This window comes from Apium graveolens, chromosome 4, assembly GCF_009905375.1.
Source record: "Apium graveolens cultivar Ventura chromosome 4, ASM990537v1, whole genome shotgun sequence".
NCBI classification, from domain to species: domain Eukaryota; kingdom Viridiplantae; phylum Streptophyta; class Magnoliopsida; order Apiales; family Apiaceae; genus Apium; species Apium graveolens.
In genome coordinates, this window is record NC_133650.1 from 95,892,188 (window position 1) to 95,964,276 (window position 72,089).

The 72,089-nt window shown below is 33.9% G+C and overlaps 4 protein-coding genes across 7 annotated transcripts; all 4 read right to left on the reverse strand.

The window, feature by feature from the left end:
• Positions 1–22,334: 22,334 nt before the first annotated feature.
• LOC141718449 (chaperone protein ClpB3, chloroplastic-like) lies at positions 22,335–33,552 on the reverse strand. Its single transcript, XM_074520834.1, has 10 exons — positions 33,180–33,552; positions 32,672–32,890; positions 32,007–32,244; positions 31,085–31,280; positions 30,550–30,604; positions 30,295–30,445; positions 25,521–25,829; positions 24,917–25,182; positions 23,823–24,749; positions 22,335–22,873 (listed from the first exon to the last, which is right to left on the reverse strand). Exons 1-10 carry the CDS (start codon positions 33,405–33,407, stop codon positions 22,547–22,549), a joined length of 2,916 nt encoding a protein of 971 aa, XP_074376935.1. The 5' UTR covers positions 33,408–33,552; the 3' UTR covers positions 22,335–22,546.
• A 9,728-nt stretch (positions 33,553–43,280) lies between these two features.
• On the reverse strand, positions 43,281–48,218 carry LOC141718450 (membrane-anchored ubiquitin-fold protein 2-like). 3 transcript variants are annotated; one of them, XM_074520837.1, is made up of 5 exons: positions 48,060–48,218; positions 47,109–47,403; positions 43,951–44,115; positions 43,748–43,843; positions 43,281–43,636 (listed from the first exon to the last, which is right to left on the reverse strand). In XM_074520837.1, the coding sequence occupies exons 2-4, from the start codon at positions 47,239–47,241 to the stop codon at positions 43,788–43,790; spliced, it is 354 nt and encodes a 117-aa protein (XP_074376938.1). In that variant the 5' UTR covers positions 47,242–47,403; positions 48,060–48,218; the 3' UTR covers positions 43,281–43,636; positions 43,748–43,787. The 3 variants fall into 3 exon arrangements, with proteins under 3 accessions (XP_074376938.1, XP_074376936.1, XP_074376937.1); XM_074520835.1 differs by having other exon boundaries at positions 43,281–43,643; XM_074520836.1 differs by lacking the exon at positions 48,060–48,218 and adding an exon at positions 47,507–47,528 and having other exon boundaries at positions 43,281–43,643.
• A 3,405-nt stretch (positions 48,219–51,623) lies between these two features.
• On the reverse strand, positions 51,624–57,707 carry LOC141718452 (putative galacturonosyltransferase 14). 2 transcript variants are annotated; one of them, XM_074520840.1, is made up of 7 exons: positions 57,564–57,707; positions 57,041–57,428; positions 55,751–55,806; positions 55,468–55,623; positions 54,020–54,610; positions 53,362–53,664; positions 51,624–52,572 (listed from the first exon to the last, which is right to left on the reverse strand). In XM_074520840.1, exons 2-7 carry the CDS (start codon positions 57,252–57,254, stop codon positions 52,291–52,293), a joined length of 1,602 nt encoding a protein of 533 aa, XP_074376941.1. In that variant the 5' UTR covers positions 57,255–57,428; positions 57,564–57,707; the 3' UTR covers positions 51,624–52,290. The 2 variants fall into 2 exon arrangements, with proteins under 2 accessions (XP_074376941.1, XP_074376940.1); XM_074520839.1 differs by having other exon boundaries at positions 57,041–57,667.
• A 10,685-nt stretch (positions 57,708–68,392) lies between these two features.
• On the reverse strand, positions 68,393–70,288 carry LOC141718455 (BAG family molecular chaperone regulator 8, chloroplastic). Its single transcript, XM_074520843.1, has 2 exons — positions 69,608–70,288; positions 68,393–69,488 (listed from the first exon to the last, which is right to left on the reverse strand). Exons 1-2 carry the CDS (start codon positions 70,151–70,153, stop codon positions 68,706–68,708), a joined length of 1,329 nt encoding a protein of 442 aa, XP_074376944.1. The 5' UTR covers positions 70,154–70,288; the 3' UTR covers positions 68,393–68,705.
• Between the last annotated feature and the right edge of the window lie 1,801 nt (positions 70,289–72,089).

Here is a 72,089-nt window from a genome sequence, read left to right on the forward strand (position 1 = left end):
AACTGCAAGTAGACCTGATATCATGTATGCTACCTGTCTTTGTGCAAGATTTCAGGCTGATCCAAGAGAACCTCATCTAATAGCTGTGAAAAGAATTTTCAAGTACCTAAAGGGTAAAACTGATCTAGAATTGTGGTATCGTAGGGAATTAGATTTTAAGCTAATAGGTTACTCAGATGCAGATTTTGCAGGATCCAAAATAGACAGGAAAAGCACTAGTGGAAGCTGCCAATTTCTTGGAGGCAGATTGGTTTCTTGGTTTAGCAAGAAACAGAAATCAATTTCCACATCAACTGCAGAAGCAGAATATATTGCTACAGGAAGCAGTTGTGCACAGATTCTTTGGATGAAGAATCAGCTACTGGACTATGGGTTAGAATTTTCTAAAATACCTATTTACTGTGATAATCAGAGTGCTATTGCTATGACAAGAAATCCAGTTCAACACTCAAAGATAAAGCACATCAGCATTAGGTACCATTTCATAAGGGAACATGTGATGGACGGTACAGTGGAATTGCATTTTGTTCCAACAGATCAACAACTAGCAGATATCTTCACAAAACCACTATGTGAAGCTACTTTTACAAGACTGGTAAATGAACTTGGAATGGTATCAAGTTCTTTCTCAAAATCTGTTTAGTTTTTTGTTCTCATACATCAGACTTTATGATCAATGTTTACAGATTTTCTTATCTCAATGTAATATGTGCTTAAATTGTTACATATTAAACATTGCTTGTTATCTGATGTGATTCTATAAACTCTGAAAGTGTTTTGAATGTTCTGTGACTATTCAATCCAACGAGGATTATCTTGTTAGATACAGACTTAGTAGTCTTTAACAAACTATGTATCCCATGTTTGAATTAGTTGTTTATGTGGAAATCAATAACACAAGCAAATTCTGATTTTGATCTTAGTCAAATTTACTTTGTGTATCTTATTACTAAGTCACAAACTAGATTATTGCTTCTTATCTGTCAAATTTTGATGTCAGTAAATCTTAAGGATGAACTACATGCTTGATAAGCCTCACTTATCTGAAGAAAATAAATGAAAAGAAAAATTGAAATCAGGTACTCTTTTGAGATCTAGAGTAAATATGTAAAAGGGAAGATCCAAGTGCATTGTTGGTATTAAGTTATATGCATTAAAAAAGTAAATTGATTTTTCTTGGTGACTTTTCACATTCTATGATTGTTAGATATATTTGAGATGTCATGTCTAATCTGATTTGAGTTTAGTTTTCAGAAATAAAGCCCTGCTATCATACTTTGTGTAGAAAGTTGGCCCAGCAGTTTCTTATGGAGATGGCAATATCGGAAAAACTCTGGGATATGGCAATATCAATCTTGGGAATGTCATCATTGAAATAGTAGCTCTTATCTCAGGACTTATGCACAATCTGCTAAGTGTAAGTCAAATATGTGACAGAGGTTATCATGTGGATTTCTTTGAAGAACACTGTGAAGTTGTAAGTAATTCTACAGGTAAAATGGTTCTGAAAGGTTACAGACATGGTAACATATATGAAGCCAGACTTTCAACAAATTTTGATAGTTCTGCAATATGTCTGTTGAGTATAGCATCAATTGAAGAAAGCTGGAATTGGCACAAGAGACTCTCTCATTTAAATTTCAATAATATAAATGAGCTAGTAAAGAAAGATCTTGTGAGAGGACTGCCAAAATCAGTATTTGCTCCTGATGGCCTTTGTGATTCATGTCAAAAGACAAAACAAAGAAAATCTTCATTCAAGAGCAAAACTGAATGCTCAATTCTTGAGCCTTATCACTTACTGCATGTTGATCTATTTGGTCCAGTCAATGTCATGTCAATTGCAAAGAAGAAATATGTTATGGTTATAGTGGATGAGTTCACAAGATACACATGGGTGTATTTCTTGCACAAGAAGAATGAAACTGCATCTATTCTAACTGATCATGTCAGACAGCTGGATAAGTTGGTCAAAGATTCTGTTAAAATAATAAGAAGTGATAATGGCATTGAGTTCAAGAATTTAATCATGGAAGAATTCTGCAAAGAGCATGGAATTAAGCAGGAATTTTCTGCACCTAGAACTCCATAGCAAAATGGAGTTGTAGAAAGAAATAATCGGACTCTCATTGAAGTTGCACGAACTATGCTTGATGAAGCAAAGCTACCAACCTACTTTTGGGCTGAAGCTGTGCAGACTGCTTGTTTTACACAGAATGCTACACTCATAAACAAGTATGGAAAAACACCATATGAGATGGTAAAGAAAAAGAAGCCAAATCTGAAATACTTTCATGTATTTGGATGCAAGTATTTTGTTCTTAAGACTCATCCTGAACAGCTGTCAAAATTTGATCTAAAAGCTGATGAAAGGAATTATTGTTGGATATCCACTTTCCATAAAAGCCTTCAGAGTCTATAATTTAAGAACAAGGGTTGTCATAGAATCTATCAATGTATCTTTTGATGATAAGAAGATTACAGAACTTGAAGATTTCAATGATCATGATCAGCTGAGATTTAAAAATGAAGATTTAAATTCTGATGGCTTAAATCCTGTTCCTGTAAGTTCTGACGGGTTAAATTCTAATGTCATTGAAACTGTGGTAACTACTCCAAGGGAAAATGCACATGTTCAGGGGGAGCAAGCTGAAGATACTACCATAACTCAAGACTCTCAAGAAGGATCAGAACTTGTCACTAGCTCTTCAAGTTCTGCTTCATCAAGTTCTGATGAGCCAAATTCTGATAATTTTGGAAACTCTGATTCTTCAAATCCTGAAGGATCCAACTCAAATTCTGAAGTCTCAGAGAGCATAACTACAGGGGGAGCATCAGAAAATGTTGATGGATACAGTATGGATCATGGGGGAGGATCCAGTTCTAGAGAATAACTTCCATCTGCAAGGAAGTGGACTAAACCACATACACCTGACTTAATAATTGGAGATCCTGAAGCAGGTGTCAGAACTAGAACTGCAACATCAAATGAACGTCTCTATCATTCCTTTCTATCTCTGACTGAACCAAAGAAAGTGGAAGAAGCTCTTCAAGATGTTGATTGGGTGCAAGCAATGCAGGAAAAGTTAAATGAATTTGAAAGAAATAAAGTCTGGACCCTAGTGCCAAGACCAATGAACAGATCCATTGTTGGCACAAAATGGGTGTTCAGAAACAAAACTGACAGTGATGGCATAATTACAAGAAATAAAGCAAGGCTGGTTGCTAAAGGTTACTCTCAACGGGAGGGTATTAATTATGATGAAACATTTGCACCAGTTGCTAGATTGGAAGCCATAAGAATCTTTTTGGCTTATGCTGCTCACAAGAAGTTTAAAGTCTTTCAAATGGATTTGAAAAGTGCTTTTCTCAATGGAGAATTGGAAGAAGAGATATATGTTCAACAACCTTCAAGATTTGTAGATCCAAAATTTCCTAATCATGTCTACAGACTTGATAAAGCACTTTATGGCCTTAAGCAAGCTCCAAGAGCATGGTATGAGACTTTAGCTCAATTCCTTCTAGAAAGTGGATTTAACAGAGGTACAATTGATAAAACACTGTTCTACCTCAACCATGGAAAGGACTTACTTTTGGTACAGATATATGTTGATGATATCATCTTTGGTTCTACAAATGCCAAACTCTGTGAAAGGTTTGCAAAGCTAATGCAGTCAAGATATCAAATGACAATGATGGGAGAACTTAGCTATTTTATGGGACTTCAAGTTAAGCAAAATGAATAAGGTACTTTCATAAATCAATCCAAGTACACCAGAAATTTACTCAAGAAATTTGGAATGCAAGACAGTTCAACTGCATCCACTCCTATGGCCACTGCAACCAAGTTAGATAATGATACTGGAGCATCAATAGTTATTACTAACTACAGAGGTATGATTGGCTCATTACTCTATTTAACTGCAAGTAAACCTGATATCATGTATGCTACCTGTCTTTGTGCAAGATTTCAGGCTGATCCAAGAGAACCTCATATAATAGTTGTGAAAAGAATTTTCAAGTACCTCAAGGGTACAGCTGATCTAGGATTGTGGTATCCTAGAGAATCAGATTTTAAGTTAATAGGTTACTCAGATGCTGATTTTGCAGGATGCAAAATAGACAGGAAAAGCACCAGTAGAAGCTGCCAATTTCTTGGAGGCGGATTGGTTTCTTAGTTTAGCAAGAAACAGAAATCAATTTCCACATCAACTACAAAAGCAGAATATATTATTGCACGAAGCTATTGTGCACAGATTCTTTGGATGAAGAATCGGTTACTGGACTATGGGTTAGAATTTTCTAAAATACCTATTTACTGTGATAATCAAAGTGTTATTGCTATGACAGGTAATCCAGTTCAACACTCAATGACAAAGCACATCAGCATAAGGTACCATTTCATAAGGGAACATGTGATGGAAGGTACAGTGGAATTGCATTTTATTCCAACAGATCAACAACTAGCAAATATTTTCACAAAACCACTATGTGAAGCTACTTTTACAAGACTGGTAAATGAACTTGGAATGGTTTCAAGTTCTTTCTCAAAATCTGCTTAGTTTGTGTTCTCATGCATTAGACTTTATGATCAATATCTACAGATTATCTTATCTCTGTGTAATCTGTGCTTAAATTATTATATATTAAATACCGATTATTATCTGATGTGATTCTATATACTCTGATAGTGTTTTGAATGTTCTGTGGCTATTCATTCCAATGAGGATTACTGTGCTAGATGATGACCTAGTAGTTTTTAACATACTAGAAATCCCATGTTTGAATTAGTTGTTTATGTGGAAATTTATTAACACAAGCAAATTCTGATTTTGAGCTTAGTCAAATTTACTTTGTGTATCTTATTACTAAGTCACAAACTAGATTTTTGCTTCTTATCTGTCAAATTCTGATGTTAGTAAATCTTAAGGATGAACTACATGCTTGATAAGCCTCACTTATCTGAAGAACAGAAAAGCAAAGAAATTGAAGTCAGGTACTCCTTTGAGATCTAGAGTAAATATGTGAAAGGAAAGACCCAAGTGCATTGTTGGTATTAAGTTATATGCATTAGAAAAGCAAATAAATTTTTCTTGGTGACTTTTCACATTCTCTGATTACTGGAGAAATACTCTAATAATAGCATAAATTCTTATAGCAGTTGTGACTCACTTACACTGAGAAGCCACTGTAAAAAGAATGTCAAAAGATGCATAAAATGAGCACAAACAGTTGAGGTGGACTCTTGCATAAATTTATTCTATAGTAGACTTCAAAATCAAACTCAGATTTTAAGCACTTTTCTTAGTTACGCCTTATTTTAAGATATACTGAAGTTTATCAGACTTTAATCTTTATCTGATCATTTGTAAATGCACAGACTCTCACTCCATATGAATGATGAAAATTATTGTGGTGATTAAGTTGTTTTTGACAAACAGTTTAGTATTATTTGCATAAATTCTGAGGACAAGTTCTGATGGAAGTTCTGCTGATTAAACTCTGAAGAAACAAGTCAGTATTTGTATGAAGAATCACAGAAACAAACATTCGCTGTTTGAGTACAGAAGCCATATTCTGTTGACCGTTAAATTCTGATAATAGTCAAGTTCTGATGCAAATCCTGATGGAAACTCTGATGCTTCCGTGGCATTATTTAATTACTTGGCTTAGTTTTAATATTTACAGTAACGGTCATATTTTATCAGAATATATTTAAATGAGATAAAAACAGTCATAATCAATTGGTTAGTGGGAAACGTATCTGCCTTGACAACTGTATGTGCACAATAATTACTGCTTATTTCTCGTGCCCACTAACTACTGCTTTAACTATTTACTGATGACAGGTGTAAAGTGTTTGTTTTACTTCCAAAAAGAGCTGTTGAGTGGAGAGAGTATATATATAGGAGTTAAAAGATTTTACAATCTTTTACCTACTTTCTAATTCTTTTCTTATCTTTATTATTCTCCCTCTCTCTTTCTAATATTCTCTGAAGCTCTATTTTTCACAGGAATTTTATCAAACACTTTGCAAACACACATTTTCTCACTTATTTCTTTACAAAAATGGCACCAAAAGATATCATTTTCAATGGATCCAAGTTTGTTCCCAACAACTACATGGCTATTCTTAGCAAAGACGAAGCTCCATCAGATCTTCACTTCGTTCAAGACTTTCTTGCTAACAGTGAGATTGGGTTTGCTTTGACCCAACCAGAAGCACTCTCAGGAACTCAAGTGTTGGAGTTTTGGAGGAGTGGTGTTTATGATGATGATGGATAGGCTGGATCCCCAAGTATTATCTTTACAACAGGGGAGGATGAACATGTAGTGACTGTGTCTACTGTTCGCAAAGCTCTACATCTGCCAGAAGATTATATTTTCAATTCAACAGTTGAGGAGCCAGCTCTTTAACAAATGATGGAAAATCTAGGCTATGAAAAACCTTTGGCAAAGCTGGGCCAATTGAAGAGACCCCGTATAAGGAGGGAATGGAGTTTCTTTTTCGACTACATCACCAAGGCCTTTGCAAATAAATGCTCCAACTTTGATGCAATTCCAATCCTTAGTCAGCAAATTGGGTATGCTCTAATTACTCAATCTCATTTTGATTATGTTAGTGTTGTGCTAGGATTTATTGGGGATAGGATGCAAGAGGACAGAAATACTGTATATTTTGCTAGATTTTGCCAACTTATTTATAGTTTCTGTAGTTCTGATAAGGCCCAACTAGCTAGTGAGTTGATTGAACCTTTTAAACTTGTTAAAAGGGCTTTCACTGACTTATTATCTACTGATAATAAGAAGGTTGTACTAAGACCCCTCCAAATTCCTCAGTCAGTCAAACAGGTCTTAGTAAACTTTAATCAAAACACCTGTACTGCTATATATCCTGATATACAACCATCCCAACCTCCATCAGCACCTACAACCAATCAACCACCTACCACTTCTTAACCTCAACCAACTCAACCTACCATCAGAACATATTTCCAGCCAGCTCAATCATCTCAACCTCAACCATCAATACCTACCATCAGAACTTCATCCTCCAGGCCTAAAAGAGCAAAATTTGTTCCTAAATCTCCACCAAGGAGAAGAAGGATGATTCTTAGGGATGAATCTGATGATGAAGAGGAGCAAGTCCAGTTTCATGCATCAGAACCTGGGACTATGGAAGCTGAAAAGGCAACTTCTTATAAGGAAACTGAAGCTGAAAATTCTGATATTTTGAAGAGAAAAAGAACTTCAAGTTCTGATGCTCATAAAGCAACTCATACACCATCCAAGAGATCAAAGAAATAGAGAGCAGGAAGGCATTTGGCACAACCTCCTTATGAGGATACTAATGAAGCTGAGGAAGGGGATCAGGAATCTCTGATCTCAAAGCCGATAGTAATTGAATCTTTGCCACCTCCAACTCAGGCTGAAGACATTGTTCAGGATACAGTGATCACACCTCTTGTCTCTCCTATTTATGACAATGTTACAGTTGAAGATTCAGGATTAAGTCCTGAAATTGACCTTCATAGGCTGATCATTCCAACTGTGCTCTATCTGGAAGCTCCTACTGCAGCTCAGCCAACTATTGCTACTTCTCCTATCTTTCAGGCTGAGATACCAACAACTCTAATTGTGGAGATAAATTCTGATGATCAGAATTTAGATGAAGTTACTGCAGAATCACCTACAGTGAGACATACTTTAGTACTGTCAGAAGGTGATGAGTTTTCTGCAAGTTCTGGGGAGTCAGTCCCACTTAATACTCCAGCTCCCATTCTTGGAAAGGAGGCATTGATTGAAAAGTTTGTTGAACAAGTTGCTCATATTCCTGGAAGAAACTCACAGAGGAGTGGAGTGGACCAAGAAGTGGAATGAATCTGATTTCATTCCAAGCTTAAAAGTTCTGACAGAACACATTGCCAAAGCTGATGAGCTGATGACAAATTCTGATTTCAAGACACAACTCAAAGTCACAGCTCTAAGTATCAAGTAACTTCAAGGTCAACACTCTATAACTCATGAAAAGGTTGACAAACTTCTAGAAAAAGCTGAAAAGTTGGATATGGAGATCAAGTTCAATAAAAAGAGGTTTATCAGACCTATTTCTGAGAAAGTTGAAGCTATTGAGAAGGTTCAAGAACAGCAACAGGCCCAAATTACTGAGGTCCTGCAGAATCAAGCTTCTCAAAAAGCTCAACTTAATGAAATTCAATCTTCAGTAGAACTTCTTCTCTCTCTCCTACTACTAGATGATGCCAAAAAGGGGGAGAAGGTAGTTAAGTCCAAATGTTCTGATACTCAAGTACTGAAGAAAAAGGATGACTATGAGGATGACTAGGGAAATTCTAGCAAGGGCAAGGGTCAAGGTCAAGGGCACTGCAGCAAAGTTTCTTCAAGGAAACTAATTTCTAATTCAAGCAAATCTTCTACTCAAAAGAAGACAAATTTTGATGATGTAAATGCTCAATCTCTGATAGCAAGTTCTAATAATCAAAATATGATATCAAGTTCTGATGTTCTGATTCAAGAAGGAAGTAAAGACTCTCAGAAGTTTTTGCAAACTCTGAAGCTCAAAGGAAAGCAGACTACTTTCTACTACAAATATCCTAAAATTAAGACACTTGATGAAGAGATTGCTAGAAGACTATTTCTCAAGCATAATCCTTGAATGGATTTAGAGAATCACATGGAGGAAGAAGCTAGATTTACAGCTGAGAAGATAAATCTAAAGTTTAAAGCTTATGATGCTAAGAAACCTCCAAGGCCTAAGGTAAAAGGCATTATGATCAAGGAAAAGTTAAATTCTGAGGCTTCAAAGCCCAAGATAAGATCATAATTTAAGATTGATCCCAAAGATAAAGGGAAAGGAAAAGTTGATGAACCAACAAAGCCACAGGAGATGAAGATTCCTCAAATCCTGATGAAACCTGTGTGTAAAATGGTTCAAGTTTATGATGATACTGTTGTTGAAGATGAAACTATTCAAATTCTGAAAAGAAGGAAGATAACTGAAGAATCCAAGACAACCTCTAACAAAGCTCAAGTTATTCAAAATGAAGAACAGCAAGCTACAGAAGAAACAGCAAATTCTGATCAAGTCATCAAGAAATCAACCTCTGACAGTGCTCAAGTTGATTTAGACAAGATGAAAGTTGCTGATAAGAAGAAACTCCTATGGAAAAATGTTAAACCATCAGATCCAAAGAAAAGCCAATTGTTATCTGATTTCATGATTGTTGGATTGAAAGCCAGAGAAGCAAGAGACAGAGCTGGACTAGTCTGATGAAGCCAAAATCAAGATGGGAGTTGAAGTGCTTACAAGAGATCCATTCTTATTGACTGACAAACCTCTTGAAGAGGTTACACAGAAACACCTTGACAAGGTTATATCTGTTCAAGTGGTACTGGATGCTCATGATAAGCATAATGTGAAAGAAAATCTGATTCTATTTCTTGAAGATGGAAGAACATATCAAATATCAGAATCAGATGTGCTGAACAAATCTCTGAAAGAACTTCAATTCTTTCATTATCTTTTAGAGATAAAGTCTGAGATTACCAGGAGAAGGTCAAATTTCATTATGAAGACCATAAGAGATAAACCAAGAATTTCTGGTTTAAGGGTTACAGAATTCCTGGTTTAAGGGTTACAGAATTCATTCCAAACATTGTTGAAGATGATGGAAGTGAAATTCCAATGAAGAAGGATTCTGCTAAACTTGAAGTCATTCTAAAAGAGAAATGTTTGTGCTACAATGAAGAATCTTCTCATTCAAGGGTGATCAGACTTGGTGATGGTTTGGAAAGAAACCATATCTCGACACTTAGGACTACAATCTACCAGATTGGAAGTCAGAATGAAGAATTGAAATAAGTCAAAGCTACAATAGCTCAAATCCTGAGGAATAAAGAAGAAAAGATGATATAAAACTTTGTCAAGAATCACTTTGGATTCAGATTGACTCAGTGAGATTGGTAAAAGCTACAAGGACTGTAAGTTGTAATTAATTGTTTAAATAAACTCTTATTGCATTTGTACGTAAATGTTTTTGACATCATCAAATCTATTAACTTGTATATTTTTCATAATTTACAAATTGGGGGAGATTGTTAGATATATTTGAGATGTCATGTCTAATCTGATTTGTGTTTAGTTTTTAGAACTTAACAATAGGACTTATCAGGACTTACTAAAATCAGAACTTGCTGAAGTCATAACTTAATATCAGAACTTAAGGCGTCAGAAGATATATATCAGGACTTAAGTGCGGGAAGACTTCAGATAAGGAATGCGGCTGATTTACAGGAGAAGATCTTGACTAAAACAAAAGAAGATATGCATGAAGAGTTAGAGGACTAGAAGACTTGTAGAAGATATCTGATTGATATATTTTAGGAGACAGAATTATATTCCATATCAATTAGAAGATATCTTGTAACTGTGTACTATATAAACACAGCTTAGGATTTACACTATATGTGTTATCATTAACGAGAAGATTATACATTGTAACCTAGCAGCTCTTAGTGATATTGTTCATCACTGAGAGATAACAACAGTTCTATTGTAACAGAGTTTATTTGAATATATTTGATCTTTGTTATATACTTGTGTTTAAAATTGATTTGATTGTATAAACACTATATTCAACCCCCTTCTATAGTGTTGTGTGACCTAACACTGATTACTGGAGAAATATTCTGATAACAGCATAAATTCTGATGGCAGTTGTAACTCATTTACACTGAGAAGCCACTATCTAAAGAATTTCAAAAGATGCATAAAATAAGCACAAACAGTTGAGGTGGATTCTTGCATAACTTTATTCTGCAGTAGAGTTCACAATTCAAGACAGATTTTAAGCATTTTTCTTAGTTATATCTTATTTCTAAGATATACTGAAGTTTATCAGACTTTAATCCTTATCTGATCATTTGCACATACACACACTATCACTCCATATGAATGATGAAAATTATTGTGGTGATTAAGTTGTTTCTGATAAACAGTTAAGTTTTATTTGCATAAATTCTGAGGACAAGTTCTGATTATGTTCTGATGATTAAACTCTAAAGATATCAGTCAGTATTTATGTGAAGAATCACAGAAATAGTCATTCACTTTTTGAGTATAGAAGCCATGTTCTTATGACCGTTAAATTCTGATAAGAATCAAGTTCTGATGCAAACTATGATGCTAACATATCACATTTTAATTACTTGACTTATGTTTAGTATTTACTGTAACGGTTATATTTCACAGGAAAGTAATTAAGTGAAGATAAAAACAGTGATAATCATTTGGTTAAGGGGTTGCATGTTTGTTTTGGTAACCGCATGTGAGCAATAATTACTGCACGTTTATCGTGCCCACTAATAATGTTTTGACTGTTTACATGCTGCCAGGTGTAAAATGTTGGTTTTACTTCCAAAAAGAGCCGTTGAGTGGAAAGAGTATAAATATTAGAGATAAAAGATTATCAAATCTTTTAACTTCTCTCTTATCTTATCTCTTATTTCTTTTACTCTCTCTATCTCTTTTTCTCTCTATTTTCTGACGACTTTCTTACAGGCATTTTATCAAACACCTTGCAAACACATAACTTTTCACTTAATTTTCACAGAAATGGCACCTAAGGATTTTACCTATGATGGAGCCAAGTTTGTTACCAACAACTATATGGCTATTCTCAACAAGGACGAGGCTCCTTCAGAACTTCACTTCATTCAAGATTTTCTCGCTCGAAGTGAAATTGGGTATGCTCTGACCCAACCACAGGCTCTCTCCGGCAAGCAAATTCTGGAGTTTTGGAGGTCTGGAGTCTATGACAATGGTGGTGAAAGTGGGTCCCCAGGCATCATTTTTACAACAGGGGAAGATGAGCACTTGGTAACCTTGTCAACTGTTCGACAAGCATTGCATCTGCCAGAAAACTGTACTTACACTTCACAAGTTGGGGAGTCAGTTCTTCAAAACATGATGGAAAATCTTGGCTATGAGAAGTCTTTGTCCAAGCTGGGACAACTGAAGAGGCCCTATATCAGGAGGGAGTGGAGCTTCTTTTTCGATTGTATTACCAAAGCCTTTGCCAACAAATGCTCCAATTTTGATGTTATTCCAATCACGAGTCAGCAAATCGGGTATGCTCTTCTTAATCAAACTCATTTTGATTATGCTAGTAATGTGCTAGGGTTTATTGGGGATAGGATGAAAGAGGACCCAAATACTGTTTATTTTGCTAGGTTCTGTCAGCTTATTTACAGTTTGTGTTGTTCTGATAAGCCCCAAAACTTTAGTGAGACAATTGAACCCTTTAAACTTCATAAAAGGGCTTTCACAGACTTATTATCTGCTGATAATAAGAAGAATATACTAAGACCCCTCCAAATTCCTCAATCAGTAAAACAGTTCTTAGTAAACTCTGATCCTCACATATACACAACCATATATTCTAATGTTGCACCTACACAGCCTTCTACTTCTCAACCTCCACCAACACAGCCTTCCAATACTCAACCACAACCTACTATCAGAATCTACTATCAACCAGCACAATCCTCTCAACCACAACCATCAGCACATACTATCGGAACCTCACCTCTCAAATCCAAAACCAAACCAACCTCTGGTACTTCTCAAAAGGCGCCAGTTGTAAAATCTGACACATCCTCTAGGCCCAAAACCAAAAGGACTATCTCTGTGCCTAAATCTTCACCAAAAAGAAGAAGAAGGATAATTCTGAGAGATGAATCTGATGAGGATGAACAAGTCCAGGTTCCTGCATCAGAACCTGTGACAATAGAAGCTGAAGAGTCAACTCTTCAGAAAGATAATGTAGCTGAGGGTTCTGGAATTTTGAAAAGGAAAAGACCTTCAAGTTCTGATACAAATAAAGTCATTCCTCCATCTAGAAGATCAAGGAAGACTAGGGCAGGTGTGAAAATTACACAATCTCAATATGAAGATGCTGAGGAAGGGGATCATGAATCTCTGATCTCATCAGAACCTATTGTAATTGAAGCCCTTCCAGCACCTGAAGACACTGTCAAGACACAGTGATCACACCTCATATCTCTCCATTCAAAGAAACAGCTACAGTTGAAGATTCAGGGTTAAGTCCTGAAATTGACATTCACAGGCTGAATATTCCAACTGTCTTGTATTTGGAAGCACCACCAGCAACAGAGTCAACTCCACATGTTTCTCCAATGCTAAATGCTGAAGTTCCTACTACACCAATTCTGGATTTGGAACCTAAAATAGATGAATTTGTTCTAGAATCTCCTTAGTTACACACACTCTGGTGTTATCAGAAGATGATGAGATTTTATCAAGTTCTGGAGACAGTGCTCCAGCAAGTGCTCCGGTCAGTGCTCCAATTCTTGGAAAGGAGGCACTACTTAAGTTTATTGAAGAAGATGCTCATGTTTCATGGGAGGAAACTTTTAGAGGAGTTAAATGGACAAAGAAGTGGAATGAACCTGACTTCATTTCTAGCTCACATGTTCTGTCAGAACATATTTCAAAAGCTGATGAGTTGCTGACAAGTTCTGATTTTAAACAACAACTTAAAGACACTGCTCTCAGTACTAAAAATCTTCAAGCTCTACACTCCAAAACTCATGAAATGGTTGATAAACTTCAGGAAAATGTTGATAAGCTGGACCTGATGCTCAAGCTAGACAAGAACAGATTTATCAGACCAGTTCATGAAAAAGTGGAAGCTATTGAACAATTTCAAACCAAGCAGCAGGCTCAACTGGATGAGGTCTTGCAGAATCAAGCCTCTCAACAAACACAACTCAATGAAATCCAATCTTCAGTGGAACTCCTTCTTTCTCTACTCATGTCAGATGATGCCAAAAAGGGGGAGAAGGTAGTTAAGTCCAAATGCTCACCAAGCCAAACACTGAAGAAAAAGGATGATTCTGAAGATGACCAAGGAAACCCTAGCAAGGGCAAAGGTCAAGGTCAAGGCAAGCAAAGCAGCAAAGTTTCTTCACAGAAACTAATTTCTGATTCTAGCAAATCTTCTACACAAAAGAATTCAAATTCTGAAGCTGTGAATGCTCAAACTCTGATAGCAAGTTCTGATAATCAAATTCTGATAACAAAGTCTGATGTTCTGATTCAGTCTGGAAGTCAAGACTCTCAGAAGTTTTTACAAACTCTGAAGCTTAAAGGAAGGGAGACTACTGTCTACTATAAGGATCATAAGATTCAGACTCTTGATGAAGATATTGCTAAAAGGTTGTTTCTCAAGCATAATCCTGGAATGGATTTAGAGACTCTAAAGGAGGAAGAAGCTAGATTTGCTGCTGAGAAGACAAATTGTAACACCCCAAGATCCGGGGTCAGGGATCCGGGTCGTCACGGTCTTTCTTTCCACAATATCACTTCACTTAATTAATAAATAACGTTATGCTGTGACCCCACACTAACACACACCACAACCCGTTATAGTCTCAGAGATGAAATTGAAATAAGTACAAGTCCTGGAATCCACAATTAAAAGTTATTATAACCCAAAATGATTACTTGATAAATTTACAGTTAATTGCCATTATCTGCCACAAGTTATAATTATACATAATTGATTCTCAAAAGTAGAATGCCTGATCTATCAATAGATCTACCTCTGCAGCTATAGCAGCTACAATATCAACGGGAAGACGCGGGACGCTTCCCACGCGCTTGCGCTGGGTCTGCTGGAGTCTGGTCATCTTTCCTAACTGTTGTTGTGTGATGAAGAAATAAAGCAAGAGTGAGCCTTACAGCTCGCAAGATAATATATAGTGATAACAATAATACAAGTATCTAAATGGATACTTACTAGAATCTTTTATCATGTGTAAGGTAATTACTTACTGGGTATAAGTTTTAAAAGAAGATGAAGTTACCAATTACTTCGCTACACTTATACCATTTTAGAATCTACTAGAACTACTACTGTTCCAAGTATAATAAGATTCAAGAGGTCATCCCATAGATGAGACCACAAATAAAACTTGAAAATATTTGATCTTTAAAATATTTTGAAAAGAAATAAAGTTACGAGATACTTCATTCAATGGATACACCAATAAAACTGTTTGACCCTGTCAATGCTTCGGCAACCACCCATTAGTAGACTTTCGATCGAAATATTACGGGTAGTGTTGCAGAATTATCCAAATGGATGATGAACTCATTACGGGAGTTTGCCGCGCCAGGAAGACCACTTACGATGATCAGTCATAGTAGTACAACCCCACCATTTTCTACATGTAGAGGAGAACCTGTCGGATTTACTTGTCAACCGAACACTGAACTCCTAAGGAATGGACCGCCTTAGCGGAACTTCCAGGCCATTTGGGCCAATATAATAAGGTTGGGCCGGCGCTACTCGACCACTTACGCCACTCCTAGTTCAGATAAAATCCATGACTCTGAAACGTAAAGCTCATCCCCACTTTCCTCAAGTAGAAACTTGTTGATACGGCTCCACCAAGAAGTCGTATCTAGTTGGAAAGGAAAACTCACCGATGTTTCCCAGGCGATGCCTGTTAATGGATTAACTTGTTCCAAGAATTTTACTTCCCGAGTGTTGGGTAAGTAATCAAAAACTCTTTTATCAAGACAGCAACGTTGTTGCGAATATAAAATACACCACAGAGCCGGATCCCTCCGGTTTTGAGCGGGTATTTAAATTCCCTTTTTAAAAGGAAGATCTTAAATATAAAAATGAGTTTTGGGATCCGCTCTAACTTTTGAAATTCATTTTAAAGACTTGAAAACACTTTAAAGAGTGTTTGGAATAATGCTGATTTAATAAAGTAAATCAGTCTCAATATAAAGAAATATCTGAATATTATTATTTAAATAATATTCCCATAAAGAGTAATTGAGGTAGAAGTTGGAAAACTTATACTTGAAATGAATAGTAAATAATCAAAGATATACTTATACGAAAGTAATATCTTTATTTGAATATCAAAAGTAAGTTTGATTATTGAATATTATTCTTTAATAAATAAAGAATATTAATAAATAATAAGCGGAGTCATAATACCTCGAATGAATATTATAAATAATATTCATTAAATAAAATAAAGGAGTCATACATCCTCAAATGAATATCCAAGTAATATTCAATAAATAATATAAAGGAGTCATAAGTCCTCGAATGAATATTCAAGATAATATTCATTAATAATATAAAGTTATCGAATAAACCTTATTCGATTAATAGCTTTGAAAACTATAACCATATATATATATAATATATATATATAAAATCTACTCGGGATCCTCGACTCCCGGTTTTAGAAAATGTTTTCACCTTTGGGTCCCTATACTAAGGGTATATGCAAATTACCGCTATTCTCTAGCATAGGTATTATCAACTGAACCAACAGATATATATGGAAAGAATACGAAACAGGCATGCATATGTACCATATCACATGCTACAATATATCGCAAGAATTTGCTAATATAACCATCATGCATCTATTACAAGATAATGCATATACAAGTGTATACATCACAACAACAGTATAACGGGTAGAAAACTTGTCTGAGCGACTGGGGGTGATAAAAGGCTCGGGACGAGTCTGGTAACCTATAAACAACAAGTAAGTTGGAATTAAACCAAAGTCACTTGTAAATCTATACTTTAACTAACTTAGACTCTAACGCTTGTTTTGCGCTTACTGATTCTCTTAAGTCACTCGAGTACCCTCGGCTCCACCATTTTTAATAATTTAACCATTACGAGTTTTAAGGCGATTCCTTCGCGAGTGTCTTACCAACTGCCTAACACTCTTACCATAATTGTTTCATACACTAATTAACCCTTTTTGGTCTTTAACCTATGTTTCAAAATAAGGCGAGGGGAAAAGTTTCGTTCGCGAAACGTCGTTACTTAAAACGGTCGTTTCTCCTGAACCGTACATCGGAATCAAACGAACTACATATCAAAACGAAGCTCGTAAAATGAACTATCTAAACATGGCAATGGTCATAATCTAGAAGGGAGTTCTCGGGTCCAAATGTTATGAACAAAAGCAGTCTAAAGTAAATCGGACATTACGACGGCTATGTTTACGCGATTTCCCAAATTTAAACTAATTCAAAACAACCACAATTCAAACCCAATTCACAATCCAATCAAAACTCCATCCATATTACTTTACAACAGCCCCAAATCAACTCATTATAATCAATTTACTTAATCCTAAAACTTGAATTTAAACTATACTACATTCTTTAATCAAATCATAAGATTTCAACATTCCAATCTCCACCATTCCAACCCAAACTCTTAAACAAACAAGTTTCAAGCTACTCTTTACTCTAACAACCAAAATCAACCTAATATACAAATTAAAGCTAGGGTTTGGAGATGATATACCTTCCTTAAAGTGGTGTGAGTAGCTAGGAAGCCTTAGGAAGCCTTGAGGAGTCTTAGGAAAGCTTGGATCTTAAAGGAAAAGCAAGAAAAATCAAGTTAAAAACCTTGAAATCACTATTCATTGTCTTCTTTATTGATTTATTGGAGAAGATAGAGAATGAATGGGATGCTTAAACTCATAATATAGCCATATCTATGCATAAGGAACACTAGGGAATTATCTTACCAATTTAGGAGGCTTGGATCTTGGATTTTGAAAATTCTTTCCTTTGAAATTGTAAAAAGCCGAGAGCAAGCTTTTGTTGAAGAGAAATAGATTTCTTTTGTTTTGATGAAATGATTTGTTTGGCTTGGTGGATGTAATTTTGTTTTTGTTTTGGTTAATTACCTTTTTAGCCTTAACTTTGTGTGGTTCTACTTCAACCACATCTCTTTCCTTCCCATGTCATGCTTATGTCATGCTATGATGTCATCTTCCCCTCCTTGTCCTCTTCTCATTGGTTGGGTGACATCATCCTCTCTAATCCCTTTAATTAACTTCCTAATTGTTTGCCTAATGACCGCTGATCTGTTATACGGTTCGCTTAACTTTCGTTTTCGTTTATCGTTTGAGGGATCATACCCGGGATCTTATTACTTAGGTTCCCTTAACCTTTCTCAATATATTATATTCCTTTTATGATCCTCTCTTATAATCCTTTAATTTAAATCATTTTTATCCTGTTACCTTATACTCAATTCTTTCCGTATCTAATGGATTTTCGGAAAAAATCAAAGTGTTCGGTATTGGATTCTGACGATCTTTACATACACTTATATACCATATAGAGTACTAATAAAATTTCAGAATATCCATAACAGAACCCCTACATAGTGTGGCATGAAAAGTTTTCTCATTCAGCTAAAACACTATTCATAAGGGTTACAAAAAGTTCAAAATTTTGGGGGTTATTACACAAATCCTAAATCTAAAGCTTCTAATGCAAAGAAGTCTCCCAGACCTAAGGAGAAAGAAATAGTGATAAAAGAAAGATTTGTCACAGAGATTCCTACATCAAGGACTACATCCCAAACTACTACTGATCCCAAAGACAAGGGAAAAGGAAAAGTTAGGGAGATAGTCAAGAAACAGGAAATGAAGATTCCTCAAATTCTGATGGATCCTGTATGCAAGTTAGTTCAAGTCTTTGATGATGCTGCTGCTGAAGATGAAACTGTTGAAACTCTGATAAGAAGAAAGATGACAGAAGAATCTAAGATAACCTCTGACATAGCTCAAGTTGTTCAGAGTGAAGAAATTTTAGAACAGCAAGCTACAGAAGAATCTGCAAATCCTGAACAAGTCATCAAGACATCAACCTCTGACAGAGCTCAAGTTGATTTGAACAAGATGACAGTTACTGATAAGAAGAAACTCCTATGGAAAAATGTTAATCCATCAGATCCTAAGAAAAGTCAATTGCTATCTGATTTCATGACTGTTGGATTGAATGCCATAGAAGCAAGAGACAGATCTGGGTTAGAATCAAGCGAAGCCAAGATCAAAATAGGAGTTGAAGTAACTATCAAAGATCCATTTTTATTAACTGACAAACCACTTGAGGAAGTTACACAGAAACACCTTGACAAGGTTATATCTGTTCAAGTGGTACTGGATACTCATGATAAGAGTAAAGTCAAGGAAAAGCTTATTCTATTTCTTAAAGATGGAAGAACATACAGAATGTCAAAATCAGATGTGTTGAACAAGTCTCTTAAAGAACTTCAATTATTTCATTATCTTTTGGAGATAAAGTCTAAGGTTACCAGAAGATGGTCAAATTTCATCATGAAGACCATAAGGGATAAAGCCAGAATCTCTGGATCAATGGTTGCAGAATTTATTCCAAAAATAGTTGAAGATGATGGAAGAGAAATTCCAATGAAGAAGAATTCTGCTAAGATGGAAGTTATTCTGAAAGAAAAATGTCTATACTACAATGAAGACTCCTCTCATCCAAGGGTAATCAGACTTGGTGATGGATTGGAAAGAAATCATATTTCAGCACTTAGGACTGCAATCTACTAGATTGGAAGTCAAGATGAAGAATTGAAGCAAGTCAAGGCTACATTAGCACAAGTCCTGAGAAATGCAGAAGAGAAGCTGATATCAAATTTTGTCAAGAATCACTTTGGATTCAGATTGATTCGGTAAGATTGGTAAAAGCTGCAAGGAGTGTAAGTTTAGTTAGTTGTCTAAATAAACTTTCATTGCATTTGTACTTAAATTTTTTTGACATCATCAAATCTATTAACTTGTATATTTTTCATAATTTACAAGTTGGGGGAGATTGTTAGATATATTTGTGATGTCATGTCTAATCTGATTTTTTTAGTTTCAGAACTTAATATCATGACTTATCAGGACTTATCAGGACTTACTGGAAATCAGGATTTACTGAATACAGGAAGATATCATAACTTAAGTTATCAGAATTTGTGATATCAGAACTTAAGGAAGGATATACTTCAGAAGTAAAGTGCGGTTGATTTCTAGGAAAGGATTTGGACTAAAATAAAGGAAGATATGTTTTAGGAGTTGGACGACTAGAAGACTTGTAAAAAGATAATATTTGATTGATATATTTTAGGAAGAGATATATTTCATATCAATTAGAAGATATCTTGTAACTGTGTATTATATAAACACGGATTAGGGTCTACATTATAAGTGTTATTATTCACGAGAAAGATTATTCTTTGTAACCCTAGCAGCTCTTAGTGATATTGTTCATCACTGAGAGAGTAGTTTAACCTACTGTAACAGAGTTTATAACGATTGAATAAACTACTACTTTGTGTTTCTAAAATCGATTTGATTGTATAAACACTATATTCAACTCCCTTCTATAGTATTGTGTGACCTAACATCTTCTCCAATCTTGAGAGCATGCCATGATCTAATAACGCCTGAATTTTCTTGTCATCAAAGATCATATGAACTGATTCTATAACAATACTAACTATGAGGTTGTAGATTCTGTAGGTCTTTCCAGCTGAATATGCAAAAAAATCCCTTTATCTGCCTTTGCTTCAAAGTTACCAAGATGTTCTCCCTGATTTCTTAGTATAAAACATTTACACCCAAAGACTTAAGAAAATCCAATGTTGACTTCTTTCCTTTGTACAATTGATAAGGTGTTTGACCATATTTCTAGTTAATCAAAGAGATAATCTGAGTGTAGCATGTTGTGGTTGACTGCTTCAGCCCAGAAATATGTAGGAATTTAATTCACCACGCATTGTTCTTGCAGCTTCAATGAGAGTTATGTTCTTTCTCTCAACCACTTCATTTTGTTGTGGAGTTATTGGTGCAAAAACATTTTGAGTAATTTATTCATTCACACAAAATTCTTCCATTTTTTTGTTCTTGAACTCAATTTCATTATCAATCCTTATCCTTCTGACTTTGAGTTCTGGATTGTTTTTGACTATATTGATGTGATTAATTATGATTTCATTGGCCTCAATCTTTGAGTGCAAGAAGTATGTCCATGTGTATTTAGAGAAATCATCAATAATCACAAGACAATATTTCTTTCTTGAGATTGACATAACATTGATTGTTCCAAATAAGTCCATATGAAAAATCTGTAGTGGCTTATCAATTGTTGATATTGTTTTACTTCTAAAATAGGTTTTATTTTGCTTTCCAATTTGACAAGCATCACGAAGACCATCCTTAGAAAACTCCAATTTTGATTTTCCTCTTACTAAGTCTCTTTTGACTAGATTATTTATTATTAAGAAGTTTAAGTGAGATAGTTTCGTGTCCAATAACCAACTTTTATATGTACTTGCTTTGCTGAAGAGGAAAATAATTGAATTAGCATCTACTGAGTTGAAGTCAGGTACAAACACATTCCATCTTTTGTTTCCAGTTAGCACCACATTGGTGTTCTTCTTGTTGAAGACAATACATGGTTCTTCATTAAATTCTACTTTGAATCCTTTGTCACATAGTTGGCTGACACTTAGCAAGTTGTGCTTGAGTCGTTCAACTAATGCTACTTTAACAATGTTGACATTTTCTTTTGATATCAAGTCATATCCCACAGTATATCATTTGTTGTCATCTCCAAAATTAATAGTTGTGTGATCTCTTTCCTCAAACTCTGTCTGCAGGAATGAATCACCAGTCATGTGTCTTGAGCAATCAATATCTACATATCAAAGATTTCTTCTTTTTCCCTGCACAAAACAAACCAATTCAATTTGACTTTGGTATTCAAGTTTCCTTGGGTCATTTTTGGTCATATACATTCTTTGCCTTTTTACCATTATTCACTCTAGATCTGGAGGGTTTAAATCCACAATCAAGTGCATAATTTTGAGATAGCATCATGTTAAAGTGTGATTCAAACATGTTATTCATTCCAATCATTATCCATAACATGTTATATGCAGAATAATAAGGATTAGGAATGAATGACATGTTATTACAGTTCTGTTTAAATATATTTGGCATATTTAGCGTAAGACATAGACATAGGATCACAGACATAACAGTCATAGATACAAATTTGCAATTAGTAGATAAATGTTTAACACTGCCGCACCCAGAGGTCGAATGTTTCTACATCTCATCTTTGTAAAAAAAATCGTTGAGATGTAATCATCTGCAAATTTGGGATTATTTTATAGTAAAACTGTCCGAAACTACTATCATTCATTCTTCCACTCGGGAAATCTCTCAAGGTAATCTCTATCTTTTATACCATAAAGGTCGAATGTTTCTACAACATCTCTGAACAAAGACATCGCAGCACAGTCATGAACAAAGACATCGCTGCACAGTCATGCAATTAGGGTTTCGAGCTGTGTTCACATGAGTCACTTCGTCTATTTTTTTACTTTACAGATGGGGACTGCGGGCTAGCCCGAACGCATAGATTTGAAGATAACATTAACGTTACTGATCTTCCCTCTAAATATCCCGGCATATTAATTGTTACAACTACCTTATGTTAGAATTACATATAACAAAATGTTTTATATGCACACTCATAATTGATAGAATCCTATACAAGATCAAAGAATTGACAAATAAGTCTTCAGTTCTGTTCGGTTCAACTATATGAATGCTATTGCAAGTTTGCCAGACCTTAAATGGTCTGGGAAAAAGCTTCTGATTTCTCTGCTGTGGTATCTGAATCGGAATCTAATCTTTTAAAAACTAGCTTTTGCTGAGGTAGCTGGCCATTGGAAAATGCCGTGACCTCCGTATCTATGAAGACTGTGTCTTCGTCCTTAAATTCTCCTCTCAAGATACCCTTGGCAAGCTCATTCTCCACATTCTGCTGGATCACTCGCTTCACTGGCCTGGCACCATAGCTTGGATCATACCCAAGACTTCCTAGGAGTTTGATAGCAGCATCACTGACTTGAAGCTTCATCTTTCGATCTGCTATCCTCTTTTGAACACGTTCCAGCTGAGATAAACGAGTTGAGTGATTTTTCTTCATTAGTGCATACTATTACAGTAAAACCTCTACACAATAATATTACGGGGACCAGAGAAAAACTTCACTATAGGGAGCCTCTTCTTATATAGAGGTTTATAAATTAAAATAGTAATTCAACAATTAAAATTCTATATATTATATATAAGAAACTTGGATATGTGCCCGTGCATATTTTAAACTCAAAAATTCAAAAGATGTTTATTGATTTTAAAGAATCATATAGGAAATATTAAAAACAAATATATACACATCGTGTAGGCATTTAATGTCTTCTGGTGTATGTATTGTTGCATCTTCAACATTGATACATGACAAATTCTAGGCAAGTATTTGATATCATCTTAAGTTTGATGCAACATAGTTAAACACTTCTGGATATTTTATGTAGGAATATAATTAGTTCAAAATAGTAATGTTAATTTACTACTATATAGATGAATTTTCTTTATAATGGTCCAAAAAAACATGAAATATTACAATATAGAATTTGTCCTTATCCATAACTGGTTTTGGGACCATAATTTTTTATTAGACATAGATCTTATGTTTAAACTGTACTCCATCCGTTCCTAAATATCTTTCCCGTTTGTGTTGGACACATTTGTCAATGCACACTTCTGATTGTTAATATCTTTAATTTTGTATTAGTATTAAATATAAAAACTTCATTGTATTAAAGTACTCATAAATACGAAATCAACAAGATCACTCATGACTATATTTGATCTTATTGATTAGACGTAAATTAGTAGTCAATCGTTTACCATGAATAGTGTAAAAAGTCAAAACGGGAAACGTTTTTTGGGACGGAGGAAGTAATAAAAAGACATATATTGTTTCTAAAGACAGAGAATACTTGAGTTTGCAATTGTAGACATTAAAAATATGCAGTGCAAGCACAGGCTTGAACAGTTACCTGTATCCGGACAATACTATTGATCTGATCACGGTCAAGAGGCTGAAACACTATATACTCATCAACTCGATTCATGAACTCCGGTCGGAATACTGATCTAGCAGCATCCATTACCCTCTGCTTTATAGTTTCGTACGTTGTCTCTTTTGACACAGAGTCACCATCTGTATTAAGAATGTATTGTGAACCCACATTTGAAGTCATAATGATGACGGTGTTTGTGAAACTCACAGTTCGGCCCTGTGAATCTGTCACTCTACCATCATCTAGTATTTGAAGGAACACATTAAACACATCAGAATGGGCTTTCTCAATCTCATCAAACAAAATAACTGCATATGGCCTCCTCCGGACAGTCTCACTCAACTGTCCTCCTTCCTCATAACCTACATACCCAGGTGGAGCTCCTATTAACCTTGAAACTGCATGCTTCTCCATGTACTCACTCATATCTATTCTTACAAGGGCCTCCTCAGTATTAAACATATAAGAGGCAAGGGCCTTTGCTAGTTCTGTTTTACCAACTCCTGTAGGACCCATGAACATAAAGCTAGCTATTGGACGGTTAGGATCTGAGAGACCTGCTCGAGATCGCTGGATAGCATCAGCAACAGATGTCACTGCAGGATCTTGACCGACCACACGTTTATGTAGCTCCAGTTCCAGGTGCAACAGCTTCTCCCTCTCTGACTGCTGTAGCTTGGAAACAGGAATACCAGTCCATTTACTCACAAGCTCAGCAATATCACTCCCACTCACTTCTTCTCTAAGCATGGACTTCCCTGACTTCATGTACTCATCTAATTCTTTTTCTGCAGTTTCAAGTTGACGCTGTAATGAATTCAAGCTCCCATACTTCAACTCAGCTGCACGATTAAGATCATATTCCCTCTCTGCCTGCTGGATCTCAAGATTTACTCTGTCAATCTGTATTTGAAAACAAACTCATTCAATTTAACAGAAGGATATTGTCAGTCTGGCTTTGATCTCGCTTCTTTCACACGAAACCAATGAAATTAAACTATAAATATGTGCAGAATTTGATATCAAGACAAGGCAAAATCATCGAGATTAATCTCTGATAAAAGATATACCTCTTCTTTTATTGATTGCAAGCGTGTCATGACAGTTTTTTCATGTTCCCACTGCTCATTTAACTCAGCTTGCGTCTCCTTTAAGGAATCCAACTCCCCCTCAAGACGACTTAATCGGTCTCTGGACGCTTTATCAGTATCATTCGTAAGAGATAGCCTCTCCATCTCTAACTTCAGTACTGAACGATTAATTTCATCGAGAGCAGTTGGCTTTGAGGTAATTTCCATCTTCAGTTTCGCAGCCGCTTCATCGACCAAGTCAATAGCTGCAACCAAAGGAAGAAATTAGAACACTAAAACCTTCAGTTGAAGGGAAGGTATTCAGCTTCACAGTTTCACTCTTATACTGAACAGTTCAACTCTACCTACTACAGGTTTGTGCTAGTCTGAGTAACAAATATAGAACTTCAATATTAGTAAATTACACTGAAAACAACTAAAGAAATTCACCCTGATTGATCTCGCTTATAGCTATCGAGCAAGGTAATAGTACAACACTATAATTTTGAGGTACTGATACTTACGTCGTTCTTAATGTTTAGAGAAGGCAGAAAAAAAATCAATTCATATATGAGCTTTCTGGAAGTTCAATTTTGAGAATCACCTTTATCAGGTAAAAAGCGTCCGCTAATGTAGCGATCTGAGAGAATTGCAGCATCAACGAGTGCGCCATCAGAAATGCGAACCCCGTGGTGCAGCTCATATCTTTCACGAAGTCCACGCAGTATAGAGACGGTATCTCCTACCGTGGGTTGATCAACAAGCACTTGTTGAAAACGACGTTCCAGGGCAGGATCTTTCTCAATGTATTTACGATATTCATCTAAGGTTGTTGCCCCTATACAACGCAACTCTCCCCGACCAAGCATAGGCTTCAAGAGATTTCCAGCATCCATTGCCCCGCTGGTTGCACCTAAACAATAATTTAGATGAGCTTGTTTCTTATGATAACCAAATATTTTCCATCTATTAAAAAATAAGGATCAATCACATGAGCCATCAGATGTTATATGTATCAAGTTAGGAAAAAAGAAATTGAAGGAAGCCAGGGAGGGAGTAAAAAAGAATAGACACCATATCATTAGTATATATAATCCTATATATAATCCTGATGCCTGATTATGACATCAAGTCTGGAGAATAAAAGACACCTTAGAGATTCAACCTAATGAAAAGACACATCTTACCAAAAAATGACTATGATGACTTGCTGCCAATATGATTGTGAGCTTTAACCGGACACAACTCACTTATAATCTTTTAATCTAAGGAGTACACCTACATGCAAGCAAACAAAAAATAAAATTAAATAAACAGATACAACTGCACTTAGAACCAGACACAACTCACTTATAATCTTTTAACCTAAGGAGTACACCTGCAAAAGCAAACATATCAATTTTTGAAACAGATACAACTACACTTGCACATAAAAAAATAAACTTAACATGCACAAACAAAACTACAAATTTTAAAAAGACACAACACCACCAAGGCACACCGCACACCATACACACCTATATAGAAATTTATCATAAAAGTGAAAACTTTAACATGCACACGCAATTACAAACTTATGCCTATATATTTACATATTATATATCTACAAATTTATAATTACCTTTTAACTATATTAACTAACGCAAATCAAAAAAAGAAAAATCGAACAAAAAAAAGTAATACAATTAATAAAAATATATAACTTTTTGCATATTATATATAACTTTTTGCTTTAAATAATTATCTTATAGTTAAAATAAAATGTTACTTAAAACTAAATCTTGAACCAAGTTTAAGCTTTTTTTTAATGAACTTGATATTTTGACCCAACATTATAAATGCTCATAATTTACTAATCATAACTTTCACTTTGAAATTTTAGAAACAACGAAGTCCAATAGAACATAATGTAAGACAAACTAAATATAAATCTATAATGTTATAGGCTAAATTCATCATTTTATAAAATACAGAATAATCTAAATTTTCTGATACCATCAAATGTTTTTTTAATTTAACAAACTATAGCCAATGTTATTTTAACTTTGAATGAATATCATGAAAACTTAAAAGGATCTATGCTGACTAAAGACAATAATCTATCTAAAAACTAGCTATATAAAATTTAACACAATTTAATCTTTTTAATACCGACACATTTTTTTATAAATCAAAACTTCTAATTTTACTAATAACTAACTTTTATTTATTTTTTTTAAAGAAAAGAGTATAACTATAATGACTTTGTAATTTAAATACTTATTTCGACCGTACACAAATATTTTAATAAATTTATTACATCTATTATATGTGAACATGGGTTTTGAGCCTATTTAGTAAATTACATATGTGCCCTTTTAACCATATTATTGTTAAAAATTGCATTTAATTGGAATTAAACCTATGACCTCATGAGGTGATGGACTTAATGTCACATCTACAAACATTGTACCAAGACAACATTTGATACATTTTTTTAAAATCATTAACTACATATCTAAATAACTCACTTACTATATTAACTTTAAAACACTCTATTTTCAATAATTAAATATGTATATTATATAAACGATCTGTATATTAATGATTAATTATGTGCTCGGACCAGTGTCTCACGTGCTGGGATTTACCAAGGTTAGGCTTGCGCGACTACGTCGGTCAGGACTGGTAGTGTTCAGGACTAGTCCTTCCAGGAGCTGTGTGGAGTTAGAAGTCCTGGACTAGTCCTTCCAGGAGCTGTATGGAGTTAGGAGTCTAGAACTAGTCCTTCCAGGAGCTATATAGAGTTAGAAGTCCGGGGCATGGCCCTGCAGGGGCCATATGTACTATCAATGATCATATACGTCTACTAATATAATAATTATGAAGTCATATCATTTAAAGTTTTAAATGAACAAAATTCAAAATTGAATTCAAATTTTTAAAAAAAAATTATATAATATTAAAAAAAAATATGTGCGATCATATCTATACTATATACTATATTATAATAGACGAAACATTAAAAATTTGGTAGTCGGTCGGTCGGTAATTGCTAAAATTACTTAATTACCCTTAGTTAATTATCTTAATTCTAATTAGTGAGTAGGTGGATCAGTCAATTTCAATTTTAGTTGATATTATAGTCAACATCATCTAACAATATAAATTATATTTCATATCGAACTCTATATCATTATTAATTAATATTAAAGTCAACTTCTTTGGTCAGTTTTAAATTATAATTTATATTTAGTTCTATTTTATTCTAACTAAACTTTCGGACAAAAATTAATTTAAGGAAACTAAATATAATTATCGATTAAGACAAAATAATAAATATTACGGATACGGCAAAAAAACTATACAATAGAATTAGGATAAACAAAATAATATAGATTAGTCATCTAAGATAAATAAATATTATACAATTGATCCAAACTGACACAAAATTAAAATCAAAATATACTTCGACCAGCTAAAACAAAATCATATATACTAACTATTCGGGCTAAAATAAAATTATCTTATTGATCTGGACATAAATAATTAGAATTAAACTGAAAATAATTTATTTAGATTTAGTCGTAGTAATAGCCTCGGGCTAAAATAAAATAATGTAAACCCTGATACGGGATAAAGTAAATTAATATCAAATTAAACATAATTGTTATAATTATTATTATTAAAACACACATAAAATGATAAACGTTTTATTTTTATAAATATTATTATTTTTATCTTATTGATATGAACCAAAAATTAACTTTTAACTAAACATTATTATTATTATTATTATTATTATTATTATTAAAACACACATAAAATGATATATAAAAAAATATCGTTCAATCTGTACTATTGTCTTTCTCAAATAGCTCTTATTGTTTATCGATTAAGTAATAAACTCTCTAAAATAATATTTTTGTTAAGGTTTCAACATAATAGAGATATTGTATTTTAGCCCGTAAGGGTTGGCTCAGCCGGTTAAAGAGGGGACAACTCTCCTCTTGGTTACAGGTTCGAATCTCACGGGAGGAGAATTTATGATTATACCTCCTGAGTCAGAGTTTGTCGCTTAAATGCGGTTTACCTTGGTTCACGTGGTTTGCAGGCTATTGCGTGAGCCCGAAGGGTAGCGGCTGCTGGTTACCTACGATAAAAAAACCCTCAAAAAACTATTAAATCGCTATAATAATATTATTTTTCCCCGGTATCAAGGCTATTATCTTAAATAGGTTTAATTATTCTAAAAAAACTATGAACATATAAGTGTATTAATATAATTACCATGAAGTTATATCATTTAAAAAAGTAAATATAAAAATAAAATTATTGAACATTTTTAAGAATTAAATTCAAAATATTTTTAAAAAAAATTATATAATATTAAAAAAGATTTGTGCATCCGTGCATCGCACGGATTTTAAACTAGTATATATAATGATTGATTATAAGAATTTAAAATCTTTTATATATAAAAACAATAAACTGCACAATAGGTATTTTAGAATTACCAAGATATATTGTTTACTAAATAATTCATACTTTACGGTCGAGAAATGCTGATTAACTGATATCGACGACTGATCTTAAATAAAGTGAGACACGTGAAGTGGATTGTTACAAAAATTGAATTGGCCCGATCACTACATTTAAAGAAATAAAAAAAATCTAATGTGGCACGTTCTTTGCACGGGCTATCATGCTAGTTATTAATTAGACTCTAAATATTTTATTTTTTTATTAATCTATGATTTGTGATAGAAATTAAAAAGATGAAACTCTATAAACATTTCCGAAAAAATAAAAGATTATTTCATATTTGGAGATAAGTTTCTAGAATACGCTAAATAATTGTTAATTAATTTTATTCAAATCCAAACTTATAAAATAATTATACGAAAACAAACCAAAAAGTGTATATACATATATAAATAATATTAAATTTACATATTTTCATATAGTAATAACTTTTATGATAAATGTATTTCTATTTATAGTCAATAGAATAAATTGTGTACATATAACATCAATATTTGTAATATAATTTTTTGGTTTTAGATTTAGAAGTAAAAGTAATTTTTTTTGTAGAGTATTCTTAAATGAAATACAAATTGGAGTGCGCTCGAATATGTTTTGCAATATTTAAAAAAAAATAGTTATTTAACTTGTACTCGATTTAAGGGTACTTTTGCCTTTAATATTAGACTATTTATAAAATATATAAGCATAAATTTAACTAAAACAATTGACTAACTATAAAAAAAATTATTTTCTATTTTAAATTTATAAACCCCCGGCGAAGCGGGGTAAACAAGTACTAGTATTGAATTAACAGTGTAATATAACCAACAGTAAAATTGAAATCTCATAGAATAGATTCTGCAAGGGAGTACCTGCTCCCACAACTGTATGAATCTCATCTATGAAAAGGATTGTCTGCCCATCTGATTCTGTTACTTCCTTGAGTACAGCTTTTAATCTATCTTCAAACTCACCACGGTACTTTGCCCCAGCAATGAGAGCACCCATGTCTAAGGATATTAACTGAAATAAGAAATCATATTAGTTTACTCTGCAGGAATCCTAATATCAAGAAAAGATTATAAAAGAACAATATAACCTGGAGATGTAAACATTAAACTATTCACCTTTCTGTTCATTAAAGCTTGCGGAACATCTCCTTGCACAATTCTCTGGGCAAGCCTGTAACGTAATATATATAAATAAAAAATTAATCAGATATATAACCACGGTGAGCAAATATAATATATTATAATAAGAAAATTAACTAGTCTCCCCTCCCCTTCCCTCATTGTCCCACTTACACAAACCAAGACCAACCAAAAAACTTACTTTTAACTTTTTTACTCCCAATCCAATTCTGCATGGTGAGATGGTAACATGTCTACAAAATGACCTATGGCTATAAATTTCAACTCTTGAGTTTATCTGCCATGGAACTCCTGATTTGAGGACTGGAAATGCTTATTAACTTGCATCCAAAGGTCCATTCTCCATACCTTGTTTATCAAGTGAGCTTAATAACATGGTCCACATTACTTAGTTCCCATACGGACTTTAAGAGGACGCTGCAAACTTATTAACATAGAGAGCGCTCAAGCTCTCTTCCAGTTTAACCGCTATGTATGTGTTTATCAGGTAAACAAAAGATCATAAATTTACCCTTCAGAAATTGCAGTTTTCCCCACACCTGGTTCACCAATTAGCACAGGGTTATTCTTGGTCCTTCTGGAAAGAATTTGAATGCACCTGCGAATTTCATCATCTCTTCCTATGACTGGGTCAAGCTTTCCCGCTTTTGCCATGGCTGTCAAATCTTTACCATATTTCTCCAGTGCTTCATATTTCCCTTCGGGATCTGTTGCAGAAATGAAACGACTGAAAATCCTATGGATGACAAAAATCCACTATAATACTTTCTATTTTCTCACATTTTCTTAGAGAACTAAATACTAAATAACAGTTGTAATAAATATTTAAGGAACAAAAAACAGAAATATATAGGTTATTGCTCGAACCAAACAGATGGTCACACAGCAAATATTTACACAGAAAGCTAATTAGGCGAAAAGAAAGAATATGAATAAACACTCTCATCCAATACTCTTCATTTAGATATAGCACAAATATTTTAACGATATTAACGAAGTGACAGATAGAGAGAAGAAGTTGATATGGGCACATGCACATCACTAGAAAGTAGAGGATTGTGGTCTGCAATTGTAAAAGACAAAAATGGCACCAAAGGTGAAGAGGGGGAGGGATCATGGTAAACTTTTAGGACCAAAACATTATCCCCAAAAGTTTTGGTTTAGCTGATAATTTTAGATTTATGGCATGTACATGGGACAGAAAGGCTATGTTTAGCACGAGTGTAGCAGCAAGTTATAGCTGCTATGACATATGAGCAGTTAGCGGAAGTTTACTTTTAAAAAGTTGTGTTTGGAAAATAATTTTAGCCTTGAAAAATGAAAAGTGTAAAAATACTCAAATGGCATATACATACTACTATATATGAATATATGTATAGTGACAAGTTTTAGAAATTTAATAACAGATAAAATTTTACAAAACATATGGTTACCTTGATCAATTACCGTTTGCCGTCCTCTTATTGCTTGCACAGCATCTTTTAAAGCTTTCATTGAGATCTGAAAATCCTTAAACAATTGTTTTCCAAATCGCTTATCTTGCACATAACCAAGTACTAAATGCTCAACTGCAACAAATGAATCATTATACTCTTTTTTGTAATCTCTTGCTCGTTGTAACAAGGCTTCCAGGTCTCTCCCTAACATTGAACCCGCAGAATCACCAATAACCTATTTTGAATGAGCAAAATAAGAAATACAAGTTGAAGTGTGGCACAAGGAAAAGTACATGAACTAGGCATTGAGAAAACAGAACTCCGTTCAGATAATAATGAACTTTGAACCGACAATGCTAGAAGTAACACTTGTTAAATCAATACTTCATACATCAATGAAAAGCTCTTTGAAGTGAAACTAAGACGTACAAACCTCAAAGTAAAAGCTATAATTAAACATCATTAAGCATTGATTTCCATAGTTGAACTTAATGAATACTCAATTTTTTGATTAAAAGTTAATTGTCCGTTATACTCCAACACCACACAAGCTAAAGTGTGTTGCACATGCTAAACTAACAAGCAAAATCAAAAGCAATGAACCCAAAAACCAATCAACAACTAAAACAATCGTCACGAGCATAACATAACATAAAGAATACCTTTGGTTGCCGTTTAATAAACTTATCAGTAGCATCAAGAAGACGCGTATTATCCACACCAGCCTTAGAAAAGATACGACGAGCAAGTCCATTCTTTTGTTCCAACAAAGCCTTCATCAAATGTTCAGTCTCAACTATCTGATGCTTATTCTCTTTTGCCACTTCTGGCGATGAAACAATTGCCTGCCACGCCTTCTCCGTAAACTCCTCTTGCGAAACCTAGCAATAATCGCCACATAACCATTCTCAAATTATACACTCATACATCAAGACAATGATCACTAGTAAAACCTGTATCGAGATTAAACATACACCTTAAAGAAGTATTAATTTACCGAGATTATTAAGTTATCAAGTATGAATTTATCTAAGTTCTACTCAAACTGAATTCTCTAATTCTTCGGGATTACTAAGTTATCGAAATCATTAACTTATCGAATTTTTACTGATACCAAATATTGTAATTTATGGAGATTATTAATTTATGGAGAGAATCGAAAGTGGAAACCTTTCCGCTAGAAGCTTGGCAGCGAACAAGAGGAGGTGTGGAAATGGTTGGCAAAGTATAAATTGAGGTGAAAAAGGCTGTGTTTGAGTTGAATTTGAAAGAAACAGAGGAAGATAGGGTAGGGGGAGGTGTACAAGTAAGAGAGAAATTGAGTGAAGGATAAAACAAACTAGGTTTAATAGTAGGAGGCCGGAGGAGAGGGAGATGTATGCCGGAGAATGTAGTCATTGCCGGAAAACGGCAAGTGTTGCTATTTGGCGGTGAGGTTTAAGTTAAAAATTGGTTTTGGTTTGGGGATTCAATAGGTGTGCATTTCACCTGTTTTTTAGTGAAGTAGCCTGTAGCTGATTTCTGTGTTCTGTATACAATCGTAGGAAGGATAATATATGAGGCAGCCCATTTTACACTTAATTAAACTCAAATTATTACAAGGGTTTTTCCGCCCATCTCAAATCACTAAAATTTATAAATTTGACTTAATTGATTCAATCATATGATTACGTGAGTGCAGGGTTCATTCTCATTAAAATAGATCACTAACCTATTTAATTATGAATAGGTTAAGTGAGTCACCTATTACAAAAATAACTCAAATGAGTCACTAATTTAAAATTTTGTATTAAAATTATTAAAAGTATTATATATTGAGTTTCGCATATTTTTTATGAATAATATTACATCCAAATGAAAGATTCTAAGTTCTAATATTTTAGATAATATTTTTAAATTCTTAAAATTTTATCTACTATTTATTATTATTTAAATCGAATAAAACAATCAAAAAATTAAAAATAAATAGTTGATAAAATTTTAAAAATTTTACAATATTATCTAAAATAGTATAATTCAGAACCTTTCGTTTGGATATAATATCATTCATAAAAAAATGTGTGAAACTCAATATATAATACTTTAAAAAAAATTGACTAATGATAGAGTGATATTTTTTATACAAATTTTTAAATGAGTCATTTATTTGAGTCAGTTTTGTAATGAGTGGCTCACTTAATAATTTTAGATGTAATAAGTGACATATTTGATAATTAACTCTTAAAAAATAAATTAATCAAAATTTATAAAATTGAGTAAGATTTTGTGTTTAATATGTGTTTGTGGACACATTACACATCAGAGGAAAACAATTATAAAAAAAATATGTAGTTTACGACCAACACAAATCACATATGCAGCTAATTTTAAATTTTTTGGATAATAACTAAAACCTTTTTAGTTCCTGGGGCGGTTTTTTTTAGGTTGCATCTAATATTTTCCCACAATTTATCTGTTTTCTAGTCATTTTTTTCCTCATTTCATCTTAATTGTGAATTATAATGTGAATCATTAAAAGGAAAAAAACGGTTCCAATTTCGCTCCTTCACATATCCATAGTTACTTATTTCAATTTTTATATATATTTCTGCAACTAATAATCAGTCCAATTAACAAATTCAATCTAGCGAGTACACATAATCTAGTACCTATGATTTCGAGAACATAGAGAATGAAATAGTACAAAATTTGATGAAGGTGCAAGAATTGTAAATTGTTATAATTTTACTTAATTCATTTGTACACTTGTTATATAGTATATATGTATATATATATATACTAAGTTATCTTAATCTAAGAATCATTACATGTAGAATTTGTATCTATCACTGGTTGAGCTGGATAACTAACTCTGGCACCATTTCTTATATTTGAATTATATGCATGCATTGTGTTTGATATATTGCTTGAGTTACTTGATTCCTGTTTTTTGATATCAGTTGTACAGATACATGGAACATCCTCACTCAAATTGTAAGGGAGAAACAAATTACGAACTCCCAATTTGAAACTGAAGTCATGTAGTTAAGGTATAAACAAAGCTTTAGTCATCAATTTGTGTTGTAAATTTGTAGAGATGTGACATGAGAGTAGTTTTTATCATTCCCAACTGCAATTTTCCACGAACTAGATGACAGTCAAGTTTGATGTGCTAAGTGCGCTCATAGAATACAGAATTAGCAACAATTTAATGAGTTGAATTGTTGTCAAGAGTAAGACATGTAAAACCAAAGACCTTGAAAATGGAGGGCAACCAGGGTATTGTTAGGGGAATATACACAAATATATAAAACAAATAAACAATGCAAAACACACCCTCAATATATGACGCCGAAAAATCCACGTCTCAACTTGTATTATTAATCAAAACAATTATCAATAATACAATTAATCTCACCAAACGGTATTCACTCAAGCGATACTTAAGTCAAACAATACTCAAGCATACATTAAAACAATAACATGACTATGTATATCTAGTCATCACAAACTTAGCCAACAAGACATATCTAATCTGATTACAATACTTATTGTCAACCCATTCTCATTATAATAATAATTGTCAACACATACAATTATTACACAACTCAATTATGATAATAATTGTTTACCCATACAATTATTACCCAATTCAATTATGGTTTATATCATCAAGCCCATACTACCTATTGGGTTTAACCCCACAAATCCTCCCCTTTAACCCAATATGATTTCATGCACAACCGAATTAACGGTCACCATCAAGCCATCGGCGTCGATCCGCCAATACCTCCCCTCGAACAATAACCCCTCCTTCTAGTACAAAAAGATTTCTCTTATCTTTTCGACCTTTGAGTATCTCTAAATCTCCTTTAGTGACTTTCAACATATTGTTCTTCATCATAACAGTATACCCAAATCAACTAATTTACCCAACGAAATTAGATTTCGATTTAACTCCGGTATGTATCTTACTTGAGTTAACTTCTGAACACGACCGTTGTGACGTTTCATTGTTACCTCACCAATGCCAGCAACCTTTACCGTTTTACCGTTCGGTAAAGTTACCGTCTTTCCCTCACACTTTTTATAGGACGAGAACCACTCCCTCCTACCACATATGTGATGAGAACATCCCGAGTCAAGCACCCATTCTTCTTTTGATCCCTTCTCTTCTTGAACCAAAAGAACATTTTCATCAGCTTCTACAAGCGAAACACTACCCCCTCGATTTTTTTTCAACTATCTCAAGTCTTCTCTTGCCTTTGGACACATAAATTGTATATGACCCAATTCCTCACAATAAAAACACCTGATATTAGGGTTATGTTTCTTAACATACTTCTTTTCCGTGTCACGCGCATGTACTACGAATGCACTTCCATCATATGTGTCACTCGATTCTTGTTTCATCAATCTTTTGGCCTCCAAAAGAACAACAATAGTCTCATCCAAATCTAACTTCGTTTTCCCAACCAATAAAGAAGTCATCACAGTATTATACTTCTTCGGTAGAGACGCTAGTAGTAGAACAGCTTTGTCCTCATCCTTCAATTTTTCATCCAAATTATTCAGCTGGTTGATTAAGCCATTAAAACGATTCAGATGATCTCTTAAATCTCCGTCTTCTTCCATCTTGAGTCCGAACAAATCTTTCTTGAGAAACAGCTTGTTGGCCAAAGACTTTGAGTGATAAGTCTTCGTTAACTTCTCCCACAAATTCTTGGGATTGTCCTCTTTAAGAACATCATACTTAATTTTCGGTGCAAGGGCCAACTCGTTGATGCCGCACGTAACTTCATATCTCCCCACTTTGTATCATCAACTTCAGTAGGCTTCTTCCCTCCGAGAGTCGCATATAACCCTCGTTGAATTAACAGATCTTTTACCGTGCTTTTCCACAAGGTAAAATTGTTTCTTCCATTAAACAATTCAATCTCAAATCCCCCAACCTTCTCCATCATGAACTTTGGCTCTTGATACCAATTGTTAGGGGGAACACACACAAGTATAGAACCAAATAACTAATGCAAAACACACACTCAATATATGACGCGGAAAAATCCACGTCCCAACTTGTATTATTAATCAAAACAATTATCAATAATACAATCAAGCTCACCAAACGGTATTCACTCATGCGATACTTAAGTCAAACAATACTCAAGCATACATTAAAACAATAACATGACTATGTATATATAGTCATCACAAACTTAGCCAACAAGACATACCTAATCTGATTACAATAATTATTGTCTACCCATTCCCATTATAGTAATAATTGTCAACACATACAATTATTACACAACTCAATTATGATAATAATTGTCTACCCATACAATTATTACCCAATCCAATTATGTTTTCTATCACCAAACTCATACTACCTATTGGGTTTAACCCCAACAATCTTCCCCTTTAACCCAATATAATTTCATGCACAACCGAATTAACGGTCACCATCAAGCCATCGACGTCGATCCGCCAATACCTCCCCTCGAACAATAACCCCTCCTTCTAGTACAAAAAGATTTCTCTTATCTTTTCGACCTTTGAGTATCTCTAAATCTCCTTTAGTGACTTTCAACATATTGTTCTTCATCATAACAGTATATCCCAAATCAACTAATTTACCCAACGAAATTATATTTCGATTTAACTCCGGTATGTATCTTACTTGAGTTAACTTCTGAACACGACCGTTGTGACGTTTCATTGTTACATCACCAATGCCAGCAACCTTTACCGTTTTACCGTTCGGTAAAGTTACCATCTTTCCCTCACACTTTTTATAGGACGAGAACCACTCCCTCCTACCACATATGTGATGAGAACATCCCGAGTCAAGCACCCATTCTTCTTTTGATCCCTTCTCTTCTTGAACCAAAAGAACATTTTCATCTGCTTCTACAAGCGAAACACTACCCCCTCGATTTTTTTCAACTCTCTCGAGTTTTCTCTTGCCTTTGGACACATAAATTGTATATGACCCAATTCCTCACAATAAAAACACATGATATTAGGGTTATGTTTCTTAATATACTTCTTTTCCGTGTCACGCACATGTACTACGAATGCACTTCCATCAGATGTGTCACTCGATTTTTGTTTCATCAATCTTTCGGCCTCCAGAAGAACAATAATAGTCTCATCCAAATCTAACTTCGTTTTCCCAACCAATAAAGAAGTCATCACAGTATTATACTTCTTCGGTAGAGACACTAGTAGTAGAACAACTTTGTCCTCATCCTTCAATTTTTCATCCAAATTATTCAGCTGGTTGATTAAGCCATTAAAACGATTCAGATGATCTCTTAAATCTCCGTCTTCTTCCATCTTGAGCCCGAACAAATCTTTCTTGAGAAACAGCTTGTTGGCCAAAGACTTTGAATGATAAGTCTTCGTTAACTTCTCCCACAAATTCTTGGGATTGTCCTCTTCAAGAACATCATACTTAATTTCCGGTGCAAGGGCCAACCGGATCGTTGATGGCGCACGTAACTTCATATCTCCCCACTTTGTATCATCAACTTCAGTAGGTTTCTTCCCTCCGAGAGTCGCATATAACCCTCGTTGAATTAACAGATCTTTTACCGTGCTTTGCCACAAGGTAAAATTGTTTCTTCCATTAAACAATTCAATCTCAAATCCCCCAACCTTCTCCATCATGAATCTTGGCTCTTGATACCAATTGTTAGGGGGAACACACACAAGTATAGAACCAAATAAATAATGCAAAACACACACTCAATATATGACGCGGAAAAATCCACGTCCCAACTTGTATTATTAATCAAAGCAATTATCAATAATACAATCAATCTCACCAAACGGTGTTCACTCAAGCGATACTTAAGTCAAACAATACTCAAGCATAAATTAAAACAATAACATGACTATGTATATATAGTCATCACAAACTTAGCCAACAAGACATACCTAATTTGATTACAATAATTATTATCTACCCATACAATTATTACCCATTCCCATTATAATAATAATTGTCAACACATACAATTATTACCCAACTCAATTATGATAATAATTGTCTACCCATACAATTATTACTCAATCCAATTATGTTTTCTATCACCAAGCCCATACTACCTATTGGGTTTAATACCAACAGTTATTTCACGACAAGTGTTAGTCATGCTCATGTATTCAGCTTCTGCTGAAGATCTGGAGATGGTGTGTTCCTTCTTACACCTCCGAGAAATAGGAGATAAGCCAAATTTGACACATTATCCAATGAAAGAGTGTCTAAGAAAATTGGATGAATCATTTAGGATAACCTCACCAGGAGAGCCCTTGAGATACCTGAGAACTTTATAGGCAGCATGTAAATGATCAGTATTAGGTAGGGGTGAATACGGGTCGGGTTGGGCAGTTTAAAGGCAATAAATCAAAACAACCCAATTAGTTCAATTTTTAAAAAATGAACTCGTTAATCAAATAAATTATTTTCAACCCAACCCTACCCTTTATACATTGGGTCGGGTTGGTTCGGGTTGGTTTGGGTTAAAACTCGAATAAAATTATTTAAATATTTTTAGAAGTTAAAATTACAAATAATTTTAATCAAAAGTTAAAGTGTACCCCATAATTTAACAGAAGATATATATTATTGGATATTATATATACAGTGTACTCTTCTAGTTTAAAGTCAATAACTTATGGTGAGTTACCCGTACAATAATTATTTTATTTCGAATATATTATTTATTACAATTAATACATAAATTTAAATTTTAAATAATAATATTATAATTAAAAAATCGGGTTGGGTTAGTAAGGGTTTAAACTTTTTGAACCTTGACACAACCCATTATATTCGGATTGACAAAAAATTAAATCAATTGAAACTCGAGTTTTAGATAGTTCGGCTCCGTCGGCCGAAATAAGGGGGGTTGGGTCGATTTTGCGGTTTGATCGGTTTTTTGTTCACCCCTAGTCTTAGGTTTGGCAAGAAATTGAGATAACACCTGAACAAGATAGAAATGGCAGGTCCGGTGACAGTAAGGTAGAGTAGCATGACAACAATCCTCCTATAGAAAGAGAGAGGCAAAAATATAATGCAATAGAGGTCATGTGTTGTCTTGAAGAGTGTGATTCTGTTGAATAGAAATTTTAGATGGTTTGCAACCAAGAAGACCGGTATTCTTAAGTATATTAAGGGTATACTTCCTTTTATGAAGGTAGATACATGTAGGCGATCTTACAACCTATATACCTATAAATTACAGCAGTGAACCCAAGTCTTTGACTTCAAAATTTGAGGACAAAAAATTGATATGTGAAATCCTTATATGAACCCGTAACAAGTATATCATCAACATATACTTAGACAGCTACAAATTTAGAATCGATATGATAAGTGACGAGACTGTTGTCAGCATCAAAATATGTAAATCCATATTTCTTCAAACCTGCAGAGAATTTGGTGAAATTATAAAGAGATTTCTTGAGTTTATATACAACAGTAAAATGATCAGTTATACCAGCGAGACTGACACAAGAGGATAATTGCAGATAAGCCGAAAAAAGTCTCATAAAGACATCTTTGTATAGATCACCATGCAAAAATGCATCGGTGACATCTAGCGGAGTAATATACCATTTATGAATAACGGCAACAACAATCAACGGTCTGGCCATAGTCATTTTGCCTACTAAAGCAAAGGTCTCAAAATAATCTAACCCATATGTTTGGGTGAATCCCTTAGCCACTAACCTGACCTTGTATTTATCTATGGAACCATCATGTTTATATTTGATTTTGAAAGGCCATTTACAATCAACTATATGTTAATTTGAGGGTTTTTGGACTATAACTTAGGTACATTTGTTTTCAAGAGCATCCAGCTCAAGTTTTATGGATTTAAGCCAGTTATGGTCACGAGCTGCTTGTTGATATGTATAAAAAAATATAATGTGTAGCTATAGTGGCTAAATATTTGGTATACGAGGGAGAGAAAGCAGCATATTACATGTAATTTTGTATAGGATATAAACAAGAGCTATTTGTTACCGTATTATTAGTAGATGTAGCAAATTGAGAAACCAAATGTTGAGGCAAGTCTGTAAAAACTTTGAGTTTGAAAGGAATATGTCTAGTTCTGGTAGATTTGGTCAAATATTAATGAACAGTAACAGCAGTACCTATTACAGGTCTATGAGATTCAGAGGGATTAGGATCAGAATCAACATTGTGAGGCTAAAATGATCAGTAAAACTGATCAAACGGACTTGTATAATCATAAAAATTATGAGCATTGATAGATTGAGGAGAAACAGACAAATAGTTATTGTCTATCAGAAAATGTAGAAGATAGGCTGGAAATAAAGAATCATCACTAGCAGATATAATTGACTTGATGCCATAAAAAAATATGTTCCTTGAAAATGACATATCTAGGGATATTGCATTTTTTTACGATTAAGTCAATAACTTTATATCCTTTTTTGTTAAAAGGATAATCAATAAAAGTACATTTAAAGGTTTGAGAACAAATTTGTCACCATTTGTGTGAAAATTTATGATATAACACAAATAACCAAATATTTTAAGATGATTGTAATCTGGTACTTGATTAAAGAGCAATTCATATGAAGATTTATATCCCTGAGTGATAGAAGGAAGCGGGTTAATAATATGGGCAATTGTTAAAATACAGTCCATCAATAAAGAAATTGAAAACTAAGATTAAAATTTTAATGTTATGATTACATTAAGAAGATGCTGGTGTTTTCTCTCGGCAATATCATTTTGCTGAGGGGGATGAGCACAACTATTTTGATGAAGAATGCCTAATGCTTGCAAATGAGAGAAGTTAAAGCAGAGTTGACAAACTTTGTCCCATTATCATATCTTAGTATTTAATTGATTGATGACATATGCTAAAAATTTGATAATCATAAAAATACATGTTAAATGTCGATTTGATCACTCAGCTAACCATAAATTTGCAGTTAGGTCATCCAACTCAAAAAACTTTCAGTCACATCATTTTATTCTTAAAAAATTTCATTAAGATCATTCACCGTTACATTCCGTTAAAAATTTGACGGAATGCTGTTTAAGTTTGGTGACTTGGTTTAATAAATCCACCGTGGCATGTATAGTCAGATTAAGCGGTATTTTGGTCACTAAATTGCCTAAAAACTTACAATTTGGTCATCAAATCGAAGAAATTTACATTTAGGTCACTGACCATTACGTTTATTAAAAACTTAAAAGATTACGTTTATAAGATTACGTTTATTACGTTTTATTATTAGACTCGTATGTTTACCCAGAATTCTCTTATCATAAATATATTTTTTAACAATTATTTATTTTAAATGACTTTTAACAACTTGTTCAATACAACCCAAATCGAGCCAAACCCATTAAGAGATATTAGAGAAAATAAATAAATACAAATATTTCATTTTCTCTCCAAATTTAAACTCGGGAACACAATGTTAACGTTATTGTGGGAGACCTGTTTGTTTGGTTTTCTTTTCAATTTTTAGTAAAAATATTGGTCAGTGGTCTAAATATTTTTTTAAAAATTTAATGACCAAATTGCAAATTTTGAACAAGTTGGGTGACCAAAACGCCACTGTACATGCCATGGTGAATTTATTTAAGCCAAGTTATCAAGTTTAGTCAACAACTGAATTAACGGCAAATCACCTAAATGAAATTTTTTAAGAGTAAAATGACGTGACCGTAAGTTTTTAACTTGAATGACCCAGTTGTAAGTTTAAGTTTTTGAGATGTTAAGTGACCAAACTGCTATTTCATCCATGAAAATTCACCCATAAAAATACTTAGAGATTTATTTGTGAACAAGTACAACCATGCCCATTTAATAAAAATCATCTACAATAACAAGAAAATACTTGCATTTAGTATGTGTACAATGTCTATAAGGATCCCAAATATCACAGTGAATAAGATCAAAACAAGCATTAGTACTACTATGAGTTCGTCCCGGAAAAGAAACTCTGGATTATTTAGGGAACTGACATACATCACAAGATTCCAATACATTGTCATTGTGAATACTAATACTAAATATTTTCTGTAATACTGAGAGGGATAAATGGCCTAATCTTTTGTGTCATGTCTTATATATGAATTCTATGTCTGCATTGTGTTTGATATATTGCTCGAGCCAATTGACTCGTGTTGTGATATCTGTAACAATACCATATCTCATTTTAAATCCTTAGCTTTGTGCATTCAAAAGAAAAATCCCTTGGCTAGGCTTTACTTGACTTGTACCCCATTCTACGGGTAATAAAAAGTCGCTAAATTGGTGATAGGTCAGAAAATTACAAGCTATAACCGAGGAGGTTTCTGGTACTTAATTTCTCCACTAGTTTAAATCAATCTTTTTAGCATACATATAGACATAAAACTTTAAAGTATAAACTGATACTTCTTTCTGTGCTGTCACAAATTTTCAACTGAAATTCACAGCCCTTCAAAAGCAAATTCAAATGTAAGAAACGATTAATCACACAATAAACAAACAACTTTGATCTGGAAACAACTATGCTGACGTTGACGAAATTTCTGATAAATGTTCGCCTAACCAATGTCACTCCATAACATTTCACCAGCTTTTTCTATCCATCTTTTTTTTTACCTGCAACCTGGAAGGGAATATGTTAAAAAATTGTAGAAAGAAATAACTGCATTTGAATATTAGCTGTTTCTAATATGACAGCTATAACGAGAGCTAAGAGGACAAAATGACCTGCATGCAATGAGCTTGCAACCCTAGTTACTGCTCCTTATTACAGTATAACACAAACACACTTGTTTTGCTTCGGATCACTTGGCACTTTCTTTTCTGTTTCACAAGAAAACGACACTTTGATTTAATCACACGACTCAACCAACCAGATTGAATGTGAAATTTCCAAAATCATGTCAAATATAAAAATATACTTTACGTACCTTTGTCCGGAGCCGGTGGTTGGACAACAACATGCATGGTAGTAACTCCGCCTGGAATATCACCTAAAGGGCTCCTGCATTCTCCTACTGTTCTGTTGTTCTCCAATATTCTTCCAGCACTAATTAACTTGACATCTTTCACCGTTCTTGGACCATTTTCCCTTTCTGAAAAAAATGATAAGTCTTGATGAGTAAACACAAACTCTTGAGTCTCTGTGACATCAGAAAAAGCTATTACAAGATTACTGTCTTTAACACAAGAGAAGCATCATCTGCTACCTAGCAAGAAAATCATTGCAACAGTCATTTAATTTTCTAATTACTCAAAACTCCAATCCACTTAGGAGAATTCAGCAGAATAGTGAATAGTTATGTTCCATGAAAAATTATTTTATTCACACAACAATTTGAAGAAAAATGTCGAAGACTTGCATTTCTGGCATGACTGATATACTATACTGCAACATAACTTCTCAAATGCAAGTTCTTTGAGCAGTATAATATAACAAACAACTAATAATTAGAATAGTTGAGGCCTGAGGATGTAATGCTAGGAAAAAGCCTGATTGGGAAAAGTGCAGCTCTTCCTAACAGTAGAATACTCAATTAAACAAAAGTTAGTGCCTGCTTAGAATTGTTTTCAATATATATTTATTTTATAATTTTTGTTATTTCTATATAAATTTTTGTTATTTCTATATAATTATCATATATTTACAAATATTGTAACACTGGAATAAAAATAATCCAAGCTCCACTTTTGAATTAGGGGTCAATTTGAGTGGAAAAACTACGAGAGCTTGTAATTCCAACGTCTAAAGTAGTATTTTATATATTAGAGAATTTTTTTTTTCTTATTTTTTACTCAAGTTTCTACCCTTAAATCTTTTCATAATCTTTTTAAATTTTTTTACTAATTGTATCAATTAGGCCAATTTTTGACCGATTAAACAGATTTTTACAAAGAAAAAACAATTTTTGACCCGACTTTTTGCATAATCGAGTCAATTAGTCAACGTCTAGCGAACAATCCCGGTATTTGTTTCTTACGACTTTCAATATGTTTTCCTGCTTCTGTCTTCTGATTTCTTCGTCTTCCTTTTTATTCCTCTCCTTTGCTTTCCTCACAATTTGTTAAAATATAATCGGAATTCCTTCATTAAGTGATACATAAATATTGATCCCATCACACCTGCGCTGTGTACAGCCCTAGCTTCCTTCAATAACTCCTAATCCTAAAGCAGTGTCAAGGGACAAGGATAAGATAAACAAAAGCAAAAAAATCTCAAGCACCGCGTAGCCTTTAGCAACCAGTTTTCTAGTGAAGAAAAAGGAACTGTAGCGTTAGCTCATGAAGTAAAATCTTATGAACCAATATTTTAAGTATCCAAAATACAAACAATTGTAAGGGGCAATTCATATATAATCTAGCATTGATATGGTTTAGTATCGTTATTAAAAAAGAGATAATTTACAAATGACCAACTAAATCAAGGCGCTGTCTAATATCCCAACTTTCACCGAATCATCTCAACTCACCACCAGTGCTCATAAGCATGAGTGATTTCTAGTTACTCTTCTTAGGTTGGGATTAGTATAAGGAAGCAATTCTGCTTTGATTGTATTGTGCTTGAATATGCACAATTAAAGTCAAGTCCCGATATGATTCGTAATATCAATACATGATAAAAATTGAATGAGAAAAATATGACGAATGCCAAGAGATTAGCCATGATAAGTAATGTGCTTAGTGGCATAAAAAAATAGGTTAAACTAGGTCGTATGTCCACCTAAATAAGTTATTTTATGTAATGTTTAATTGAATATAATAACTAGTTTATTGGTACCAATCTTTGCTGCATGAAAAACTATATAATGCAACTGGTGCACCACGTCAGCATATTGAGTTGCTGTATGAACCTCTCGCATAAACCGTGTAAGGCAAATGAGAATACATGAATCAATATACAGATTAAATCTTTCCTCCTCTAATTAGGTGGGTAGAAAGTTACTTTGTCTGATCTCTCTCTATATGTGAGAGATCGTGACATCACATAAGCATGATGACCCCAGTACACAGTTTAACTCTTGGTGCACCAATCAGGGTTATTTCAAGAACTTCCATATTCCTGTAATTACACTCCAAAAGATTTATCGTTGCTTCGTAGGATTAGCCTTACTATTTGAAATCTATATGACTTCATAAAAGATTCGGTATCAAGCATGCAACTTGTTAGTTGTTACTATGTAGTTTTTTAATTAGGTAGATTCAGTAGCCAAGCATGCTACTTGTTGCTATGTAGCTTTTTTAATTAGGTAGACTCAGTAGCCAAAGATGCCACTTGTTGCTATATTGCTTTCTTTATTAGGTAAGGACGAATTTCTGGGCTAGGACAAACTCCCTTCTACAATTTTATCATGGTAGCAGAGGGTCAGGAGCCATTTTGATTACATCTAAAAAAATGAACATGAAAAGGGGGTAGTAACAATTTAACAATGGCAGTGGCAAATAATGTTACCCTAAATAATGTTACTGAGCATATCCTTCAATCTAGAATCTAAAACAATATTAACTGCTTACTGCTTAGCACCTAAAATGATGGATAAAATAGTAACTGCAAATAAGTCAAACTTTAGCCACATTTTATCAGAGTGATGTCACGCTCTGCAGTCTCAAGTAATAACCGATCTAATGTTCTAGTATTTTGTTTGAAACTCAGTGAAACACATAGGAATACAATATTCAGAAGTGATTCTTGTCGAGGGTAAGTAGAATACAACACACCACCACTAACGAGTAATAACATGACTAGTAGATGTAGATTGTTAGTTTTATCAATAATGATATTAACATCCTGCAATCATGATTTTTATAATTACCTATATATGAAAAAGTGATGCATTTTTAACATTATACATATGTAATTATCTTTTGCTCAGCATAACTATTATGTCTTACATACATGAGCCATGCTCCCAAGTTCCGGAATAAACATATCATAAACAATTAACTAACGCCACTGGAACTAATATCACTAAATGTGAAAAGGCAACAAAACCATTCTGTAGAATTTGTTTAAAGAGTTGCTACCTGTATCTAATTTCTCTACACATAAACAGACTATAAGCTGTCTAAAAAAAAAGTAAACTGAGGTTACCTTTTGGCCATTGAGCAAGGATGCTCTCCTTCAAGTTTGCAACACTTGCAGCAACAGGAAAACTCTTGGGACCAATATCCGTGCCATCTATCAATCTGAACTTAATCTCAAGCTGATCCTGAACTCCAGACATCTCTAACTCACTTTACAAACTATCCCTACACGAAACTCGTAGTCAAATCTTCACTTAAGTTAAGCCTCTTCCTCCGAAACACCAAAACAAAATGATTTTCAACTTTAGGGTCTACAAACTGAATTCAGAATCATATCATCCCCTATGCTGAAGTCTTACAATCTGTACATAGTTACAAAACAACAGCCAATGAGTTGTTTCCAATAAAAAAAACTTACAGATTGTAAAGCAGGAAACAGAACATTTATTAAAAAGGAGGAAATACCAAGATATGATCAAGTTGTTTCTACAGGTAGAAAGAACAATAAAAACAAGTTAAATAGAACCAGTTTTGCAACCCCACCACTTTATATTGATTCTCTAGTGGATAAAAAAGAATGGAAGAAAACAAAGTATACAGAAGTAGGATCTGACAGCTAATTCCACCAAAATATATCACTACCAAATATCTTGCAAAAGCCTTAAAATTAAATTTTTGAATAATATCTTTCTTTAAAATAGTAAAAAGAAAATCAAGAACAAGCAAAGATCAAGACTTGGCCAATAAAGCGCGGTTGAGCTCTTGTCCCCTTGTGAGAAGGTCAAGAATTCGACTTGACCTGTGTGTGTGTAATTAATTAACAAAAGAAAAAAGATCAAGACTTGAACTTGAACTTGAGTTGGGTCACCTCAAAATCAATCAGAAAAAGGGGAATATATGTCATATGTCCATCTTTATATACATACATACATACATAACATGGAACATGGGTGTCTAATAAATCAATCAAATATCAAGATTTTCAATACTAAAAAGGGTGCAAGTAAATAAAACTTACTCGGTGATCTGGGTGGGTCTCTTTTTGCACAAAATTGAGGAAGAAGGAAAGGGAGAAGAGACCAAAGAAGTCAGTAGGATAAACTTATGTATGTATATGTAAGTATATACTCCTCTGGAAGAGAAATTACCTCAATAATAATAATGGCAAAGACCAAAAGAGAGTGAGGAAGTCATAGTCAAATGTTTGTGAACTGCCATTTATTACTTGTATCATTTTGTGCATGGTAGGCCCACCTAGGAATGCTTTGAAATTTCGTCATTATTATCATTTGTGATTTTTATGTCAGGCCCAGCCATTTTTGACTCAAAATTTATGTAAATAAAATTTAACTTAAAATATTATACGTTGTATTGTATATCACTAGTTTATAGCTCGCGCTTTGCACACGGGTATTTTAAAAATTATTTAATAAAATAAATAAATAAATTTATAATTAAAATTGAATAATATAATTCTGAAAGATTAGGTTATCTATATAATAAGTGTACTGCATCTGCATATTATGATAAATTTATTTAGGAACTACTTTCGTTACATAAGTTATTTTTATGTTATATATTTATGAAATTATTTCTATAAATACATCTGTCAAAATTTAAAGTTTAGTTCAAATTTGTATTAAAATTTAGCATAAATAACATAATTCATATTTAAAATTGTATTGCAAAGTTTCTATAATTAAAATGGGTCATAATAAATATATGGATCTTTTATAAATCTAATATGGATACCAAACCTAAAAATGGATAGTCAATTGGGTCATATTAAAGTTAAAAATTATATCCGAACCAAAATATGGATACCAAACCCTAGGAAAGGGTTATCCAGCAATTTATAATATATAGATTATATAAGAATTCTTCAAAAACATACAATGATATGTTAAATATTTGCAAAACCAAGCCTTTTAGCTATTTGTATAGTCAATAAGAACATAGATGTAAAAGTATATATATAAACTAGTCAAATTAATAAGTTTTTTCTTGTGTCAATATTTTAGTGATTAAATATTTTTCGTTTTATAAATTTGAATAGTATATAAGCTTTTGTCAGAAAAATTAAATTTATGAGGAATTAGTTGAAACTGTTTTTTTATTATCAATTATCACTGTTAGAATATTTTACATAATAAATATACATTTCTTAAATTATAATAAAAAAATTTACTAATTTACAGAGTTATTACTCTTTAACATGGTTATAGAAATCAGATGATTTTTTAAAAATTACTGATATATCGCTCAAAAATTAGTTAAAAAATATTCTGATTTAACTGATTACCGACAAATCGTATAAATTACCCGACCTTTTAAAAAATAGCCCAATAAATTATTAATTAGTACATCAATCGAATAATTTCGATTTTCAGAATTTGTAACAAAGAATTATGAATGGGAAAAGACAAGAATGAAATTAGGAAACAAATCCAAGGTCAATAAGTAAAAATAATAAGGGTTTTTTTTGTCCACAATCACACTCAAACAATTATCATGCACACTAACGATTATTATTCTGGAAATTGAGAATTATTATCGTAGAAGTTGAAATTTTTGATTGCTGGTACTTTTTGTGTACGTTGAGGTCCATCATATATATATTAAAAGATAATTAATCAAAATTTGAGAGCAACTAGTTTTAAGAGTCCAAAGTTATCTCGATCATTTCCTATGCCCAATAAAATTAGTTTTAGTTTTAAGTATTTAGGGAGAATTTCACATAAATGACATTTTCGACAGAAAAAATACCTAAAATATACCACTTTTCATATTCAACTGCCCAAAATGCCCAGATGCGCGCGAACTGCCTAAAATACCCACAAAATACGCATTTCAGGGATGCGTCTTCAACCTTTCAAATTTTAATAAAGAGTACGCATATTCCACATGCGTATTCACTTTTTGATTTAAGAAGAACACGCATGTGCAACATGCGTACTCACTAAAATACAAAAAGTGAATTCGCATGTGCCATATGCGTAATCTTTATAAAAAATTGAAATAATGAATATGCATCCCTCACATGCGTATTCAGCAGGTATTTTGGGCGTACAGTACCGCCAATTGACATTTTGGACATTTTTCCTCAAATGGTGGGTATTTTGGTTTTTCACCCTTTTGGACACTTGAATCTTAAAAATAACGTATTTTGGGCATTTTTTCAATTAAAATATCCATTTTTTGAATGTCATATGCTCAAAATGACCGAAATAATAATGAAGAATATGCAGCTAGTTTTAAGATTTTGAAATTATCTTGATCATTTCTTATGCCCAAAATAAGTAGTTTTAGTTTTAGGTATTTAGGGCGAAATTTTGCATAAAATGTCATTTTGGATATTTGAAATTTAAAAATGGTCTTTTTTAGGTATTTTCTCAATTAAAATACATATTTTTACATGTTACACGCTCAAAATGCAGGTGCACGTGATATAATGTCCTAAATATCTATTAAATACGCATTTGATCCGCATTCATTTTTTTCAAAATTTGTAAAGAACACACATGTATTTTCACTTTAAGTGAATACACATTTTCACGTTACTTATTCATACTAAATTAAAAAAGGAACACGCATTTTAAATATCTGTATTCTTTATAAATTTTGAATTATGTTTAGACAAGTATTATTCAAAACATAATTTGGAGTTATGTTTTGATTTTTTAAAAAAATAAAAAGAAAAAGAAAAGGAAAAACGAAACGTGAAACTGAGTTTTAGGTCGGTAAGAGGTATTTGAAAACGAAACATGCACTTAAATTTGTAGTTTATGTATATAAGTGGAAAATGATACCCCGTTTTAAAATAATACTTGGGACCGTATTTTTTTAAAATAATATTAAAAATCATTCTCCCCCAACTGTGACATTTGACATCTTATTCCGTATATACAGGGAATAATAGAGCATTAGTGATTTCACAAACGCTGAAGTTAAAGACCAACCGATTGTCATCTTACAAGTACAATCTACTTGTTATCAAACCCCACACCGATATAAATCTTAATTGCCACCTTCATAGATTCCAAGCACAAGAACCAATGGATGCCATGTTGACATTACCGAAGGAGGAAATTCCAAGGAAAGGGCAACATTAGTTGATAATGAAGTTTTAAATTTCTTGACAACAAATATCTATCTTTGTAAATGCCGCTTGGCAAGAATAACAACCAAGGTAAACAGCAAACTTGAATTCGAAATTATATTTTATTAAAACGAAATTATAATGTTTATCACATGCTTATAGTTACTTTGTGGATCAGTAATTTGGATAAGTATTTATCCATGAAGAACTTAGACTACACGTTCTGCACCACAAATAAATGTATTGTCAGTGATAATACAGATATTAACTATTTATCCATTAAGATCTTAGATTACACGTTCTGATTTATCCATAAGAAAGTTGATTCACATTTGATAATACAGTCAACGATTTTGTGTATAACCCCCTAATCTAGCTCATCGCGATGGTAATAGCAGAAACATATGTATCATCGACTCATGGTGCATCTTGAGCGGAAGGGCGGTAAAAGAATAAAATCACAGTCAAGAACTTCCAAGAACATAAATGGTAAAACTCAGATATTGTCAATATTGGGAAAAAGAATTTTCTACAAATTTCCAATGTTTCTCGTAAATTGTAAACAAGATGTACATATACCCTAACAATGTTCCGCAACTAAATGGGACATGTAATGAAGTACTCCCATTTGCTACCACCTAAATTCAACAATAATGATATAAAATAATATAGAGGGGCGAATTCATGGTGTGACAAGAAAAGAAAACCAAAAATGCACCGAGAACTTCATTCTGAGGCTATACCTGGGGCAATCTGCATCCTATCTTTCTTTTTCCGATAACCAATGTGTGCCCGTGTAACCAAAAATTATTTCATTATATGCTCTAAGATATGGGGAGAAACCTACCTCTGGAAGACTCAAAGGAGTGTCCTCTCCCTAATTGAAAAATAGGTAGGCAGACTTTTATGTTACAGACTGAAAGAATGAATTGTCCTCCGTGCTAATGATGCAGGTCTTCTTCTTCCAAAATTGAGGGGTCAGCAGCAAACCAAAATCTTGATCGGATGCTTCTGGCCAACTACCAATTATCTGTACCTCATCTCAACTGAATATTGACAGTATTCTCTAGCTGCAAATAAAAACTTTACGAAACTCCATATGCTTTCAACTGTACTCTCTTGTCCGAACACCCTTCAATTAATTTTAGTACTACTCCATTATGTGGCAATTCCTGATAAAATCATTTGAGTAGTTGATGTGCTTTGTCCAGAAAGGTCTTAAATGGTCAAAACCTATTTCTAGCCAAGGTTTTGCCTGGCCATTGTAGTGGATTACTGCAGCCTTTTGTATACTGTCGATATTAGTCTTGTTCTGATACCCCAGACCCAGCATGTGCCATGAGGGATCTATAGGGTGGACATGACCTTTAAATGCTATTAGAGCAGGAGGAAGAGTTCCAAGCTTCCACATTGTAAGATTCGATTTTAGATTCTGCAAAATAAGGATGAGAAATAGTGTTACCTAGTAAATTCCACTCTTTGATCACAAAGATATGATAGGTATAAATAAAGTGGACAGGATTTAAACAAAGATTGCTCATACATATACACACATCAATCTCAACTTTTAAGCCGCCACACCACTAAGAGGATGCACATCTCTGAAACTACTGTGTCAAATTCAGAAGGGTTATCTCATTTCACTAACATTAAGAAAATACATATGCTCCTTTGGAAAAAACAATACAAAAAATACAGGATTCATCATCTTTTTGTTGTAGAGCTCAAGACACGCGGTTAATTTCAATTTTAAAAGAAATACTCCCTTTGCCACACATTACTTGTCCACTTAGACTTTTGCAAGTATATTAAGGTGCATTGGACACATAGTCCCGATTATTATTATTTAAATTTTATTTTGTAAATAAATGTTTAAATATTAACCTTTAATTTACAAAAAAAAATTATGTAGCTGTGTGTTCAATGCATCTTAAAATACTTAAAAGTCAAAGTGGACAAGCAATTTGTGACAGTGGGAGTAAATGATTCTTATTTCTAGACCCTGCATTTGCTTTAAATGAAGGACAGATACCAAGCAGAAGCATGCATGATATAGTAAGATATGGTCGTGCATAGAAATGTAATGTCGTAACATATAAATTTATCCATCTAATTGAAAGTAACTGTTTACTCTGCATTAATGCTTTACACAAAAACCAGAATGAGGAATAATTAACAAGAGTTCAGAATTATTAATGCATGTGAGTATGTTTGTGTTTACCTCCTTCAGCCAAGTGTGGTATTTGTCTCTTATATCAGTCTTTCTCCATGCACGTAAGTCAAATATATTCATTCCATAAGCCCACGCACATTCATCAGGATTCAAGTTATTTGATATGAGCGGATGAGAGAAGTTAAAATAATTCTTTAACCGCTTAGACATTACCCACTCATCCTCACCTTTACAAGTTTCAACAGCTCCATTGACCTTTCCACCAAGGTCAACTTCCCAGAGGGGAGACAAATCACGCTGTATTACAACATCATCATCCAAAAAAACCACCTTTTCAAGGTTAGGGAAGAGCTGCACCAGGTGGGGAAATATATAAGCACTGGTGAACAGGAAGAATAAAGACAACTTAAGAAACAGAATTATCAATAGTAAGCCAGACTGTTAATGCAACACATCAGAAGCTAACTATGTAATCAGTTATTATAAGCTATACATGTGAAGTTAATTGCACTGAACCCCTTGTTTCTCTATTCATTACTAAGATTTCCTTATTTACTCAAAAACTAATTCATGGCTAAAAGGGATGCCCCAATCAATACCCATCAAGCTTTGGCTCAAAACAAAGCTTAAATTGATTCATGAAAGTGTTCTAAGATTTTTAGTACTTAAGAGAGAGAAACAGGTGGTTTGACACACAACTGGTTACCTCCGGCAAATATATGCGAAGATGATTAAGCAGTGAAATGTATTTTGGGCTTCTGGCCTGTAACTTGGATGCAAATGTTCTTGGAGTAGTTTCACTGAGATTGGCCCCTGCAACATGATTCCCGTGGTAGTAATTCCGAATTCCAAAATGGCTTTCCACAGCTTCGAGAACTGGTACATTCTCCCTAGTTAACCATTCAAACTGATGAACACCTTTAACCTCAACAATTGCTGGGAATACGGGATTCAATGCAAACCATGAGTGCATTCCCGCATAAGTTTTCTTGTCAGTAATGACATGGAATACAATCTTTTCAGGCTTCAGAGATGACTTGACAGCAGAAGCGACCACAACCGAAGCAGCCAGAATGTTATCAGTTGACAAGACGAAGTGATGATAGGAATTGTCAGAAAGGACAGGAAGTAATTCGGGCGACGGTAACTGCCTGCGTGCATGAGCATTTGAAGAGTACTCATCAGTCAAGCGGAGAGATAGGCAATGAATTCCTTTGGGAACAGCACTAGCGGCAAAGTGTTTGTTTGTTAGTTCAGCAAACTTTGAGATTCTAGTCTCCTTTTCAGCTCTCTCCATCTACAAAGAAAAGTTCAATTAGCTATTGATGCAATTGCAAAATAAGTCGATCTGCATTGTAATAAACAGTTAAACACATATTTTCTCTGTTGACACTACTCAGATTTATATACTGTGGATGAATCTCAACACGATCATAAGAGGATGACTAGGCCACTCAAAGCAATACTTTGCACTTCACAAATTAATTTGACAGAAAAAACATAGTGACAACTATATGTGACCACAAAAGCTATGGGCTAGAATAAGGCCAACAAATTATAAGTTGTATTGTAACAAATATAGCTACATCAATAAATAAATTAAATCTGATAAATAGAAGTAAATTCTTGCTTTACCAAAAGCCTCCAACATAAGTTTCATATAGTTACTCTTTAGGCAAATAAATAATCACTTTGCTTCAGTTCTCTACTTGGACCACTGTGTGTGCATAAGGGTGTTCACACAATTAACTATAGTCTCACGATCACAACACAAGATTTCTACTGAATTTGATACAAGAAATATTACTGGGACTAGACATAGAAATCTCAATAATGTCTATTATGAAATATTTATATAAGAATGGAGAGGTAGAGAAACAGAGAACTACACTAACACAACTAGACCTTGCACCAATAGCTACACTACATTATTTCCGCCGCATGGAGCCTATTGCACTAGTTCCTCTTATATATATAATTTTTTTAAAGTATCTTTAGTAAAATGGTTTCTTTTCAACACTTAGTTTTTGCCTGACACTGAATCTTGATAGCTCATATTACATACAACTCTTCACCGGAAAGATTTACAACAAAGATATACCAGAATGTAAGACAGGTGTGTGTGTATATATATATTAAAAACATGAAACTTACCATTCCCTTCAAAATCATAGCAAACTCCTTTGCATTGTATTTTTTGCTTTTCATTTCAGAAACAAGTTGACTAAATGTATGGGGAAGCTTCAAGTCATTTGGGACTGCTTCAGAGTTCACCTGATTTAGAATCTTGTAGAAGTCTCTAACCAACTTCTGCAGCCACATAGTAATTCAAATTTAGTTTTATATAAATGTGCAGAATGATTTTTTAGGGCAAGACTACAAGTGTGACGAGTAGAGAGTAACATGTATATTATAATGGAGGTGAAAGATCATTTACCCCAGAATCATCAACCCTGCCAAGAAGTCTTGGTCCCAACCGCCTGCCTAAGCAATCTGAAAATTGGACAAAAGAGGTTGGGAGATATCAATTGTATGGTCAATATAGACATGTTAACTCACGAAAAAGAAGTAAAAAAATTAATAAGGAACATGGGCATCAATAATGGCAGGAAAGAGTTTGAACCCTCAATCTTGCGGTCAATGGAGTTCGTGGGAAGGGTACAAGGCTAAAGCTCCAAACATTACATACAGGGGCTTACGAAATGACACCCAGAAAACAAATTTTGTACAAATATTTTTAAAAAACGTAACACATTTGAAAACAAATATATAATAAAAAAACTGAATTGATATACATTCAGTATACTTTTTACCCAAGTCCATTCAATGTAGGGGACGAACTGCTGGAGCAGTTATTGGATAAATCGCTAAGTGTTAAACTATACCCCCTAACTAAAAGTGGGCAACTGTTATTATTCTAAGTTATTGATGAAAGGTACATTTAACAAGATTTTTTTATTAGACTTATGGGAGATAGAAATAATGATAACAGGTCGGCGGCATGAGTCTTGAAGAAGAAAGGAACCTTTGGTGAGCAGAAAATGGGATGAAACTCAAAACATGGAATCATGCAAACTCAAACAAATAACTTAAAACATATAATGCAAACTTATAATGATATTACTGACAGCATTTACCCATTATCATTCAATACTTTATGCAACCCATTAAAAAGAGAGGGACGGGGTAGAGAATCTAGTACTACTTAATAAAATACTGTATGAGAACTGAAATCATAAAAATGAGAATTCACTACTATGCCGCTTTATTATGAATTCACTACTATGCCGCTTTATTAATATGAGAATTACAAGCATTAAAATCAGCTTCGACTTTCAATCACTAATCATGTTAAAAGAAGATAGAACTAATCAATTAGTAAAACAGAACTATAACACCTAGTACATCTAAATATTCGAATCGAAAGCAAACCGAAGCAAACACAAATAGATCAAAGTAAATACCAGAACTAAACATCTTCAGATCCATCAAACAACACAACGAAGCTCAAAATCAGATGCCGGAAAAAGAAACAATCAGGCAACAAATCACCAACAGTGACAAAAAAACAATAGGAATTCAACATTGCATTGCTAAATCAAACTAAGATCCAGACACAATTATAAATCTCAAACCAATCCAGATATACACATAACAACAAACAGAACAAATCACAAAAAAAAAAATCAAAAAAATGAAGGAAATATGGAGAGAAGTCGAGACTAACCGAAAGAGGAGCACTTATTGACGCTGCCTTCAAGCGTGACGAGAGCAGTAAGAATGAAGACAAAAGGCAAAAGAAAAGCTAGAATGAGAATAGTATGAAAGAGAGTACGATAAGAGATATGACGAGCTGCGACCTTGATCTTCATCAAGTCAATAAATCCATTGGTGCTCGATATTGTTATACTTCTCATACTAGGTGATAAGTGCAGCTGCATCTCTCCCTCTCCTCCTCAAACCCTAATTTCTTATTCAATTCCCCTTTTTCAATACTCCTCTTGCTCACCATCAGATCCGCCACCGCTATTCAACGATCCTGATTCAATCCCCTTGTAATTATTGTTTTCGCAACAGCTCCACCGACGAGTTTTTATTATTAAACACCAATGCATCTGAGCAGCATATGTATAAATAAATAATATTGTAATTTGTATTCACGAATCTAGGGTTTGTATTGTGTATATACACGGGGAAGCTGAAGCAATTGTGTGTGTGTGTAGGTGAATTCAAATATGAATCAGAGGTACCTTCTGTCCTTTTTCTCTCTAGAGAGATTGAATGCAGAGAGAGAGGTGGTATTTCTTCTCTCTTATTTTTTGTGTGTTTTTGTTTTTCTCCTTATTTGCAAAAATGGCTCAATCTCATTGGACGATCTGCTTTTCCTATTTTTATTTTTGATTTATTAAATCATGAATTACAGCTAGGATTGTAATTTTATTACTAGGTAATAATAAAAAATGTATGTGTAATTAGGGGGGTCAAAGCCGTGTTGATTGCCTAGAGAGAGAAGATGAAACAAAAGGAGAAAAGGAAATTGAGCTGAGAGAGGAGAGAGATTGAGAGAGACTGAGAGAGAGGAGAGACTAGTGGTTTGACCTTGATTTTAGGAAACTAAAGTTGTGGACCTTGTTTTTTTTTAGTTTCAAACTTGAGGATGAGATTAGATTTGTTATTTTTAGCCTCTTCCTCTCTACATACTACAAATTCTTTCAATTAATACCAAACTTTTAATAAAATCATCGCCAAGTTCCGTGGTACTTATTTATTGACAAATTACACACAGATTTGAATTTTTTTTATATACGGAATGTTTTCTTCTGTTTTAATTTAGAATAATGTTAAGTACTCCAGATTCCCCTAAGAATCAAATACAAATGGAAAACAAATTAATTTTTTAAAAATAATAAGATTAAAACTCCGTGCGCCTTTGTCCAGATTTCAAAAGATTTTGACTTGAAATCATTAGCTTTGCATTTTTTAGGATATATTTTCTTTACATGAGTTTATTTACAAAAATACAATTTAAACAGTAATTTAAATTATACAATCTAAACTATATATAAACTATTACATAGTCTTTTATTTAAAATGACTGGATAAATACATATCATATTATCTCATGTCATTATCTGTTGGCTTACGAAAATAAATAAATTTAAGAATGTGAGTTTGAATGAATACTTTAGTTCATGCTTGTAAAAATCGATAATCGTACTAATCAGTTTAGGTACAAATTAGAGATTAATCAGTAAATCTGAGATTTATTGGAGTGATTAATTGAATCAAAAATTGGATATATTTAAATATTTTAATAATATTTAATATGTTTATCCTAACATTTAATTCAAAAATAATTTATAAATATTAATCAGATTTCAAAAATGAAATCGGTATTGTTTTAAAAAATTAATTAAAATTTAACTAAAAATTCGGAAATTTTAAAACTGCTTCTGCTTGTTAATTTGTTTACGATTCAAATCACTCAGTCGGTATGAGTGATATCATGTCATTTAACTAGGGTCTAGTAATTGGTCAATAAAAATCAGTTACGTGGTCTAAATCAGCCTAGAATTATTTATCCAAGCTGATGTACAAGTATTACTTTTCTAATTACAAAAATTAAAAAAGTAACAGTGTACAAATAGTTTATTTGAAAGACTGCAATAACCATTTAACAGAACAAGGAAAATGTGACTTATTAAAAATGGGCATGAGACGAACCAGATGCAATTGAGTGTCTTGCAGGATTTGTTAGCTGGCCATCTTTCCCTCTCAGTTTGGATCCCAGAATTGATTGCATCATCAACAATTTTTAATATTCAAATCCTCCAATTAATACCACAGATCTACTTAATTATGTAGCGTAATTTTTAGGCAGCTGCCCAAATATTTTCATAAATCATTTGTACCATTACTTTTTTAAATACTATGCTAAAGAAAATCTTTGGACTCCTTCATATTCAAATATGGGTTGTATTATATTTAGAATATTTAAATTTAAACATTACACTATTTATATTAGGGTTTTGGTCCACAACCCCAGGTGGTTGTAGTAACCACCTTCCGCATATCTCCCGTAATGTTTCATTGTAGCCTAGATACTGGCACATTGATTCGATGCAACAATATTTTCGCATTGTTTCATTGCAACAGCGCAATGAAACAATGAAGCAGCTATTTAATTTCTTAAATAACAAAAAATTATATTTTAATGATTTAATTTGTTTCCGATAATAACGGAGTTAAAAAGTATATAACTAATTTGAACAACAACTTGTTTCTTCTATATTTACTAATTTTATTACTACTTCCCATTTATATTATCAATTGTATAATGAGTTAAGAATTTAAAATTTAATTAGATATATAATCGGAAAAATAATTAAAATATTAGTTTTAATGAAAAAAATAAAAAAACGCAGATGATAACTGAAATGTATCAATGTTATGATTGTTTATTGATCGTGTCGTCTTCCGAAGAGCAGACATAACCTGTCTCAAGATAACCTGGTCCATCTGCCAACGAGATAACCTGTCCCTCCGCAGAGCAGACATATCAATAGGATCATCTGGAATATGTTGCAGCATACCGAACTGTCTTAAGACTCTGTCCAACATGACATACTCGACAATCTCGAAACAAATAAGTGGAATACGACCGAGACTCATATACGAAGCATCCATCAGGTCGACATCATACTGCTCCTCAAAATAGTCCACCACATCAAAGAATAACCGATAAGGCTCCCATGTCAACCAACTCATCTCAAATCGGTCAAAATCCCCTCGGTACTGACCTATAAGCAAAACAATAAGGGAACATATGAAATTGGATAGTTCAAAAGCATGCAAATGTTTATTCGAAGGAGAGTTCAAATAGTAAATATGCAAAAAAGAACAGTACCTGTATGGTGGTGAGGGTTCTCCCTCCGATCAGGGTTCGGCTCAGCCCATGCCAAAGCCCTCGGCCAAACAAGCTCCACCCCAGGTGCAATCTTAGGAGCACCAGGTAACAACCTCTCGTGTGCCCACAACATCAGCAGCATCGTGCATCCATTAAGTGATGTTGCATTCTTATGAGCAACCTTGGTCAAACCTCTAAACAAATAGCTCAATACAGCAGCTCCCCATGCATACGATTTAATCCGAGGTGAATCCTGGATGAGCTGTAAGTACCTGCGACAAAGGAAATACAGAGTAAGTAAGAATACAGGGCAAAATAAGGGCATGATAATAAATGAGAATACAAGAATTATAGTGTCAAATTGAAAATAAATGAGAATACAGAGCTTCATATGCAAAATCAACAAAAAAGGACAAGTGAAGGACTAAGATGCTATAAACTAAAATTTAAAAACTGAAATGCAACAAATACAAGTAAATACCTCAGATGCACGGTATATCGACTCGATGAAGGAAACAATATGCCCCCAATGATGTATAAAAGATAAGTTCGTGTGTAAACCACAAGATCCTCTTCTAGCCCCCCTCTGGTAGCTCCGCATATCGTTCCCTTCATTTGTAAAGCTTGACCCCGTCCCTATACATATCTTTACGCCCCACCTCATCCAATCTTGCATCCTGCCATTCCCTCATCCAATACGCCTTCGGAGCGTCAAACTCCCTATGAGTAATTGGACGACCCTTAACAGGGAGGCCCGTAATCATGTATACATCCTCGAGGGTGATGGTCAACTCACCAAATGGAAAGTGAAAGGTGTTAGTCTCTGGCCTCCACCTGCAATTGCATTCATACACAAACATCACAAACATTGCCAGTGACGATTCAAATAAATGAGAAAATTGATTACAAATTAGTACCTTTCCACTAAGGTCGTTATCAAACGAATATCGTTTTGAGGAACTGAACGATTGTTCGTGAAAGCCGAGAAACCTCATTGGCTCAGCAACTTACGTCGGGGATCCGAAAGTATCCACTGTTGATGATTAGCTGTGCACTGCCGTACATCCAGCTTATCCCGCACACCTCCCGCCCATATGGCAGTACTAATATGATCATCCTGCATCGTCAGGAGTGATCCAACAATAGGCCCACACTCATTCTCCATAGTAACTGCAAAGTGCACAATAAAAAATACTATATAATCCCAACTTAAACACGAAACATTTATAGAACCGTTATTTTCTATTTTAAGTCATACCGAAAAATCGGCATGACTCATTCGTTTATAAGCTAGCCACAACCAATCAATCAATCAACAAACATTCCATCCACTGTCTAATCACAATAACATATATCAACTTACTATGCCAAACAATTACTAGTACATTTCGAACCATTAATTAGCACACACGAGTCAAATTACTACTAACCAAATTCACAACAACGTAATCCAAATAATTCGAATTATATCAGCTAGGTTACAATTTTGTATTCTGCATCTTTTATACTTGGCATTCTTAAGATCATAGCATAATACCCAGACCTGAAAATTAAACATTACATAATTGAAACAATGAGAACAATAAGTTATAAATCATACAGCCATACACAACACTCTTGCAGCACCATAGGAGGTAGCACAAACCACCAGTAAAAGCATATCCTAATCTCAAAACTTCATCGAGTAAATTGAATTATAACATATCACTAGAAAAACACATAAATATAACTCCAAACAATCTGAATCACGCAATTATTATAACAATCTCACCATATGGGGCAACAATGGGTCATTGCGGCAGTATATAACTATGTGTATGTATACGTGTATGTATACGTGTGTGTAGATGATGAGAATCATACCTAAGTAGCTGAATCGCCGGAGTAGATGTTGAAATCGCTCGAATTCACCTGAAATCGCCCGCTGCTTTTGGAATTAGGTTTTTGATATTATGAAATTAACAGAAATATATAAATACAAAATATATATATAAAAACCAAACAATAAATAAATTAGCAATTTAAACATCAATTAAAATTATTTATATATTTATTATCTATTATTTTACAATTATTTAAAAATAAAACTAAATTGTTTCCAGCAATGAAGCATTGCGCAAGCCGCATTGAGTCAAAACTGGTGTGCTCCCGCAATATAACAATGCGTAACCCGCATTGAAGCAACGCTACTATGCTTCTGCAATGTAACAATGCAGCGGGTGGTTATTAGAATCACCTGTGGCTGTGGAAGGGCACCCATATTATTCTGCACTAAATACTGTGATATCATGATTTTTATATAATATCATATTTTGTATTACACGGTAATATTGTCATGTAATATGATAAGTTAGAAATATATGTATATTATATCATGTACGAGCATAATTTTTTACGTATATAAAATTTGGGGCAAATATAATATTTAAACTTGTACATAATGAAACTTTTTTTTATCATAGGATATCCGTAGTCACTACCGTTCGAGTGCGCACTTGATAAATTTCATGTACTCACATAATAGTCTGCAAATCACGTGAACCAAAATAAACCGTATTTAAATGACACACTCTAACTCAGAAAATATAATCATAAATTTTTCTTCCCCATGAAATTTGAACCGATAACCAAGAGGATAGTTATCCCCTTTTAATCAATTAAGGGGAGCCCGGGCACGATGAAACTTTTAATTTGGCAAATGTAAGAAGTTTTTTACCTATAAATTGTCGTTTAATTTGATGTTATCCTAGACGGCATCGACAACATGTTTTGCCTTGACTAGGCATGCACTCATGCCTGCGACATAAAAACGAGGACCGAGTTGAGCCTGCCATTCAAGCTAAAGTTCTTGCAACAAATGTACCTGCATGTTAAACATACAGATTACAGAGTACTATTTGAATGTGAGACTGCACTTTCTTAAAAGGAACCTTAGGGTAGCCATGTCAGGAGAAAAGGTACCACCAAGTTTAATTTTCATTTACTACAACAACAAAATGAAACAATCATGTTCAAATCCGTAATCCAACCAACAAAAAGTAGATGCTTAACTATCGTTATTCGTTAAGCTCTAGGAGATCCAAGGAGAGGCCAACAGAGACGCCTGACTTATGAGAAATTTTTTAAATAATTTTATTAATAAATACCAATATTATGTCGAAGTGCTCCCATTAAAAATAAATAAATGCTTCTACAGGGTTTGTATTTTTGCAATAATCTATGTTAAAAATTAGGGGTGTACGCGGTTAATTTTGATGCGGTTAAAAGGTCAAAATCGCATATCAAACCACATACAGCGGATTTCTTAAATTTCCAACCTCATTCGTATTTGCGGTTGCAGTTAATCGCGACATTTTCAACCGTGTGGTTGCGGTTGGTACTGATCGACTTGTGATCTATCAACTTGTATAATAAATGACAAATAAAAATAACCCATTATAATTATACTTATCAAATTTTAGAAATTTATAAAAATAAAATATACCAGAAGAGTACAAATAGTTAATGCAAATTATACATGGTTGTTTCTGTGTTTGATGATATATATTATATCCCAAAACCCCAAACTCTTTATCCGTTAATTTTTATATATGGTTATTTTTGCGTTTGATGATATATATTACTCTCTCTATCCCTCCCGTTTGTTTACACTTTCCTTTTTTGGATGTTCCTTCCAATTGTTTATATTTCAAAATTTTTCCAAAAATAGTAATTTTTTTTATAATTTTTAAAATAATTACATCCACTACTTCCCTCCACTATATCCACTTTATATATATAATATTAATCGGTCCCACTACTTTACTCATTTTTTCAACTTTTCTCCACTACTTTATCATTTTTCTTAAACTCCGTGCCCGACCCAAATGTAAACATTTGGGAGGGACGAAGGGAGTATATCAGTCTCTTCCAATTGTTTATATTTCTAACGAAGTGTCCGGCACGCATTTTAAGGTGCATAAAAAGTATAGTTATGTAACTTATTTTTACAATTTTCTTTTTTCTGAATAAAAGTTGAATGTTTTAATTTTTATTCAGAAAAATAAAATTGTAAAAAAAAATTACAGAACTATATTTTATATGCACCTTAAAATGCGTGTCGGACACTCTCTGAAAAATGTAAACAATTGAAAGGGACGGAGGGAGTATTATATAATATATATTTAGTGGTTTGCAATTGCGGTTCGACTTTTGCGATTATTTAAAAATCAAATCCGCAGTCAATACACGAATATGCGGGTTACTGTAATTTCAATTCGTATTCGATCCGCATTTTACGTTTATTCACAAAGAGCGGTGCGATTGCGAGCGATTTGTTTAATCGAGCGAATTAACTGTACAGCCCTACTAAAAACTACTCCCTCCGTACCTCCCAAATATTTATATTTGGGTGGGGCACGGAGTTTATAAAAAATAATAAAGTAATGATAAAAAGTTATAAAAATTAGTAAAGTAGTGGGACTGATTAATGTTATATGTATAAAGTGAGTATAGTGGAGAGAAGTAGTGAATATAGTTATTTTAAAAATTATAAAAAGTTTACTATATTTGGAAAATTTTGAAATGTAAAATATTGGAATAGACATTCTAAAATGGAAAGTGTAAATAAATAGGAGGAACGTAGTGAGCATGATATAAGATATTTATAGTTCCCCCATTAAAAAAACTGTTTTGAATTCCCCACGGGTTAAGCTCACGGACGATATAGAACCAACTAATAATAAAGCTTGACGGAAAGGCAGTCTTACTGTCTTACACCATGCATTTGACAAGTTTAACTTGATGATGTTCTGAGTTCTGACCAGGGGGTTGTATAAGCTGTAATCCAGAATCAGTTTAGTTAATTGGCAATTCGCACATAAACAAGTTAGGACTGCTACCTCATCTCCTCGTTCTTTGGAAATAAAAAGTGTTGCTCTCTTCAATTATTTGCTTTTCTCTCTCTCTCTCTCACACACACACACAACACAGGAGGATACCATAATGTGGAGCTTTTGCGAGGAGCATAACTCACATTTAACAGAACATATTGCACATGGTTTGTATCAGCAAGGACCATTTAAGGGAATATTTCTGCAAATTATTATTATTATTATTTTCGAGGCAAATTATAAGCAGTCCCACCACGGAGAAATTCACATGGACCGACTTGAGTTTAATGTAGAAAATTACATATTACTACATTTTATTTTCTTCGTTTCATCAGATGGAAGATACAGTGACAGTCCCAGAAATGCAGTCACTGTTTACATTGAAAGTTATAACTAAACCATGTTTACCCTGTTTCGACGCCGGTCCATAGGCTGGTTTCAGTCGGTCGGAAGTTTCTGCGATTAGGTAAAACCTAGAAGAAACTAAAAATAAAGTGTGGAAATAGGAACCTCCTCCCCGCGTTCACATCAAGCATTACTATTTGTATTAAACTCATCAGCAGAAATTTTTAACGGACAAATGATTACAGTACATTGACCTACAACCGTCAAATGATCTGCATAAATTGAAATGAATGTATTTTTGTTTTAGTTAAAATATTGTTTATAATGAAGTTCTTGTTTACGATGAAGAAAATAGCAACTATTATTATTAGGTGTTGTTTAAAGGTAGTAATTATTCACATTAAGAAGAGGTAAAAACACTTCTGCAACGATCAAAACTCTAACCATTCGTTCTATAATTTGTATCTTTCCGTTTCAGCAGATCATTAGTCATTACTTATTAAGCAGGAGTATGATGCAGGACTTTCTCGAGGGAAAATCCTTCTGCATCAGGAAACTAAATCAAGCCCGTCTCCTTTTTGCTTATTTTTTTCTCTACATAATTCCGACCCGAGACTTCCACCCTCCAGCTGCAGAGTAATCTTCTAATTATCCCCAATTTCCCCAGGCTCAAGCTTAAATTGGGACTTTGCTTGCACCTCTCCCCGTGTTCTACATTTTCATGCATCACACGTGAACCCAGAAACACACTTCGATTGGCATCGTTATGCAGAAAAGGCATCATAGATTACTTCATAACATTTCGTAATTACGCACAGACAGATCAACAATACAAGTGTATTGATCAGCCTTAAAATTCTGCTAAAATGCTTGAATATAAAGAAATTGGACCATCCACCAAATCCACGTTGGCCAACGCCGGCAGAGCAGAAGTAAAGAAGAATTGATTTGATGCAACACCAGATTGAAAAATCTAACTAAAAAGGGTAAGAGCCAGCTTCTGGTGGCCATGCACATTCCATATATTATCATGCTCCACAAAATTATATCCTTATCAGTGGAGGAAATCAGGATCCCCTCAATGATCATAACTTCATAATCATATAAATTTCCACACTTTAACTATATGTTAACCAAACCAACTGCAACTTTAGCTCTTGTAAGAAAGAATTACTTTATGAGGTAGCCGTGTACTTTACTAGAATGGAAGCAAGAAAGAGATCCTTCAGATCGCCTCACAAATGAGACCCTATATCTTCTCAGCTCCTTCAGATGGTCTCACAAATTAGGTCTTATAGCTTCCAATATCATTTCAGTAAAAAGCACTACTACTCTTTGCTAGGCTATTATAAGAAACACATCCAATGGCACCAATAATTATATACATATAACTTACTATAAAAATTTCGTGCAGTCTCTAATAATTTAGTAAGTATAACGTATATAGCGAATATACGTGTTCTTGAAAAAAACACAAGAGCAGGTTTTAGGTGATTGGGCTAAAAAACACATCCCGGTATGCAAAAAACTAAAAAAATTGAGCCCTTCACAGTGACCAAGCCACATATGACCTGTGCGTTCTTATTGTATCTCTCTTAGAGTAATAGATACTGATTCGAAAAGCAAAAAGTATTTTAGCCTTCATCTCAAAAATATTAAAAAGCGTGCAAGACTGAAAGAATTTTTATTTGTTTCCCAGGGAGAGGAAATATTGCCACACTTTTGTCTAAGTCTAAGGCGCACATTTTCAAACACTTTACATATTTTTACAAAAATATTTCACTCTCTCGGAAAAAACCACTTGTTATTCTTTCACCAAGTTCATCTCACTTGTTATTTTCTCTCCAAGTTCTTCGCCCCACTCGTTTTCTCTGAATAAAACATGTGAGACCAGTGGTTTTGTACCTGTGAGAACTCATGTGAAGGATCCAAAATTTATAGCACTATGAACACCAAAAACCTAACTAACAAAATACTGGGACAAATCTTTGACGGTATAGACATCACATATATCCATAGACTTGCTCTCGTGCAGATTTTATCCCTTTTTTTATTAATGTACAAAATTGATGGATTAGAGATATGGTGTTCGTTCACAGTGCTTCAATATTAGACCCACCATCACGTGGTTTTTCAAGGCGCAAACCCAACAAGCCTCATATGCAAGTGAGAAAATAAGAAGTGGGAGAAAAGTATCTAGTCCGATATTAATTAGTGGCTCCTAGTTCGGCATAAGACATAGTTTATATATTGCACCATATCCAGAGATTCAAAGAGTGTGACTGATGTTTGTGTGAAAATGATGTGGAATAGAAACTACTTGGGAAAGTGTGGTAAGATTTATTTGTTTTGACAGAAGAAATGAAGAAGAATAACCATAGAGGCACCCCACCCCCCACCCCACCCCACCCCACCCCACCCTCTTTCTTTCTCTTCCTGAGATGTTAAATAATATGCAAGGAGGTGAAAAAAATGCACCATCATTTCACATGGTAATCAATAGTCCAGGATCTGTAGCCAGACGTTCAACAGTTTTGCTTTCTCCTAATATCAGCCATCTTAATTTTCTTTCTTGGGACTCTCTAAGGGCACGAGCAAGAGTATGAAATGATGATTTCACTTTTGATCGGCCAACTTAAAGCATCTTCCATTTTAAAATAGAGTAACAAGGTAGCATTCATCACACACAAATGTTGAAAATGCGGTTGGAATGTAGGAAATGGGCCTAATCTTATCATAGTTTAGTTCTATTTTTTCCCTCTTCCCTGGAATTAGACATCACTGTTGGCAATTACCTAAACCTAACTCTGCACATACCTATCTAAACTTACAGGAGCACTTCTGTAAGTGTATTGCATAGTTTTAACCTTCTGCATTTGTGCCTCCTTCCACATCCTGACATATACCCTGACGTATCGATATACTGGTAAGTACTAGGAAGGTATCAATAGCGGAGTAACAAATCAACATGATCCTTAACAGTGTTTACAAGTCTGGTCATTAAATAGGTGACTAATACATATTTATGTATGAATCACTTCCCGTGCTTTAATGGTCATTGGTCACCATCAAAATATAAACATTTCCCAGACAACCAAATTGTTTGTTCAAACATTGGACAAAATAACCAAAAGCTTAAACAGGTGCAACATTAACAACTTCCTCATCAGCAAAGCCAGAAAGCTAAATTCACCAAACAACAGCATGCTAACAATGTAAAACACAATAACACACAACACCTAATATGACAAACCTGTCCAATCCTCCCCTCAATTTATTATTTTCAGCGACTTCTTGTTCATCAGATCAGCTCTAGGTTCCATCTTCACAGGCAATGGAGCAGAAAACACAAAGCTTCCATCTTCATTCTCAATAGGTTCATGACCACTTGATTCATTATCGCTTTCAGCCACCACATTCCTTCTAGATTCTCTACCATCATCGTCATCACTAATTTGAGGCGACTCCTCATCTTCTTCCTCATCATCTCCAGTCCCAATTTCTTCAATTTCTCTCCCCATTTCCTCAGCATCAACTGAATCACTTCCATCATTGCTATGACATTCAACAAATGAAACTGGACCATTACTGCCCTTATACACCATATACACATTCCCATTCTCCGCAAAACGGACACTTTTCTTTGCCTTAGACGGAGCCCCAGCTTGCCTCTTCATCAAAACCCCATTCCTAACTCGTTCAACACCCCGCTTTCCGTTCACATATAATCTAGAATTCTCATCCTCTACATTGTCTAGTTCCTCATCTTCCTCGAAAGCCCTAGCACCCTCCATTTTTTCCACCCTCTTCCTCAATTTTTCAAGTAATTCTCTCTCCCCATCCTCTCTCAGACCCCTAGCTTCGGAACTACTCCCCCTCTGATCACTACTAAAACCCCTCGACTTAGTACCACTCACACCAATCCTCAAATTCTTAACAACCCTGGTGGAAAGCTGATGCCTTTTCACAGAAAGCTCATCAAGATAATCCATAAACCGGATTAATTCTTTGTTAATAGACCTTTTAGCATCCCGAATCATGGGATCACTCCCCTGCAAAATTAATCCAAATCAGATCCTATTTTAACAAATCATACAAACTACAATAACACTTTAAACTGAAAGAAAACTATAGATATACATGGGCACAAGCGTATAAACATATTTATAACCTGAATGAATTCGAGTTTATTGAGCAAGTTGAGAGCTTTAAGAGAAAGAGCTCGAGAATCAGAGCGAGTATTATTGGAATGATTCAATTTAAGAGCATTAAGAGCAGATTTAATAAAAGCAAGATCTTTAAGCTGTCTCAGAGTGCGAGATCTATAAACAAGGAAAGCTCTGAAGTGGGTTTGTATAGTACGCGCCGCCGCATCACGGAGAGTGAAAGAAGAGGTTCGCTGAACAGAGGATTCAAGGGCGGAGATGCGGCGGAGCAGAGAAGAGATGACAGTGTGGCTAATTTCTTGATTTTCTTGAAAATGGTCGTGGCGGCGGAGAGATTGAAAATGGGGTTTAGGGTTTTGAAGAAGGGGTGATTGGGAGTAGTGAGAGTGATGGGGTTGTTGGGAGATGTGAGATTGGCAGTGGATGAAGAGGGGTTGTTGTTCTGGTGGTGATGGGTGGTGAGAAGTGGTGGAGCAGTGGCAGCAGAAGCAGGTTGTGGTGGTGGTTGATGGGTGGCATTGGTGGTGGTGAGACTGAGAGTGAGATGCCATTTTTGATGAAGAGGAGAAATGTAGAAACAGAAAGCAACTAAATTATTATTGGGGAATGGGGGTTGTGAAGGGGAATGAGATGAGAATGAGACTGAGAGCAGAAGAAACAAGAAAGTGTGTGCGCTTTTTTTTGGTACCGGCAACTTGAACTGGCCAAACGGTCGGTCCGGGCCGAATTATAGGCGGTCCGGTTCATGGCGCAGTGTAATCGTGGCCAAACGGTCGGTCCGGACCGGGCCGAATTATAGGCGGTCCGGTTCATGGCGCAGTGTAATCGTGGACGACCGTTAATGATGGCGGTCTGTGCCGGGTCGAGCCGGTTAACTCGGAGAAGAACCCGTGAACGGCACGCGAAATATGAATATAACGGTCCGGCGAATACTGAACGAATAATTTGTGAATACTGAATTCGTACATACTGGTAGTGGAAATGTGGAATGGTTGACAACTGGCAAGCAAGTAACAAGGTTTTTTATAATTTAATTTCATGTAATGATTACAGTCACAGATTTACATACTACTATTAGACTACTACTACTCTACTGACTACTAGAATACAGATCGAACAAATAACTATAATTCCTTTTCTGTAATGAACAAATATATGTGCTACTATAATTCACGAATTATTCGCGAATAATTTGCCGGTTCACATGTTACAGTTCACTGACGAATTAGCCGATTCGGGCCGGTCCGGTTCCGAGCCGGTGCGGTTTCTGAAAATTATATTCGTGCTCGGTTCGTTAGGATATATACGGTTTGAGTCGAATAATTATTCGTTCGTTTACGAGCCGATTTAGACTAATTTTTACGAGTCGAATAGCGAACGAACCGAGCCAAACCGCTCGTTTGGCCGGCTTTACTGGCAACATAACTCTTTGCAACTCATTTTCTAAAATTTTGTTTGTGGAAACATATAATGAGATCCTACGTAAAAGCCGTGCGAGACATTATTCTGTATTTATATTGAAATATTATCTCGAACAAATTTATGTCTATAAAATATTAATTTTTAAATATAGTAAATGATTATTTTATCTCTGTTTTATATTCATACATCAATTACGTAAAAATGAATAATATATTTTTATAAATTTAATTACATTTCGTAAAAAATTAAATAAATAAATATGCAATGAAAATGAGATGACATAAAGGTTATCACTGTATTTTCTTATTTTTTTCCCTTTTCAAATATATAGACAACTTAAATGGTGAAAACTTATTTTTGTCGTAAAGTTCGATTCCCGCTCATTCCCGATAATTTTTCAGAATAAAAGAAAGGGGCTCGCTATATTAGATACTTAGTTTAAGATTCATAAACCTAAATACTAAAAAAAATTAAAATTATACTATTATAACAAAAATACTTGTACTTTGTTTATAGGGATATACATTGGGTCATTTCGGGATTAGAAAGTGTTATCTGATCCTCAATCCCACCCTACACTCCGAACAGAGATTTTATTCCTTTCTACTCCTCACCCGAATGGGAAATCCTACGAGAATTCTGGATATAATTAAAAATAATAATCATGTATTTTTATTTTTATTTTTTAAAAAAATCTGGTAGGTAATGAATACAACATAAATGGGGTGAATGTGTTTTAGATATTTTTAAGACTTTTTGAATGTTTGTTAGTTGGTGAACAAAATAGATAAGAAATGCAACAATATTATGTTAATTGAAAGTAAACAGTGCACACAATATTTTAAAACTCACTTAATTTTGTATTAAAATCAAGTTAGTGTTTTGCTACAAATCATGAGTTCTTTGTAAGTAAAGAACTCAGCTTCTTCCTTGAAAGAGTTACAAAAAATTCTAGATCTGTTTGATACAAATAAAAACAAAGGACTAGTGTTTACTTTATAGATAGTAAACACAGGTTTACACAACATGCAATAGAATGTACTAAACCCTACTTTAAGTTATCTC

Excerpts from the sequence above, each read along its gene's own strand:
- LOC141718452 (XM_074520840.1), bottom strand. The coding sequence starts at position 57,254 with ATGCAGCTGCACTTATCACCTAGTATGAGAAGTATAACAATATCGAGC. Across the intron at positions 53,665-54,019 it reads TTCGCATATATTTGCCGGAG|CTCTTCCCTAACCTTGAAAA; the intron begins GTAACCAGTTGT and ends CACCTGGTGCAG. Across the intron at positions 52,573-53,361 it reads ACCACACTTGGCTGAAGGAG|AATCTAAAATCGAATCTTAC; the intron begins GTAAACACAAAC and ends CTTATTTTGCAG.
- LOC141718455 (XM_074520843.1), bottom strand. The coding sequence starts at position 70,153 with ATGGCATCTCACTCTCAGTCTCACCACCACCAATGCCACCCATCAACC. Across the intron at positions 69,489-69,607 it reads ATAAACTCGAATTCATTCAG|GGGAGTGATCCCATGATTCG; the intron begins GTTATAAATATG and ends TTAATTTTGCAG.
- LOC141718449 (XM_074520834.1), bottom strand. The coding sequence starts at position 33,407 with ATGACTACATTCTCCGGCATACATCTCCCTCTCCTCCGGCCTCCTACT. Across the intron at positions 31,281-32,006 it reads GCAAACGGTAATTGATCAAG|ATCCCGAAGGGAAATATGAA; the intron begins GTAACCATATGT and ends TTTCTGCAACAG. Across the intron at positions 25,183-25,520 it reads ACGCTTTTTACCTGATAAAG|CTATTGACTTGGTCGATGAA; the intron begins GTGATTCTCAAA and ends CTTTGGTTGCAG.
- LOC141718450 (XM_074520837.1), bottom strand. The coding sequence starts at position 47,241 with ATGTCTGGAGTTCAGGATCAGCTTGAGATTAAGTTCAGATTGATAGAT. Across the intron at positions 44,116-47,108 it reads CCTTGCTCAATGGCCAAAAG|AAAGGGAAAATGGTCCAAGA; the intron begins GTAACCTCAGTT and ends CATTTTTTTCAG. Across the intron at positions 43,844-43,950 it reads ACCACCGGCTCCGGACAAAG|AAAAGAAAGTGCCAAGTGAT; the intron begins GTACGTAAAGTA and ends CTTGTGAAACAG.